Source organism: Microplitis demolitor, chromosome 9, assembly GCF_026212275.2.
Source record: "Microplitis demolitor isolate Queensland-Clemson2020A chromosome 9, iyMicDemo2.1a, whole genome shotgun sequence".
Classification (NCBI taxonomy): Eukaryota; Metazoa; Arthropoda; class Insecta; order Hymenoptera; family Braconidae; genus Microplitis; species Microplitis demolitor.
Genome location: NC_068553.1, coordinates 12,125,235 through 12,197,323, shown reverse-complemented (window position 1 = coordinate 12,197,323; position 72,089 = coordinate 12,125,235). Strand labels below are relative to the sequence as shown.

The 72,089-nt window shown below is 36.5% G+C and overlaps 2 protein-coding genes across 2 annotated transcripts; both read left to right on the top strand.

Annotated features, from left to right (window-relative positions):
- Nucleotides 1-36,384: 36,384 nt before the first annotated feature.
- LOC128668549 (uncharacterized) lies at nucleotides 36,385-37,674 on the top strand. Its single transcript, XM_053741709.1, has 4 exons — nucleotides 36,385-36,609; nucleotides 36,766-37,124; nucleotides 37,221-37,510; nucleotides 37,595-37,674. The coding sequence occupies exons 1-4, from the start codon at nucleotides 36,385-36,387 to the stop codon at nucleotides 37,672-37,674; spliced, it is 954 nt and encodes a 317-aa protein (XP_053597684.1).
- Nucleotides 37,675-37,716: 42 nt separating this feature from the next.
- LOC106693515 (uncharacterized) lies at nucleotides 37,717-45,994 on the top strand. Its single transcript, XM_053741708.1, has 4 exons — nucleotides 37,717-38,053; nucleotides 38,616-39,062; nucleotides 39,135-40,917; nucleotides 45,562-45,994. Exons 1-4 carry the CDS (start codon nucleotides 37,717-37,719, stop codon nucleotides 45,992-45,994), a joined length of 3,000 nt encoding a protein of 999 aa, XP_053597683.1.
- The last annotated feature ends 26,095 nt before the right edge of the window (nucleotides 45,995-72,089 follow it).

The window sequence follows — 72,089 nt, the reverse complement described above, 5'->3', positions numbered from 1 at the left end:
GTAAAAATTCGGCATTTTTATAGTAATATTACTGTAGTAATCTGGTAACTCTACAGCATAAGTGCAGTAAGTATATGGCATAACTGCAGGAAAAAAACTGGCCAAAATAACCATTTTACTACCGAATTATTACGGTAAATTTACGGCATGTGCATAAATCCCGAAAATTTACGGCATTTTTACAGCATTCGCAAAACTGCGAGGGGTATTTTTGTGTACAGTTACGACACGGAGTTTTGTGGGTGTTTTTGCTTTGTTTCATGGGTCTTCTCTTGGAGTTTCATCGGTGTTTTTGCGGAGTCGTGTTTGGACTTGCTCGGAATTTGTATGGTAATTTTTCATAGTTTTTGCAGAGTATATTGAGGGTTTTCTCGTCGTTTTGGTGGTGGTAATTTCCTGTTGAAAAAACTCTATAGAAACTAGTAGGTTCCGGTCATAATCCAATTCAAGTTCCCATAGCGCATCTGAACGGAAAAAAGTTACATTCTATTGATTTATGGGAATCTATAGGAATAGATCAGGTTTCAGAACTTAACTGACTTTTCCTCAATGAAGTGTATGAGATTGAATGGGCACGAAAAGTTATATTCATTTCTATACGAAATGAATGATAAAATTTCTATCAGAATCAAAGAGAAATACCTTAGACTGCTTTTATATCAGCATATTCAAGTCTTGATTGATTTATTTTTCTGCTAGTTATTTCATTTTTTTCTATAGTATAAGGTTTTAATCAGAGTTGTCATTGCCGAACTCTATATGTTTTCAGTAGAAGTTTCTACTTCATGTTTCAAACAATTTTCAATAGGCATTGCATATGATAAAAAAAAAAGTTGGAAAATCCAAAATTGCACACCTCAATCGCTCATTTTATTTTTAATCATTACTTTTATTATTTTTTTTTATTATGAATTTTTATGCAACTTTTGAATTATTAATTTGATTTTTTATTTCTTAATTCCAGTTTAATTTTTTTTTTTTAAATTTCTTCCAAATATCCCGCATTTTTATTGTAAATGCCGCTCTTTTTTTTTCAATCTTACTGTTTTACGTTAGTGCTGCTACCAGTAGTTGATGGGGAGAAAAAAAATTTACTTTTGTAAGAATAAAAATAATAAAAATAAAAAAAAATGGCCGTTAAACTTTTCGTGAATAAATAGCTTTACGTTCTTAATTAATTACAATTAAACTAAAAGGATTTAGACAGTAATTTTTAATAGGGTTCTTGTGATCAAAAATACAAAGATATTAAAAAAACAAATAGACCGATTAAGGATTTCCTTCGAGAGTTATTGTACTTACGAAGATTCATACGTAACAATTGACAGCACTAGTTACTTGGATTAAAATAATTAATTTAAAATCAATGAATTAACAAATCGACTCAATGTTGAGTTTAAATTATTCCTTAAGAATTTATCTGCATGCAAGTACACAATTTAATATATTTTTGGTGCTATGAAAAAGGTGTATAAATGTTTTTGTATGAGTAAAATTGTCAACGAGGAAGAACTGTCAGTAAAGCACCCTCAGCGCTTTCGCGCATGAGGTGTGCAATATACGATTTTATGGGAATACATAGATACTTATCCTACAAAATTACGATTTTTTTCATGAAATTTAATCTGCAATCATTGTGTTAAAAACACAATACATTCCTATTGGATTTTTGATTTGTTATTGAAATGAATCTGAAATTTCTTAGTAGTTATTACAAAATAAAAGTATATGTTTTTTTCTCGTTTATTTTTAATCAGTTAATACTATTAATTAATCGTCCGATTTTGATGTAGTTATCAACACGTAATTAGGTTATGTTTGATTGGCTAAAACCTTATTGCTTTTAGCCGTGTTTTATTTGAATTTTCTAAACTTTTACTCATGCCATTGAATCAGATTTTGTATAGATGCTCGTAATACATAATTTATTAGTATTGTCACTGTCGCTAATTAAAGTATCAAAATGATTCTATCATCTCTACGCCAGTATTTTTACATGATATTTCGGCTCTGCGCTGCATAAGAATGAATCAGTTAATCATACATAAGTATATAAAACTATATATGATCATATATAATTATATATAATCTTGTATATATATCCATATAGAATTATACATAATTATATATGATGATATATGATCATATATAATACAATATTTAAACGGAGAAAGTCATATGTAGCGTCATATATAATTATATATGATTATATATAATACTATTTCGAGAATTTTTTTTCATATAGAATCATATATAATTATATATAATCTTATATATATCCATATATAATTGTATACAATTATATATGGATATACATATACCCATATTAAATTGTATACAATCATTAGAGTGTTTCAAAAAAAAAAAGAATTTTTTATTTCATGGTATTCAAAAATTGAAAGTACCCAGTTTTTCAATCGGTTAAATAGCATGTAATTTTGTGAAATTATTTAATGTTTCCCAAAATTTTATATAAGTTTTTTTAAATTTCACATCACAACAGAAAATTAAAAAATTGGTAGAAACTTAATAAAATTTTATATAATTATCATCGAGGTCGACAAATATTGTTTTTATAAAATTTCATATAAGTTCATGGAGTTTTTGTAAAAATCCATAACGTAAACTTATGAACTCTGTCTTTATCGGCATTTCACTCTAAATACATCAATTAAGCACATGACTGGAACTCTCGTGATGTGGACCAGTGATCAACGTTTAGGACAACTAGCCAAAAGGAGCTGTGTTCGAATTCAGCAGGCGTCCAGGATTTTTTCATCATTTACTGCTATCAACTCTTGTTTCTGAATTTGTAATGCGTTCGCGCGGTAATAACCAAATAAAAAATTCGATATTTAATTTTTCTTTTTTTTTTTTTTTGTTTTCAAGAATATTTTTTAATTATACATAACTCGATTATATATAATCATATATGAAAAATGGTCAAATATAATTATGTATAGTTATATATAGTTATATATAATTGTATATAATTATATATCACTATATATAATTATATTTGGCCATTTTTCATATATGATTATATGTAATCGAGTTATATATACTTTATATGATTATATATGAAAATTTTTTTTCGGGACTCTTCAGATTTAACTAGACAACTCCTGACATAGATTTTGAGCATAATAAATGATAATCGACAGTTTATTTGTATACTAAACGGTAACTATCATTTTAGAACGAATACATTATATGCTTGAGTTTATCGTACTTAATGTCAAAGCTTTTTAGATGATAATTTACGAAAATGTTATATTGATTTATAAGTTTAAAATTAAAAACTCCGATTGAATCTAATTGAAAGTATCTGGGAAGACAATCAGAATTCTATTAGTTCTGATCGGAAATTGAATTTTGATTGCATCCTGATTGAATTTCAATTGGATCCAATCGGAAAAAAATATTTTTTATTTTTTGATAAAATCTGATTGAAATATTTCAATCAGATACTATCGGAAAATAATAATTTATTTCTGGATTACATTCCGATTGAAATATTTCAATCAGTTTTAATCGGATTCAATCGGAAAATAACAATTCAGATAATATTAATAATTATTCAAATTTGGGCAGATATGAATTTCATTTATCATGAATTCAGCAATTTTTAAAATATCCGAGTATAGAATTATATCTGTTTTTCTAATTTAATCAATTTTATAAAAAGTTAAAACAAGCATTATTCAGGATTATATAAAAAAATTTAAAAACTTTTTCTAAGAACCTGTATGTATTTACTTCTTTACAGTTTATGATACTTTGCTTACGCACAAAGACACCCCGAAGTAAATAATGAAAATAACTACTTAAAATATTAAAATAAAACTTTGGTTCGAATATTTTTTAAGTGTAGTTAAGAAATTTATTACTTTCTTTACAACACAAAAGATTATTATATTGGTTTCCGGTTTAAAATATAATATCTTTTGCTCGACAAAATTGTCTTCAAATAAACTAAGCACTTAAGTAAACAATCAATAGAATCTTTGCAGTAATAAATAAGAATTTTTATGAGTCATATAAAATTTCAATAACCAAAATAAGTCAATAAAGTAATAAACAAAATTTATTAGTCAACAAGAATTTCAATAACTCAAATAAACTATTAATTTACAAATAAATAATCTTTACAGTTCTAAAAAGATTCGTATTACAATAAGTCTTGATTAAATAAATTTATTTATAATCCGACGAGATTATTATCAGTTCGGATTACGTAAAAATTATCAATAATAAAATTTTATAAATTATTATTTTGAAAAGAATTTACTGAGACAGTTTCCCGCCGAAATGACGCTACCGAGAACGCCGATTTCGCAAGCATTGCTCCCAGTTACCTTGGCTAATAACCCTGACAATCTTATTCATTTTCCTACCACATCGAGCGCAATGGAGGATCTTGTTGATCTTACGCAGAACGATGAAATACGAAACAGTACCATTTGTACCCAAAACCAATCGGTAAATAATAATTACAATGTTGATACTACTAGTTCGGGCGGTAACGTTAACGTCCACCACCACAACGTTAGTGGGATTGCACCAATTTCAGAGTCTCAAAATACGACCTCCGTTGCCGTATTACAAAATGTAGTTTCAGGTCTACAGACAGAAATTAAAGCTTTGCGGGCAGAACGTCAGCATTTGCTTCGTATATCGAGCACGGTCTTGCGACACCCAGGTGCTCAATTGCCACCCCCAATTTTTCGACCAGACGCATCAAGCATGTGGATGCCGAGAGAGTTATTCCCTGCTGCCCCTGTGACGTCACAAGCAGCAAATCCCCTCTCTACTGGCCCAGTCATCCCACATCCACATGCACCCATTTCGGCAACGCAAGCGAACGGACAGCAGTTCGCCATGCCTGGCTTGCCTACGCGTGAACCGTACGCGCACCTGACGGTCCCACCACTAATTCATACGTTACCAGTGCATATGAACGTCCAGCTGATACTCTCGTATACTTATCCACATCCACCTAGCAATAATAATGTACCCACATTTACGAATACACACGCTCAAGCTCCATTGGTACAAGCATATCCACATGCACAGCCGTCAGCCTGGTATAATACGTGTACCAGTCCAGCGGGAAGTTCAAATATTAATGGGTCCAATTCTGTGCGATTGTATGATATCACTCGTCTTGTCAAATCTTGGAATGTTTTGTTTCTGTCTCGTGATTGATCGTCTCCAATTGACGCGAAAAAATATCTGAAAATAATTGAACAGTGGATGGTCAGCAACAAAATTTCTCTCGACAATTTTCAGGCAGTTGTAACCAACACACTCAACGGCGACGTACTCGAGTGGTACTACCAGAACGAGGGTTTGTTCCACAGCTGGTCTACCTTCAAAGATTATTTTAAAATTTGGCAGGTTCTGCAAACAACGCAACGACGAGACAGGAGTCGCATTTATTAATCGTATGCAAAGCGCATTCGTGAAATTATAAGATCCGTTACCGCAGGCTAAGCAAATTAGAATTATCATTTCACGATTTAATTCTCATTTCTTACAAAAGTTCGCGGATACAGAAATTATGACGCATGCCGAATTATATACACAGGTCAGTGCTTGGTAGCCAACGGCTGATGCATTGAGCCCTCATTTTAAAATCCACAAAGAAAGTAATAGTAGAATCAGAACCCGTAGTCAATTAAATTCAATTAAGTCTTCGAAAATAAATTCACTAAACAGTATGGAAACTTTACAGTCATCTACTCCATCATCTAATAATAATTTGTCTAATAATAATTTCAATAGAAACAACAATTTTAATAGAAACCATAACTTCAGCAGAAATAATAATTTTAATAAAAATAAAAATTGTGATAATTTTCAACAGTCACAGAACCCCGGTGCACAAACTGAAAAACCGAATTCTGAGTCTTCTACTCTGTTAAATAATTTTGAGTCTTTAATGATAACTATTTTAGAAAAATTATATCAAAATACTGTCAATACGTCATCGGTAAAAGTCAATTCAACTCCGGTATCGAATAATAATGCAACGAAAGCTCCTGTCTGCGGTCGTTGTGGAAGAATTGGTCATGTCGCTGAGGTTTGTTGTGGGCCCGTAACTGATGAGTTACGTATCAAGGCAGGATTGCCTCTTCGTCCACTTCCTCCTACTCCAAAAAATGGGTGAGCGCCCTGGTAGACACCAATCACGTTACCAGGGCTCCTGTATCAAACAACAGTTCGAACAAGTCCATTGTAAATACTGATGATAAACTAAATATGTTCAAATTAAATCCTGATGCTCCTGAATTCGTTATCAGTCGTGGAAAATTCTTTTTAAATTATACTATTGCTGCTCATAGTTTAAATATGGTCGGTAACGTCTCAGAAAATCTCGATATTGATTTAATTGATTTTACTTCTCCTCTCGATTAAATTATGGATAAACCAGTGGAGTCGAAGACTGATAAATTGGTGGATGCAGAGTCCAATTGGGAAACGAGCTCGGAAGCTTCGCAGCAAATTAAAGATATAAAAAAATCAAAGGCCAAAAACTCGATAAAAACCCTAAAATCAAAACTTAAACATTTTACAACCCCGTCGCGTAACACTAAAAATAAAATGAATAAGACTTAATTCAAATCTCCAATTCAAAATTCATTACTGGACTGTGACATTGAAGAACAGCAACTTGCGACAAGGCTTCAAAATGGCTCGGAGACATACGGTACTTATCTCTGTGATTTAAGGGAGGATACTAGTCCTTTATATGACTCAGAGATTGATGAGTATCGATCCGATTCGAGCAAAGACATTGCTTATGCTCCAAAATTCACTATTCAAATGAATTCGGATAATCAACAGAGTACATTACTGCCAATGCTCAGTAATGATAATAAACTCGGCTATATGACTTCTTCAGCCAATCTTAAAGCTCCGTCAACAGTAAGTCGCATGATTGCCAATATTTCTATCGGTAAATATGAGGTTCAAGCATTACTGGACAGTGGGAGTGAGCGCAGTTATATTTCTGAGATTGCTTATGAACAAATCAAAGAATATCAACTGCAAGACCTCACACCTGATCCCACTAGTACTCATGGATTAAGTATGGCTAACTCTAAGTCCACGCAAACACGTGGTGGAGCCCCAATTTAAAATTCAACTTGACGGTCACGATGTCATCACTTGGTTAAGTGTTTTATCTGAATTGTCTACTCCAGTAATTCTTGGTCTTGATTTCTGGCAACTAGCAGATATCCAAGTAAATTCCAAGGGAGTACTTGGAAATTAAATACCAGTAACGTCACTCATTCATTTTTCTCTCGGTCCGGGCTTACAAATCAAGCATCATTAAATGTACTGTCGTCAGCTGAACGTGTTGATCTTGGAAAATTTCTAGCAAAAGAATTTGAGAAAAATTAACAAGTCCAGTTGGGTCTAACACACGTAGTTCAACATCGTATTGAATTGACAGATGATACTCCAGTACGTACAAAGCCTTATCGTAGAAGTCCGCCAGTCATGAAAGCAATGCACGACAGAGTAGATGAATTGCTTGCATAGGGTTACATTCAGCCTTCAAATAGTGCATGGACTTGCTCACCGGTAATGGTACCGAAGAAAAATAATACTTGGCGCATGTGCATTAACTATCGACCACTAAACCGAGTAACAAAAAAGTCTGCTTATCCGTTACCGATCATGCACCGCATTTTATCAAGTCTTCAAGGTGCTAAAGTAATTTCAGTACTCGATGTCAGTGATGCTTTTCATCATGTCTTGGTTGAGCCAAATAGTCGTCAATATACAGCATTTTGTGTGGATGGGCGAGGCTTATTTGAATGGATTCGAATGCCATTTGGTCTGGCAAACGCACCCAGTACTTATCAAGAAGTTTCTGATACAGTACGCCAAGAAATTATCGAATCTTTCAAATCACAATTTTCTCATATTTCAGCCGAGAATAAAATTTTGCATATCTCGACGACTGGATAATAATCAGCGATGACTTAAAAGAGCATAAAATTTATAACGTTCTCTTCTATTTCACGCGTCCCACGGCGGAGTGTGGTTGGCGCTCAATAGCCGTTATGGCTCTCCGTTGGTAGAAACTGAAAATAAAATAATAACAAAACCAAAATGTCCCACCTGGAGATCTCCTGAACTCCCTGGACTCGCAGCTCTGCTCAGGCTGGGTTAGACAACCTAGTTGGGCGCCAGTTCGTGTGTCCCGCGAACAAAATTAACTCGAAAATAAACAACGGAGAGAAATGAAAATGAAAATAAAAATAAATAACAGGATAGCGATTTTCAGATTTAGGAATAGGATAGCAAGAAACAGATAGCAGTAATTGAAATAATAAAATTAAATATTACCGGGTTGCTGATCATTTGCATTTAATTATCAATTAATTAATAAATTCATCAATCAAATATATATCGCATACTCACATAAATAATATCGAAAAAAAATAATAGTAAATCACTTACAAAAAAAAATAATAATAGTATGCGCATATAAAATTATCCAAATAATAATAATACTGCATAAAACAATAAATGTATTTGCCGCAAAATAGCTCATATTATATCACAAAGTATCATCACTCGCCTGTGATTATCGTAACAAAAAAATATAAATATTAATAATTAATAGGCTCATTCGCACGTGAACATAAACAAAAAAAAATATCTAAATATAATCAACTGAGACACTCACAGTATGATACTGGAACAATTATAAATTATTTCATCACTCGCATGTGACCGTAGAAATTGTTGACTAAAATACTCTCATTAGGAATTTTAATTATTTCCAGTAAGGATTCCTAGTCAGTTTCACTGGCGAATGTTACGGTATTTACAAAATAATATTATCCTATACTCAAATAATGAAGATAAGTAGCACTCTTGGATAAAATAATTATGAATGATATTTATATCTTGGTATCACTCTCGCGTGATAATTAAATAATAAAATAATAATTCACACCAGAAAATTAATAATAATAATAACTCAAAGTAATATTAACTAATAACTCAAAGTACTAATAACTAATAACTCAGCAACTGTAATATATATATATATATATATCGAAAACCCAGTCGCATGTTTTGGTCGCAACAAAACTATCATTCACCACGTGACGTAAAATAATAATTATACCAAAATATTTCCAGAATTAATATACGGTATTAAAATAATAATAAATATTTGCGATCAAAATTAAACATCCACTGGGCTCGATCACTACTCATTTCCTCATATGCTTGCAAAAGTTTTATCAATAAATAATCATCAACTTTGTGATATTCACGCGCTTGCAAATGGCCACCAACGCGGGAAAAGCAAAGTTACACGCCAATGAATTAACTCAGAGGTACTTACAGTCGTCGTTGTATAATAACCGGCGAACAGGCTCCATTAGATTATTAATAACAAAACTCAAAAGGAAATATCAACTTTTATTTATAGCAATAAATTGCCGATTCAGATGGCGAACTTATCAAATTTTTACGCACTAAATCAAATGGCGTCTTGTAAAAAAAAAATATTAATATACAGCAACACACCTTGCCCTTACAAATGTTTATCCACGTCTGACCATGGCAGCACGTGAGTTTCATGCCGGCCCCTCGACCGGCCATCTTGTATATGTGTATCTCATTTCAACCCATGGAGAACTATCTTTGTCGCATGTTAATTTTGAATCATACCAACGACGACTTACCCGATGACAATTGTGTAACTTCGCCAATTCCCGACGTCAAATGCCCAAGTGCTCCTTGCATTACTGCCTAAAGTTACTCTAAAATGCAACTTGCTCAATGATTTATACATGACAACTCTGCATTAATTTATAATATAATAAATTTGTCGATGACAACTGTTGCGTCGACGCGCATGCGCCGACCAACCAAAATAACTACAAGCATATAAATAAAATGACTAATTATTTCCCCAGCCTCATAAAATCTACTTGTAATATCAACATAATTAGTAAATTTTGCTGAATTCATTGCATTTTCCACCTAATAAATCAGTTAAGTAAAAGTAGTGTAGTAATTAAAATGAAATCTTACATATAAACAAAATAATCATAATATGAATGAACGGAGAGACGTGTGAGCAGCGTGTGCTGCCATCTGTTGCTCACCAGCCTGATGTGAGACTGCCGCGATATTTAAATATCGTGACAAATTCTTCTTCAAGCTGTTTTCGAAGCATTCCGCAAGGCTGGAATAAAAATAAATGAAGAAAAAAGTCATTTCGGTTACTCTGAAGTTCATTTTCTGGGCTTTATAACTAATGAAGATGGTTTGAAACCCGATCCAGCTCGATTGGAACCGATTGCGGACTACAAACGACCCACTAACCATAAGGGACTGCGGCGATTTAGCTGTCAAGGATACTTGGTGAATTAAATCCTTGGAAAGTTGTTTTAACTGAGTCAGAAATTCGTCCAGCTATCGAGAAAGCACACTGTGAAGCTCAATCGGGTCATCTTCGGATTGACAAAACTCATCAACGGATATGAGATCATTTTTACTCGCTAGGAATGTTCAAAGATGTTTCATCGTACGTTTCAACTTGTGAAACTTGTATAATGACTAAAAGTGACCGGACGAAACCGCAAGGATACATCGGAACAAGACCACCAACTCAACCTTGGTCTCTTATCTCGATTGATACAATTAGCCTATACACTCGTTCAACTATGGAAAATCAATATGCTCTTGTCATCGAAGATCTCTATACTCGTTACCTTGAAATCTTTCCTCTAAAACAACAATCTGGTAAAATTATAAAACATCACCTGACGGCTGTATTTAATCACTGGGCTCCTCCTTGCCAAATTATGTCGGATAATGGCAAAGAGTTTATAAACAAAAACATAATTAATCTCATCAGTCAATTTAATATAAAATTTACACCAACTTCTATCGGTCACCCTTGCGCAAATCCCGTCGAACGTTGTAATCATACAATTAAACCTATGATTGTCGCGTTTACAAGTAAAGACCAGATTGGGATGAATATCTTGATGATTTAAAATTCGCGTACAATACCTCAGTACATACTGCTTTGGGTGTATCCCTATTCTATTTAAACGACGGACGTGACGCACGACTGATTAATGACACTGATCCTCTTGAAAATTTAGACGTATCTGATGATACCGTTTGGCAAGCCCGAAAGGACCGTACAGTTGAACTGAGACATTTTGTTGGGCAAAATATGTTGAAAGCTCGGGAACGCACGCTTGAACAACACGAACAAAAATTTTCTGATATTCCTATAGATTGAAAAATCGGTGATCGAGTTTATTATTTAAATAAAAACTAAGCAAAAAAGTTGATGGTTACAGTGCTAAATTAGCACCAAAATATTCGGGACCCGCGATTGTCTCTAAAATTTTAAGTCCCCTAGTAGTTGAACTACAAGATAATGCCGGTAACGATATTGGCACATATTATTACAATGATATAAAAATTCCGAGACGGTCTCGAAGACGTAACTGATTATTTTCGATATATTTCAGATCATTCATTATGAAAGTGAAAATACATGAAAAATCAAGATCAGATACTGAAGCCTCATCTCATGAGTCCGAGGCCGAGGTATCTGATACTGAAATGTCATCAATTCAGGCAGTCACACAATCATCTGACTCATTATCACGTTCGTCAATCACTGCATCAGCATCCACCTCTGAATTACCCCCTGTCACTGAGAAGACAACATCAACTTCGTCACCGGCTGCACCTGTAATTTCAACAACTATCGAAGCATCACCGACATGGTCTACTGGGTCAGCGACATCAACTGAACCCCGATTTGCGTTGCCGCCAGTATGAGGTTCTATGGCAACCCACAGACGCCTATAAACAATTCTTGTCTGACTTACCACCTGCTCCAGCATCAAACTCCACCGCAGCTGCTACAGATCCAACACCACAAGTTGTAATCCATAACGGTGTCCATTTTCTGGATTACAAAACCTTCTGCAAAGCTATTATAACAGGGCTAGGCTGTTACTCTGGTCGTCCTTAAATTACCTTTTTAAGGGCGCCACTGGAAGGATTAACGGTCTTCCAGAACCGGTTCTTAATACTCAGGGTCGGTGTAAAAGTTAATTGTAAGAGTAGGAAAAGGAAGGATAATTTTATAAATAACTTAGATTTAATTATTACAATAGTATTTCCTTTTATTTAATTCACAACCTTTCAATTAAAACCTTATAAATTTATAACTTATGACCTTATAACTTTAGACCTTATAATTTATACCTTATAACTTAACTCTTATAGCTATTAAACCTTTAGACCTTATAACTTTTAGACCTTATAACCTTTGACCATTTACCTTATAACTATAAACCTTTTGACCTTATAACTTCTGCCAATTACCTTTGGACTTACTTTACTTAACTACGTAGCCACTACCTTGGCATCACACACACACTCACACTCAGTTAAAATCATTGCCAACTACCTTTGGACTTACAATTAAAATCGGTTACCTCCCGAATTATTTATCTTCTATTTACACGTTAAAATTTATTTCCCACACATACTGCACTCAAGTCCCCTGGACTTTTATCACACACACTGACTTTAAAATGGCTTTTCCCGCCACACAATTATAAATTAATTAATTAATTTGGAAGGAAGATTATTATTATTAATTAATTAATTTTAACTTAACTCCTTTACAACAACTACTATTAGTCTCTCATCTAATACTGAATTAATTTCACGATAATTAACAATTCAAGTTAGTAATGAAGTCTCATTTCTAATTCTGGCTCAACTTTCCCGACTTTTGTTTTCAGATTTCCTTATGCCGAGAATATTTCATAATAATTTTATTAACTAATTTTATTTATCTTTAATTTACTTAATCGTTAATTCAGTCTGATTAATTATTTTAATTAATATTTTAATTGATTAAATTAATTATTTTAATTGGTAAATTAATTTGTGACGACGCGGACTAACTCTGGAAAATTCTGGCTCATCGGCCTAGAAATTTCTACGACGCAATAACTCCGGCGACGGCCTGGAATTTTAAGACAACGCCCTGGACCCGGCAATTGGGCCTGGACCCGGTTAGACAACCGTCTGGCTTAATTTTATTAATAAATTAACTTTACGACTAATTAATTAAATACAGGCCTAGACGCGGATACCTCGACGAACGACTAAGTATTTTTAAATTAAATTAATATTTCGGCTTTGGCCTAAAATAATTAATTTAATTAATACCTGATTATTTCGATGCGTTTCTCTTTGTTCCGTCTCTCTTTAGATCCTTTTCCTTCTCGTTCGTCGCGTTCTCCTGCTTGTCTCTCGTGTCTTTTCTCCAGTTAATTCTCGCCTCACTTTTAATTTAGTTGGTGTTGGCTCCTTCACCTGCTTTTCCAGATAATTAATACAGTGATATAAAAGGTACCGGCTAACGGCCTGGTATCAATAATATTTAATGTAATTATCGCTTGGTTCCACTAAAGAATCCAAGTTTAGAATTAATTAATTACCTGTGTGATGGAAGCGTCTTGATGGTTCGGCGTCTTGTCCGGTTGTGTCTCAGCCTCGGTTGTCTCTTCACTTATCACTGTACACCCACTCGACCGAATTCGGCTACTTCCGGAAAATTAGCTACCCCTACTTATCGCTAAGTGGGACTGACAGACAAGCCCCTACGATTTCCGCTCGGGACGACAGTCGCACTCTACCCCGGATAACCCTGGGGCAGTAATAGACTATATCGACCGCGCACATGATAGAAAATCACGGTAATTAAGCGCGGAAAATTCAAAGTTCCCTGTTACACTATCGAAAAGATTTGTGTTACTATCAAGCCTCGTATATGTCATACAGAACTGAGGGAATCATGGACACAGACGGTAACGACTCAAGCTCAGTCGTTGTTTATTTCTAATGCGTGTCAAAATTGTCGACAACGACATAACGAAATTGCCGAATGTCAATTACCATAGCGACCTGACATGTGTCATGTATGTTATCAAGACCAAGTGACAGCGGCAACCTGCTTCCGTCTACATGATAAGAATTACAAAGACTACATTCGGGGACGTTGTCAAGGCTGCGGGATTCCAACTCAGTTGTTCGATCCGCACTGTAACACTTGCAACCGCAGATACCCAGGCTATAAGGATTGGATTACAACAAAGTACACTCCAGAGGACATCGAGCGATTCCATCAAAGCCATCTGCGAGCAACCAAAAAACCTGAATAAATTTATTTATCTTTTTACGCTACTGATTTAGATGTAAATCTAAATTAACACCGACATTAAATCATACCCATTTCATTGATTCATGTAATTGTTGCAAATTGTAATAATTTTCATTTACAGCTCAGAATCCTGAGGCAGTTGGTAGACAACAGTATAAATTATTTCTTTGCGGCTCAGAAGCTGTCACATCCAAAAAAAAAAAAAAAAAAAAAAACTATTTCGTTTAAGCACAATTTTCCTTGTACTTAGTATTAAGTGTAAATATTTATAATTTATTTTATTTCTATTGTAAATTTTATTTTCTAGTTCGTAAGTCGTAAAGATTTTCTGATCCAGGTCGAGGTCCCAGGATCGAGGTGGGCCTGATATTGGGGCTGGGTTGGAAAATATTTTTTTTTTAGACTCCTAACGGCTTGCGATCGATTCATTTGGCAAGTTACTTGCAATTTAACGGGCAATCCAATTGCATTACTGGCGAGTAACTCGCAATTGCTAAAATTTAAATTAAATTTTTACTGGCAATTTACTTGCAATTTTCAACCGATCCAATCGCAATATTTTAAATAATTTTTTTTTTTTTTTAAATTATTTCTTTAATTATTATTAAGTTTATTTTATTACAGTCGGACAACCCAGACGGAAATCCAAAAGGGTAACCTTGGCTTGGTGGGGGGGGGGGGTTGAGACAATGTGAATTGTCTTCGTCGTCCTCAGCCTTGCGGTTCCCAATTTTCACCGTCTCGTTGCCGCCTGAATTTAGTACATCATAGTGCCATGGTCACATGACTTAATTTTCACGTCGACGCATGTCCGTAAGGATGAAGTAGGGACAGAGTCAGAGGCGAGTCCCAGGCCCTCAATTATCGGTCAATCACTTCGATCCTGGATTAGTTAGTACTTAGACGTACCTTTGTTATCAATTTGCGATACTTATTTTATATTAATTATATTGCTATATTTTCTATCATTACTCTGACAATTTTACTTGCAATCTTATTTCATTACTTTTTATAAATTGTTATAAATATTCTAAATCAAGTTTTAATAAAATTATTAATATTGTACGTTACCGGCGATTCACTCGCGATACTAACTATTACAATATTAAATAAAAAAAAATTCTGTGTAAAACTGCGTCATTCCACGTGGAGGAATATTGTATCCGGCATCTACGAGGATATTCTATATATTGTTAAATGCGGAGCGTTTATTGTAAGTAGCTGAACTTTATTATAATTAGCAATAAAACTTGCATCTTTCTAATTAATCCCTTTCACTCTATCTTTCACTCATATTATTTATTTTCCTATTTTACTGGTAAGAATTGTTAAATCTTCTATTAAGAATAATATTAAGTAAGAATTAATAAATCCATTCAATATAAGAAATCTATTGATAAATCATAAGCCGTGAGGTGAGATGATAAATTTTACATACGTTGCCGAGTTTGAATAAGTGCGGGTCTTTGCTTTGCAAGAACCCCAGCCCACTGCTCTGTCCAGGTAAAGTCAAATATTGTTAGAGGCCAGCCTATGCCAGGATTCAACACGCGAATTCTGGTGGCTGCTGGTTAAAATCGCGAAAACAAAAAGCGATTTGTCTCAATATATATATATATATATATAACTTGTCACAGTGAATCCAATCGGTGTAGCCAACAGGGTATAGAGAAATGTGAATGTCTACTGACGTAAAGTGAATACATGATTGATTCAAAATTTGTATTTTGATAGGCTGATGATACGACTGCTGTACCAAGTTTAAGTTTACAAAATTCCGAACAACTGAAATTACCACTATCAAATGAATATATCAATAAACGCTTTGATGATAATTCACAGGATATTGATATCGCAGTAAATAGTCTAGATTCCAATCAAATTGGAAATATTTCATTTCTCTACTTATTTTCATTTTATATATGTTCGTTCATTTGTATCGTTCCAGGTGAATGATACCGACGATGATTATTATGATTACGAATCAATTGATAATGAACTACCAAATGAGTGGGATGAAAGTAATGAAGAGCTAGATACAGAAGAATTCAATAGTACCAGTAAAAATTTTTCTAATGATCAATTAAAAACTTCAGAGATTTATAACTGCCACACAAGTGAATTTTTTTATACTCAAGATCCAAATGGAGTTCAATATCCGAAAGAAGTATTCATTCGAACACTTATGGTACTGGCAATCAAATTACACCGTAACCTCGATAATGTGGTTGCTAAACATATGATACAGTTAATAGATGCGATGTGTCAAGCTCCACCGGGTTTTGATTCGTTGTACCACTTTAAACGTATTGTTAATAACTATTCTTTTCCAATACAAATTCATCACTTTTGTCCAGTATGTGAGATGTGTATTGGAGCTGAAATTGAATCGGAACAAAATCATCATGATCAAAAACAGTTGGATACTACACTAGAGTTTCAATCAGCGAATAATATTGATAATAAAATTCTCAAATGTGATAACTGCGAGGAAAATACAAATCTCAAAAATAATCGTATGGCTGGTAATGTTTTCTCCATTTATCATTAACTCATCAGTTGAAAGTATTTTTCGAGCATAAACACCCCAATTTAGTTACTTCTAGTGTCAGAAAAAAACAATGTTCTTATGCGATAGAAGACATATTCGATGGGAAATGTTATAAAGTCAAATATTCTGAAGAGGCTCTTAACAATATGATGAGCGTTAATTTTAGTATTGATGGCACTCCGGTTTTTAAGACCTCTCATTCTTCCGTAACACCGATTCTGTGTACCATTAATAAGCTTCACCCTCAAGAACGTATACGAAATATTATGCTTGTGAGTGTTTTTTTAGGATCTAAAAAACCAAAAATTGTCAAAGAGGCAAACTTATTATACACAAATGTTATGTCCGCCGCTTAAATTTAAATTTATTATCCGGGATTTCTCCCTTTGGTAGCGATAGAAAAATTTAGACGAGCGATTTGGAGGTTGCGGACAACATTAAAGAATACGAGGAAGAAGTATCTTCCTATAATTTATTATTTATGTTGGATCTTTTACTTCGAAGTAAGAACCTAAACGTTTTTGAAGAGAGTGGTGATCTTGTGTTGAACCAGTTATCTTATGAAAGAATAGAATTTAAATCTTTCACCTACCTTTCGATGTTTCTTTCTTTCTAGTCACGGCAGGTTAGATCCCTCCAGAACGTTGCAGCTCACTCAGCTTCCTCCTGTAGGATTTGGTTGGATGGGCGCGGCTGGGGTTGTAGGATGTAAACTTATGTGCTACTCTCGAATGAAACTCGGAAGGCTGAACTCATGGTTTTTCTGCTTTTTTATTTCTGATTTAGCTACAAGACACTTGTACACTGAATCCTTTACACTAATTTTTTAACAATTGATATTTTTTTAGATTATTGATTATTCCCGATTATTTTATAAGATTTTTATTTTATAATTAATGCGTCCTTTTTACACACCCGTGAAGTGATTTTATGCGCAAAATAACTCAGACTGAGATGGAATCGCAAATACACGTGATTTGCGTCACTATTTCAATCGGACCGGTAGTTTCTACTAATCTGTGAGGATTTTTAATAGATAAGGAAGTCGATTATTGCTTTTTCAACGCCTAAGCGGAATCCTGCAATAATTGACTGCAAAAAGATGTCAATTTTAGAATGCCTTATTGATTATTCAACGCCGAAGCGGATTCCTGCAATAAGGTTTAAATAGGAAAATATTAAAGGGTTTCCACGTGGTTCCAGCTGGTGAGGCACCGGTTCCACTATTTTGTAAGTAATAATTTATCGTTTTACCAAAAAGGAGAAATTTAATTACGGGAAAAGGAGAGATAATCAAACTTAATTCCTCTTATTTTTTCTAGGCGTTGTGCGAGATAGGTATGAGGATAGACGTATTCACCAGGCCCATCAACCCCCTGGTGGGGATGAGGCTGCTACTTGATATCAAGGAGCTTGTAGGGGTTTTACCCCGAACTAGAGGAGGTAACCACCTATTTCCGGGCCTCGTGGGCCATCACTCCTCCGAGGGTGCAGTTGGTGGCTCCCAATATTGAGGAGATCCGGGTTCTAGTCACCAACCTCCTCGAGACGGCTGAGGACCTTATAAGGTAAGGAGCTGATTTACATTTAATTGGAAGGTGTTCTTTTTGACAATTTATTTTCTTTTATATGGTTATTTTATGGGATTTCGTTTTTTTTTCACAGAGCCGACCTGCCCGGAGCCCCTGGAATTCCAGCCCTTCCCCATAGCGGGTTGAGGAAGCCTCAAAGGAGAGCAGAAGAAGAGGAGGAAAAAAGAAAAAAAAAATTGTTCAAAATAATAAAAACAAAAAAAAAACGACAACAACCAAAAAAAACAATTCTGTGTATAGACATTTTTTTTTGTATATATATAAAAAAAAAAAAAAAAAAAATAGAATGTTGCTGTATTGATCTTTTTTTTCTAGTAGTTTCTTTCCTTTTATTATATTTTCCTTTTCATATTTAATAATAGAATTAGCAATATTTCCCCTTTTTTTTTTTTTTTTTTTTTTTTTTGATTAAATTTTAATTTAGGTTTTAGTTTAGGATATAAATGTGGGTTATGCTAAGGCGGTTAACCTTGTGTGCGTGGGAGTGAGCGCGTGAGATGACAGAGAGAGAGAGCGCGCGCTTGGTATATGGAGGGGCTTGTTAATCAGTCTCTTCTTTGCCCGCGTTCGCAGCTCTCGCGGTAGCATAGCGTCAATGGGATGTTGATTATCGACCGCAGTATTGATCTCATCTTAATAGATCCTCACCGGCAAGTGGCGCCATCTTACGGCAGCTAAAGGAACCATTCTTTCAAACAGCTTATTTCGTTGACAACATAGATTACCCGATTTTTTTTTTTTTTTACAGGGATAATCCTGCTACCGGATGGATTTTAAGAATAATAAGGATGAAATTATGCCAAAATAGAGAATAATGGTCATGTATGAATACGGAATGCATGGAGAGAGATTTTTACAGTTTTTTTTTTTTTTTTATATAGGCGAAAAATTGCCTTTCCATGCTTCCTGGCAATATCTTTGGTTTAAAAGTTATTACAGATTCATGTTCAACTGGGTATAAATTATAGTTGATTTTGTCAGATTATCATGAACTTTTGTGCTGATTTAGCAAGGTCGTGGTTAATTTTATATATAATTTATTCTTTTTGAAGGAAAAGATAATATTTGAATATAGTGCTTTAGTTGAGTTGTTCTTATAGCTAGCGGGCGTTCGTTGCAATAAGAGGTAAGTTGGCTAGTTTTTATTAAACCATTTTCAATAAAAAAAAAGAAATACGAAATTTTTGTAGTGTCTGGTTCAATTCGTGATCTGAATTTCGATAATTCTAGGATTTGTTAGTAAAAATGTGTTTTAACCGCCCACCTTTTGAGATTGTCGATCCAGAATTGGATCCCTTACCGATCCCACTGGAAGAGGTTCTTATCGAGATACAAGCTCGATGGTACTTGGATTCGGACCCGATTTTTTTATTCACGACCAACCAGTGTGAGATCGATTGGATCCATTCTGTGGCACCACCATCACCCCCGCTGGATGCCAATGGTCGTGTTCTTACCCTATTAGAGGTAAACGGGAGAAGGACGGGAAAGATGAGCCAGAGGGAGGAAAATTCGAGGACTAAAATGGTGCAATTTGGTCATCACCAGCGTTTGCTGAATGAATCAGGAGATGTTATCAATCTCGAGTCACTTTTAGCTGTCAATTTTCTCTTTTTAATAAAGAGGAAATGAGCTTGAAGATCGATTGTTCCTTCTTTCAACCCAGAACATACCCATCCTTTTTATTAACCGTATACCATCTCGGATATAAATAATATGTGAGTGTAAACGGAGAGAAAAAGCGGTTTTTATTTTCTTTTCCTCTTTTCTTTCAAATTTATTATTATTATTATCATTAAATGGCGCAGTTCGCCAGGTAAGTTAATTAAAATTTTTAAGGAACATGTGACCATTATGAGGTGAGTAACATTCTGATGCTTGTTTTTGAGAGAAAACATCTTTTTCATTTATTGCTTCCATTTTCTGTTATTATAGGAGGTTAAATAGGAGTAATAGGAGGTTTTCCTGGAGCTGAATTTTAAAGGCGAATTATAGTGGAGAATGGTGTTTCCTCAGGAGTTGTATCAACGGATGTTATAAGCGGCCGTTAAATAATGTTCAGAGTTGCGCATGCGCTGTGAGAGGTAAGCGCTTGTCTCTTAGTTAGATTTTTTTTTTTTTTTTTTTTTTTTTTTTAATAATTTCTTTAGTTTTGACAGAAATTATCAATTCTCCTGTTTTCTCAAATGTCCAGGTGACTTAAAAATTTGTTATAATTTGAATGAATTTTGAATTTAGATATATGAAAATTTTTTTTTTTCTTTGAACCTTAATCTTATGAATTTATATTCTAGACATTTCCTTAATTAGAATATAGTAATGTAATTTTTCTAAAAATGCTGTGCCGGTAAAATAGGAATCCTCTTTCTAAACGACGTAAAGTGTCGGTGAATTCATAAGAAATTGTGAAGTTACAGAAAGGCTCGAAAATTATTTTGGAGTCTGGATTTTAAGTACTTAAAAAGAAAAAGGATTTCTATTTTTCCGTGAAATTTTGATTTGACTTATACATTATTATTATCTTGTTTAGGATGATTATATCGGAGCGTTGAAATCTGAGATGCGAAGGCCTCTCGTGGTACGAGTTCGAGTCGCTGATTTACTTGCAGAGAAGACGACACGACTTGAAAAAGCTGATGGAGTTTCCTGGAGCTCGATGACTTCCGGTTGGTCCCTGATTTGGACAGACTTCAATTGGGAATCTGAGGTACGTCTGGTTTCTTTTACTTTTTTGGGATGTACCTCGCCTGGCTGCTTGTTTTTCTTGTAGGTGAAGCAGCGCTTCTTGCTTGAGCATACACAGCATTTAAAGAGTACTGGAACGACGAGGATAACACCCAGGACAGCAAGGATGGACATGTTTCCCACCGTCATCGTTCGATGGATATCGTCTTCTTGATGGTGCAACGCTATTTCAGACATTCTATTTTCCGTTTCTTCCAATCCTGCTCCCCAGGGTTGGAATTTGTCTATTGTTTTTAACGGATCGACGTTTTTCTTGGAGAAATCCAGATATTTTGGGTTCAGCTGTTAAGTTCGTTGATAGCGTTTCCAAGGTTAAGTTTAATCTTGGCAAGGTGATGTTCAGCTGAGTGATCTCTTCATCTATGCTTTTGATTATATATTTTCCGCTTCTAATTTCGCATCTACCGTGAACATGGACCATTCCTGTTCCGTTGATGTGATATTCTTTCTCGACTGGGTTAAGCACTTGAAAATTAATTTTTCCTCCTTACAAGTCGAATACGCCCAAGAATTTGGTTGATTGAGCTTGATCCAAGTGGTTCTACATCCTGGAATGATGCGGACATTGCACGTTCTGGAGATATCTTCGGTTGACTTCAGAAGCAGCTTCATTTCGCAGTCTACTTCTTCTTGGACTTCCGCAGACTGGAATGGTATGTCAGGACGACAAGACAAATCGTCCCCGATAGATTTGCAATTGTTGATATATTCAGAATCTGCTAGGTAGAATCTCCTCAAGCCTGGATCGGTAACTAGGAACTTTTTTGATAGTAGTATCATCAGTGTCTGAATTTTTCCATTGAGATCTTCTGTCTTTGGCAGTGGTCTCATTTCGTATGACAATAACGGAAGTTCATGGAATAGGGGTAAGGTTACTATGATAAGTAGGTAACCTTTCGCCCTTGCTACCTTTACCGTAGACACAGCTGACAAGGTTGAAATATCCATTCGGTCAATTGGTTGAGGTGGATTCAAATCCGGATGCTTCCTCATGATGTCAACGGTTGCTCGGTAGAGTTGTCTTGGTGATATAGCTTGTGGGGAAAGTCTGCCGGCCTTGGCTTCCTCTATGATAGTTTCAGCTTCCTTCAGAACTCGAAGGTGGTTACTAGCGATCTCCTTTCGTTCGTCCCCCAGCATCATGACTTTCATCAAATATGCGAGTTTACCCAAGGAATTATTGGTAGAATTCATAAAGTTCGTGGTAACATCTGCGAGATTATTTAGATTGGACTGCATTTGCGCCTCGCTTTGGAGAATAGTATTGATCTCACTCTTGACAAGATGAGTGGCGTTCTGTACTAGGTGCACCATTTCTGCATTATCTTGATATAATTTGTTGATCTCCTTGGTGATATGTTCTTTGTCTTCATAGTCCATGGTTCCAAACAGTTCTCGGGCAATTGTACCAACAAACCCGAACCATGGAGCTCGTTGATTACGGTCAAACGGCGGAGTTTTGAATGTTGTTTCTTCAAGGAGCTGGTCCAAACGGCTTTTAGCTTGGTTTATGGAGGTTTGTATTTCCGTTATCAGGTCCATCTTCAGATAGTGCATGCAGGACCCAGAGTCGATAATTTTGGTACAACCTAGCATGGTCGAGTGGAGATGGTCCCACTCAAAGGGATACATATCGACCAATCCTCGGACGTTAATGGAAGAAATGATGCACCAGTTTTCTTCTACCAGGTGAATCTTCTTAAACGGGTCATACAGTAGACCCGGGTTGTCTGCCATTGGCTGGATGGTCAGGTCGTCCTTGGATTGACCCCCTTGGATGATGATAACCAGGAATATCAATAATTGTCTCATGATGGTGAGAGATTTGAGGATCTGAAACAGAGAACTTTATAAAGGTTTAGCCTTATGGTCAAAAGCAGGTTTAGCTTTATTAGGGTTTACCAATTTGCGGTTCCCTTTGTCGTTCAGGTAGATCAGACTCCCAAATTCGTTAATTTCGACGATTTCATAGGGCCCGGTATAATAAACATCGAGTTTATTTTTCCATGGTTCCTTTAGAACATAAATAAAGTCGCCTACCTTGAAGGTTTGGGCATGTATGTGTCGATCGTAACGAATTTGGGGAATCTTGTTTTGCCTTACTGAGACAATCAGCGGCAATTTCTCTGACTTCTGACAGTCTATTCATAAGATCGGCGAGATAGTCGGAATAAGTTTCGATTCTGGAATAATTGGGGAACTGGGTTGGTAACCGAGCTCTTCGACCAAACATCAGCTCGAATGGAGTGAATTTGGTTGAAGTATGCACATTGGTATTGTAACTCAGCGCCGCGAGACTCACATATCGATCCCAGTTCGGATACTTATCGGAGATTACTCTTAGGAAATCTATTAGTGGCTGATGGCTCCTTTCTAGAGAACCATTTGATTGGGGATAATAACCCGAAGTCGTTAATCTTTGGATTTTTAGGGCTTTCGCAAGTTGTTGTATTATTTTAGAGGTAAATGAAGTACCTTTATCTGAGAGGATGACTCTCGGACAACCATAATAGCATATATAACGATCTACAAGGGCTTCTGCCACTGTTGTCGATCGGATATCAGGTATCGGAATAGCTGTTACGGCTTTCGAAAAATTATCCTGAATAGTCAATATGTGGACATCCCCACTCCTAGTCATAGGAAGTGGTCCCACGGTATCAATAGAAATTTTCTCGAAGGGTTCGAAGGGAGTATCGGTTATCATCATGGGTTGTTTTGTTTTGATTCGGGTGAGTTTATTCTTCTGGCAGATCTCGCATTTCCGGATGAATCTATAGATTCTTTCCTTCATGCCTGGCCAGTAGAATCTCTCTCGAATTCGCCAATAAGTTTTCACGACACCCTTGTGGCTCGCAATAGGGCTGCAGTTGTTCTCTTCAATGATTTTATCGCGTAACTCTTCAGTAGGAACTTCTATATTTCCTTCGCAAAGTGTTACCTCGATAGGACAGTCGCCTAATTCTTGTATGAGATAAGGCTTAATGTTTATATCATCGAATTCATCCCCCTGTTTCGCCATGCGGAATGTGTAGATTTCGTGCTTGAACATGGACACTCTTAAATTTCGTAATCCTTCAATTAAATTATTTAAATCGATTTTCTCGAAATGATTTTTCTTGGCGAAGACCGTGAAGATAAAGCACTGACCCAATTTTGTGATTAATACATCACCCATCTTTGGTTTGGCTGTCTTCAGATCTTCCTGATCGATGGAAGTGAGATCTCTTAACAGTCGAGAAACTGGTTTCACCAATTCACAATCCAGGGACAGGAAATGTACCATGTGATCTCTCACATAAGTAATTCCATCTCGACTGTCCTTAAACTTGATTCGATTTACCGGCAGTTTCCGAGGTCTATCAGACTCAGAGCTCGAGGAAGACGAAACTTCCGGTGGTGAGTACCGTTGATCACTCAGATCCTCCGCGATATCGGAGGAAGGGGGGTCAAATACGTACCACGGAGCTTGATTCGGAAGTTCAGGAGGTAAATCTACATTCATCTCCGGCTCATTCCCCAGTTGTTCGTCAACAACTTCCGGTAGAGTCGTGTGGAGAGGGTTAGATTCATTTACCTGAGCATTTCCGTCGTCTTGTTCTCGATGTACTTCCACTTGGATCACTGTGGTTCCGTCAGATTGGCTGGCATCTGATTGGCCTGATTGAGGAGATGTCTCCGCTATGATTATTTGATCATTTGCAGAATTTCGCTTTGGTGAATTTGGGTGCTGGTTTTCGTTCAACAAGGTTTTTTCTTGTCCTAGATTTTTACTAGTAGATGTCACTTTGCGTTTGGGTGTTTCCACGTGAGCCATACTGGATGAGGCTGCAGGAACATCTTCGACGTTCAGAGTTTGGCAGAAAGAAGGCCTCGCGATGACTGGAGATATATTGTCATCAGAACTTCCGATGTCCTTCCAATAAAAGCTTTTTGTATGATCATCATAGTCAAGTTCCTTGCAATTTGCCTGCGCAGCTTTCAGTACCGTGTTCTTCCACATAGGGGTCGACGGACTTCTATCTGCGGTGAGGTATTTCTCTCGAATCTCTTTAGCTCGCGGAGTCTGTGGAGTTGCAGGGGTTATTTCCACTTGGACTTCCGGTTCGGAGCAGCTGACTTCACTTGAATCTTCATTTTCTTCTATATCTTGATTTTCACGAAGGAATTCCTCTTCTCCTTCTTCATCAGACTCATTCAAGTCTTCAGATTCGCCGTGTTCGTCTGATAAGTAACCCTGTTCAAGATATTTCCTAACTTCCTTGGCCACTTGAGGGCTGACTACAGGCAGTGGATTGTAATAATCTTCTGGACGAACAGTACGATCCTCTTCTTCATCTGAAACGTTAATTCCTCGTTTTTCCAGGGCCTTATTGAAGCGTTCAAATGATTTCCTCAAATCTTCGCGTATTTGCTGTCGATTTATCGCTTCAGATGTGTTCTCATCCCCCGGATCGCTGGAATTTTTTTCCGATTCGTTGAGCAGATATTCTTCATTCATGAGTCGGACTGCTTCTTCTTCTTCTTCATCCGTTTCTTCCAGTTCTAGCCCGGGCTCTGGCCCAATCTCCACTTCCGGGTCGACTGGAGCCTGAGGTGCTGAGGATGGTCCTGGTTGGTTTGTCTCAAAAACGTCATCTTCGATACTCTCTGAGACGTCAGGTTCGGTCGTACTTATTTCACAATAGTTTACTCTTTTTCGGTTTTGCGACAGTTCTGTAGCCCGTCTCATTCGTAATCGGGATGCAACTGTATCACGAGGTTGTGGAGAGCTGTTAACCCGAGGTTTGTTTTTACTTCCAGGTTTTCTTCCTCGTTTTACAGCTGCTATGGCCTCTTCGTCGGGACAAGAAGTTTTCCTGAGTGGAAGCATCACTGCTTCCTCAACAGAATTTTGGGTTGAAGCCATTTCCTCTGGAGATCTACCTTCGGGATTGTAGGACAACCCTTCGGCATATGGTTCTGAGATTTTATGTCGAACTATAACCGAAAATTTATATTCACTTAGTTTGGATCTCCATTTAATTTGTCGTTCGGTGACAGTTTGGCTGTCTTTTAACCAAGACATACAAGGGCTGCTTGTATACAAGGTGAAAGGCTTACCATAAAGGTAAGGCCGAAATTGTTGCACCGCATACAAGACCGCCAAACACTCTTTTTCGTTGTGTGTGTATCTCGTCTCGGTCTCTTGCAAGACTCGGGACGTACAGGAGACAATTTTCTCAATATTTTCGTTGGGGTTTTCAGGCGTACGATCTTCGTTCTCCAGTTCCTGGCTCAAGATGCCTGAAATACCGACATCGGAGGAACTGGTTGCCAATATGAAAGGTCGATTGAAGTTTGGATAGGCAAGGAATGAATTTTCGCACAATGCGTTTTTAATATCATCGAAAGCCCTTTGCGAATCAACCGACTAGACGAACGGTTTAGTTTTCCTGGTAAGGTCGGTGATCGGTTTAGCTCTTTCAGCGAAGTTTTCGATGAATCGTCGGTAGTAATTTGCTAATCCCATAAATTTTCGCGCTTCTGTATGATTACGGGGGTGCGAAGCGTTTTTAAGGGATGAAATTTTCTTTGGGTCAGGTTTCACACCATCTTTAGTGATAATGTGACCTAAATATTTCACCTCGGGGCAGAGAAATTTGCATTTCTCGGGCTGAAGAGTTAGCCCATCTCGCTTAGAAAGTGAATGTGTTCCGGATGGAATTTCCGCTATGTCGGAAAATTCGTCGGATGGATCAAGATGATCAAATTCAAATTCTTCAAGCACTTGAGGTTCAATTTCGATTTCTGCTGGATCTGATGTGGTATTGATGACCATACACATCGCTTGATCGTCATCAACTGAGACAACGGCTTCGCCCATTAAGATTCCCTCTTTAAGAGGAATCTTACGGAGGTAGCCTTGTTTGATCTCTGGATTTACAACAGGTACCGACACGGACATCCGCATACGGGGTGGAATTACGTATGAACGGGATGGTTTTATTCCGATACTAACAGGTAAAGGTCGGGAAGGTCGAGATGATAAATTCAGAGATTGATGATGGTATGAAATCTCCGCTTGTTCATTTTTCAGGAAGTTGTTGCCCAAAATTCCGACACCATGGAAGGGTAAATTCCCATCACAGACATGGAATCGGATTTTTGAACCCAAAACCTTTAACTCTACAGTACCAATTGTTTCCATGGACTGTCCATTCAAACCACGGAGTAGCATCGTATTACCACGATCCACTCTAATTTCGGTTTTAAGGGCGGAAGAATTTATCAAACACACATCCCCCCCTGTATCTATGAGGAAACATTGTAATTCTCCATGAAGTGAATTACATGAGTCGAAAATTTTTGGCCCTGTCCCTAGGGACAGGATATATCTCACATCAAGGTCGTTATCCATTGAAAAAGGGATGGGACGAGTAGGTCGATTTTTGAGGACCAGCGTATTCCAATAAAAGGAAATGCCAGCTCGCTCTTTGATGAAAAATTCATTTCCAAGGATGCCCAGATAACCACCTGGTGGTCTAGGTACAACCTGGAAACAAACATCCACGTCAAAGATCTTGAGGGTCACAGTTCCAATTATTGGCATACTACTGGTTGCTATGCCGCCTACCACACCGCCATCTTCAGGGTAAAAGATGGTATCATCCCCCAGAGCATCGATGCAAAGGAGATTCAAGTCAGAACCTGTATCCAACAAAACCTCGCATCCGTCCTGGAAGAGGTCTGGAGATGTTATCCAGATTCGTGGACCCTTGCCGATGACTAGTGTAAGGGTTTCTGACGTTGAAGAATTCTGAACTCCTTCACCGTCTGAGTTTTCTGATGAGGGTTCGTAGGTCGGCGAGACTCTCGGGGCATACTCGCAGTCGCCTCGGTCTGTCGAGCGCCCGTTGAGTTTAAATGTTCATCGTTGTGTTTTGAGGAGGCAGATTTACTTGCCTCGCGATGAGGACAGAAAGGGCAATTACAGCAAGGAGCCTCTAGTTTTAGATGTTCGAGTTTTTCTGTGTCAATGTCTGCAGAGTCGAAGGTCACAACCTTTTTCTTCGTTGAAGAGGGGTCTTCAGTTCGCGAACGTGATGAACTTTTCTTTAACGTTCGTGACGTCGAGTCGTCCTCGTAGGTCCGTCTACGTCCCCCTTTACTCGAGGTGTAAGTGTGCGTTCGGTAATCAGCTGACGCTGAGCTATCGTCAGAGTCCACACTGTCTTCGCTGTCTGTAGCGTATTTACTCGGTCTGTAATGCTTTTTAGAGTAAGAGAACGTTCGTCCTCTGGTTTCTCTACGGTCGTCGTAATCGTCGTACTCTTTGCGAGGTCTTTGATAGTCATCTTTCGAGTAACGACGGTTATAGTCTCGGTCGTAGCCTCTGTCTCTCTGAAACTGACGTTGATAGTCGTTAGATTCGCGTTTACGCCTTGGTCGTATGCATTCGCGAGTTCTTTCTTCTTTTACCGCTTTATAAAGATCTTCGAGCGTCTTTGGATCTTTTAAACTCGCAAGACATTTTGGGAGGTCAGGCAAAGCGGAATAGAGAGCATCGAATGCAACTTTTTCTTGTTGCGACATAATGGCTTCCCGATTCTCCTCTGGTAACGCGGCTTCTAGGCCTCTGATCATTTTGCGCAACCTGAAAAAGAAATCTTCGATGGTTTCGCCTTCTCTCGGGCTAGCTGAAGCTAGACGTTTGTGCCAAACAAGAGCTGGATCGCCGTCTCGATACCTTTCTCCCAGTATCTCAAGAAGTTCTATGACGCTATGAATCGGAGTGTATTCGATTTGAACTCTAGCACGACCAGAAATTCTTTTTACGATTTTTGCCGCGAACATGTCCTGATGTTACGGGATGATGCAAGGTAACCAACTCCGTACGATTGCGTCAAATTCCTTGAAATCTTGTTCGCAATTTGGACCTTCTCCGTTAAATTTAGGGAGCTCTCGATGGAGCTCCTTGGCCATGTCATACTGAGAAGGTGGAGTGTTTGCATCGTGCAAGGTGGCATCTAGCCGGATAACGGGTCTTTCCTCGTTATTGACCATTTCGACTCTTAGACCACCGACTGGAGGAGGCGTCAAATTTCTTCGCCTCCTGTTTTTGCTGGTACGAGAAATGGTGGTGACCACACCCTAAGGTAAAGCGTAAGACAAGGATGTTAAACGTCTCCGAACTCTGCAAAATTGCTGAGTTGGTCAAAAAGAGAAAGAAAGAATTAATAAAAAAATTTTTTCCAAACAGCTCAAAGCTGTACAGTAAGGTCGATGTGCGACTTATTGCTGACTTTGCGATTTGGTTGCGAAGTCGCGGACGGTGAACTCAGGCGTTTCGCAACTCGAATTGAGGGGCGAAAATTGCTGAATTTACAATACGTGGAATTGCTACCTGTTAAGGTGTGGCAAGTCCACGAAAGCAGGGTGTGGCACTCTCAAGAAAATGCCACGAAACTCGAAATTTTAAGGTGTGAAAATTTCGAGAAGAGAAAAATAACCACAAAAATCTATCTTTTTAAAAAAAAATGGTAGAAGAATTATAACTGTGGCTCAACAAGAAGGATTTTTCTTACTCGAAAATCCCACCGCTGCCACCAGTGTTCTTTATGTTATGTCCGCCGCTTAAATTTAAATTTATTATCCGGGATTTCTCCCTTTGGTAGCGATAGAAAAATTTAGACGAGCGATTTGGAGGTTGCGGACAACATTAAAGAATACGAGGAAGAGTTATCTCCCTATAATTTATTATTTATGGTGGATCTTTTACTTCGAAGTAAGAACCCAAACGTCTCCGAAGAGGCTGGTGATGTTGTGTTGAACCAGTTATCTTATGAAAGAATAGAATTTAAAATCTTTCACCTACCTTTCGGTGTTTCTTTCTTTCTAGTCACGGCAGGTTAGATCCCTCCAGAACGTTGCAGCTCACTCAGCTTCCTCCTGTAGGATTTGGTTGGATGGGCGCGGCTGGGGTTGTAGGATGTAAACTTATGTGCTACTCTCGAATGAAACTCGGAAGGCTGAACTTATGGTTTTTCTGCTTTTTTATTTCTGATTTAGTTACAAGACACTTGTACACTGAATCCTTTACACTAATTTTTTAACAATTGATATTTTTTTAGATTATTGATTATTCCCGATTATTTTATAAGATTTTTATTTTATAATTAATGCGTCCTTTTTACACACCCGTGAAGTGATTTTATGCGCAAAATAACTCAGACTGAGATGGAATCGCAAATACACGTGATTTGCGTCACTATTTCAATCGGACCGGTAGTTTCTACTAATCTGTGAGGATTTTTAATAGATAAGGAAGTCGATTATTGCTTTTTCAACGCCTAAGCGGAATCCTGCAATAATTGACTGCAAAAAGATGTCAATTTTAGAATGCCTTATTGATTATTCAACGCCGAAGCGGATTCCTGCAATAAGGTTTAAATAGGAAAATATTAAAGATCCTCTTATTGACTTTTCGACGCCTGGGGCGGAATCCTGCAATAAGAGTGCACGAAAGTTCGACGTTCAAATATTCGCGGACCGTAAGTTAGAAGAACCGACTAGCCAAGAGCTATGGGTGCTCAGGCTTTTTATAAACTTTGATTTGGCGACTGATGGGGAATATTTAATTATTGTCATTGGTGGAAAGTGACGACAGTTTATCAATTGTTCGTTAAACTTATTGCAGTCATCCTCCCACTATTCTTTTGTCGCATAAAAAGGTGGACGAAGCTGACGCTGCGTTTTCGCGTGCTTTTGAAAAGAAGAGCTCTGTGATAATTATTTTAAATAATTATTAAAATAAAAAAAAAATTTACTTGGACATAACACAAATGATCTTGAATACGAATATAAAGGAACGAAGTATCATAAAAAGTGTAGAATTTTGCTGGGAGTGTGTGATTCGGTTGAACGTCGGAATCTTAGGTGTTCAACATTGTTCCGGGGCGCATATAGTTGTGGCTTATGTAAGCATGAAGTCCAAGAAATAGCTAAAGGCCGAGGTCACGTTCGCGTGTATCCCATTGATAAGAAAGGAAATGCATTCGGTGAATGATTGTGAAACTATAATGAGACGTTATTGTATGCTGAAAATAAAGAAAAAGGGATAAAATCTGTACCAACGTTATGTGATATTCCAGATTTTAATATAATAGACAACTTGCAAGTAGATTGGATGCATTGTGTTCCACTAGAAGTATGCCGTCGATTTTTCAAATTTTGGTTTGATTCCACTTATCATGGCAAAGAATTTTAGCTAGGTCCTCATATTGAAGAAATTGATGATTTGTTGTTGTCATTCAAGCCATCAATCTATATATCTAGGACCCCCAGAAAAATATCAGATCGATTACATTATAAAGCTTATGAGCTAGCTATTTGGCTTCTATTTTATAGCTTGCCAATGTTAAAAGTATTTTTGCCGAATAAATATGTGCAACATTGGAGTCTTATAGTTGAAGCTTTATCAATATTACTAAAAACATCGATTTTAGCGACTGAAGTATACTACGCTCGTCAATGCTTCTTTAGATTTGTATATGATATACCAAATTTATACGGAATACAACATGTATCGTTTAATACGGTTAAGGTCTCTTCTGATTCGAACTTTTAAAAAATGCATCATATGATGTAAAAAGCATTTCAAGCAGTCAATAGTTTCAATGTAGTAGACGCAATAACGGAAAAATAAGTATTTTTCCCTTTTTTTCGTATCTTACATTAGATGTTTATTGATTCAATGTCTCAGGTGTGGATTTTAAGAAAAAAAAAAAAAAGAAGTTTTTCAAGCTTTTGAGCTCACAAAAATTTCAATAATTGTCTTAGTTTTTTCTTATTCGAATATTTTGCATACTTCTGTACATAATAACTCACACAACTGATTAGTATTAATAAAATAATAGAATAAATACATAAATACAAATATCTATCGAAACAATTTATTTTCTTAATTATTTAGAATTAAATACAATTCATTACTCTAATTCTGTAGTATTAACTGGCGTAGCAATGAATAAACTATTATCTATTTTCATTGAAACACATACAGAGTTTAAGAACTGAACTGGAACAGCTATATAATCTTCAGTAATTCTGAACTCATACATATACGGTACAAGTACATTATCATAATCAGTTCTTACTTGAAAAGTATTGTTAAATTCAAAGTTTTTGATGATTGCGTAATGAGTAGCATGACAATGGCACGATTTAAACATTCACAATTTGTTATTTTTATAAAGCAATGAATTCTACCAAAACAAGATATCCCTGCATGGTCAGTATACTGTACATCAGATGATAATGTCTGTAAGTCTCGTGTATAGAGCTCAGAAATATACAATTTACCGTCTTTTAATAATCGGTAGTATTTTTTAATATTTCGAATTGGCAGTAAATGACGTACTGTAGTATGTAAATACTGTGGAAAATCATCGAAGAAAATATAAGTCCCAACGCTGTAACAACGCCTGGATAACTTTTCACAAATCTTTACTCCATATTTTCGAATAAAACAAAAATCACGAAGTGGTCCATCAGGTAGCTGTTCTTGATATTGTTGCATTCGGAGTAATTGACCATGTATACTTGCAATTTGGGAATCAATATGTCTGGTACCATGTATTAATCTTAAAAATTGCCCATTCAGGTCTTCGAATTGGTAACAAGAAGTTGACCCCAAACGTCCAATTCTACGAACAAATTCTGGTAAGTGCAGAAGTAAATGCACATTAATAGAACAATGCTGCAACCCATAAAGCGTTTCAAAGTCACAGACGAATTTATTTAATAATCTTTGTGCTGTATTTATCATTTCATGTGATATACTATCAGTATTAAGGTATGCAATACCAGTAACCAGTAGCATAAAATGTTCAAAATAAATATTTTGCATAATACTAAACAATACTGGTAGCAAATAATAAAAAAACCACATTCTTAGTTCATAAGCTTTCCAATGAGTTAATTCCTGTATTATTCGAGGCATTCGGAAAACGAATTTTGGTGGCTTTATGCCTATTAACCGATCATTGATCACTTGAATCACGGAATAAAGTGAATAACGAAAACTATTATATGTACAATCAAACCATAAAGTCAAAATTTTTTTGACCAAGCCACTATCGATGCAATGCATTTTATCTATTGCTGTCCCTGCTATATAAAATCTGGCATTAAGTTTGGTAGAGCACATGGCCCTTTTACACCGAGATGTTTTTTGTTATTCATTAATGCAATATTTCCATGCTCTCGGGACTGCTCAGACGTTCGCATCGTTGGATTTTCAGTGTATCTATAAACATGAGTCGTTCCTCATGTTGAACAACGAAAACTTTCTCCTGACTCTAAGCATTCTGGACAGCCGTAAAAACCATTAAATTGTTTAAAATTTAAGAAATGAGTTTTCGCTGGATTATCATGCGTGCCAAATAATAATGCTGCTTGAACACGAATTTCTTGTCCGCCAGATAAAACATAATTCTCTCCTTCGAAAAGCTTTGTAAGTTGAAAATGTAGCTTATCGATAAATAAGTTCGCATCTGGCTTTGTATCACCGAACAACAGACAAGCTAATATTAAATTATGCCATTTAGTGCGATCCTTGAAGGGTAATTCGTTGACAGTTAAGTATAACGGCGAAATGCTGATGCGTGATGATTTGAAAACCGGAACACCGTCCGTGTATCACATAAACGATATATTGTTTGGATTAGATAGGTAATCATTCCTTACAAGATTTTTGTATAAACATCCATCATAAACATGATTTATCGTATTTGGATCTAAATTTGGCTGACGAAAACGATGTTGCAATTTTTGATAAAATCCTATTCGCTTGTACATTTTTTGTAATTTTTCCACAATTGACAAGGTAATAAAGTGTGATGTCTTATTATTTAAACATTCTGGACAAACATAATTGAAAGAAGGTACACCTTTTAAGTAATTCGAACGCTAGTAATGCTTTTTATAATTGGTGAAGTTATTACTTCCTAAAGCAAAAAATTTTTTAAATTTAAATAAACTGTTTTTATGAAGTTCATCATTAAATCAGTGCAAATTGACAATAGATAAAATATCAATAAGACCTGACTGAGTGATGTTATGAGTAATTAATAGCGTCGCAATCAATAACATGCTCTGAGATATGGTCAATGGTGTTCCATTATAAAGAGGTAAATCATAATTAAAGTTGTTATTTTCTCTCAGATTCTCTTTTTCTTCCTCTTCATCAACAAAAATTTGTTTCACTTCTTCTTTTTCTTCTTCATAAACATTCAAACCAATATTTTCTTCATAACCTCTTACGTCACGATTATGATCCTGGGCTAAACGAACATTTTCATTTGGCAATATGATTTCTTCTGCCTATTTATATATGTTTTCAGGATTGGGATCTTCATCATTTACATTTACATCATCTCTATTCACAGCTACTCTTTGGTTAATCGGTTGGTATCGAACCTGAAAATAATTTTTCCAGTATCATAAAGAAACAGACACAAAATGAAAAATAATGTTTAATTTTCTGATTCCATTTTAGTAATTGAAAATCACGTTAAAAGATCCTTAATTTTTTGTGATCGAATTGAGCTTAGAAGATAAAAAATTTTCCCTATCAAGAGCTTACTTGCGGGTATTATTGAGCAAATTTTGAAAGTAAATTTTATGAAATACTGATAAATAAATTGATATATTTTAAACACCTGATAATTGTTACCTTACTTGATTCTCAATATTATTTTCATCTTCCATTATATTATTATTAATGTTCCTTTGGTTTATGGGTGGATTTTCAATCTTGAATTTTTATTTTTATGTTATTATGAAAAAATTTAAATAATTGATAAAAAAAAAAAAGTATTGTTTTATATATATTATATGTCAGAACATTTTCGTGATAAAGTTAAGTTTGAGTAATTCAAAAATTTGTGCTACTGGATATTTTTGATATGTCAATGAAAAAGTTTTCTAAGTATCTATATACTGCAGGTTACTTCATTAATTAAAATATAAAAAAATTTGATGGTTGTTCACTTACCGGATTGTCATTATTATTTTGATGAGGGTTATTATTAGTTGTTTTTATACTTTTGACGTAGTCTCTCTTTCTTCGTTTCGATAAATCACAGTATCTTTTACTAGACATTGTGCTTAAGAATAAACTACAGAATTATATTCTTAATTACTTATATTCAATATTTGTCTAAAATTGTAATTTTAAGAATTTAATAAAGAAATATATAATTTATTTTAAGAATAGTTTTTTTATTTGTTAAATATGCTGCAAGGTTACGTAATGACATGATATTTGAATATATCTTAATATATATAAATCTCGTGTCACAATGTTTGTCCTCAATCGACTCCTAAACCACTTAACCGATTATAATAAAATTCGCACACCATGTGCAATTCGATCCAACTTGAGAGATAGGATAGTTTAAATCTCAAATTATAGTCGCAATTTTAATTTATTGCTAATTATTTGTCTGTTATTATTTGACAGTCACAATTATCTGTTAACTCCAAATGATTCTAACAGATGTCGATACCTTTCGACTGGGTTGAGTAAGTAATCAATAGATGGCGCTGCTATGGTAAATCTACGAACGTGTCATTTAAGCTTCATTTTAACAGCATAATTACCACGTGTTGTTGACGCTATAAAATTAATTAAATTTATTTTGTAGTGAACGAAATACCGAATAATTCAATTATTTCCACTTTTTAAATTTTTGGTGTTATCATAGCCGGCCACGTGTTACTTAGACTGAAGTGTAAATTGAATTCATATTATAATGAAGATAATACAGTGAAATTAATCCTGTTTTTTACTTATTTGTGCTTCATTGATCAAAACATTATAATTTAATTTGAATATACGTATGTAAGTATTATCACATAATTATAAAATTTAATTAAAATGTCGACGCAAAAATGATACACAATTTCCTACACTTTTTCAATAGTTGTACAAATATTTTTTTTTATTGTTTTTATTTAACTTCTATTAAAAAATATTTAGCACTTATTATTTCAATGTGCTATGATAACAATTTTATTAGATTTTTTTTCTTATATTTAAACGATTAAATTAGTATTTCAATTTTTATTGAAATCATTATTTAAACTCTATAATTTAAATATTTACATGTCAGTATTATCGGATAATTATAAAAGTTAAATAGAATGATTTTCAATTTTTTTTCTCGTATATAAACGATTAAATTATTATTTTCAGTCAAATGCCACCGAAAAAATCTAACCTCAACAACGCGAGCAGCAAAGGGTCACGACGCAAACGTGTTGAAAGAGCTCAGCAATTACCAGAACAAATCGAAACAAAAAATGCAGCTCAAATAATCAAGAATGTAGAAAATCGTGCACAAGAATCTCCAGAACAGCGTGACGAACGTCTGCAACAGAATATTACGAGAACAAGAGCGGCACGAGAACGAAACATAGCTACAGTACGAGTACTAGATCGACAAAGGCAACGGATCAGCCGCTCATAAACACGTGCATCATTCGTTCGGCTTGCCTTTGAATATGCACGAGATATTAACTACTCAGCGCATTCAAAAATTGCTATCGGTGGAATCGATAAAGTATGTCAATATTGTCAGGCATTGAAGCTTCGGAATGAAGCAGCCGGCATGTGCTGCGCATCAGGAAAAGTTGTGCTGTCACCTCTACCCGCTCCGCCGGAGCCTTTATTATCCCTTCTTACTGGCAATTCAGATGATTCCAAATTATTTTTGCGTAAGATACGCAAATTTAATTCTTGCGTCCAAATGACGTCATTTGGGGCAACTAAAATTTGCGATCGTGCATCCGATGGACGTAATTTTGAAACTACATCCAAAATTCAAGGCCAGGTGTACCATAAAATCGGATCACTGATGCCAATGCCTGATAACAATCCGAAATTTCTTCAAATTTATTTTATGGGCGATTGTGAAGAGCGCGTGACGACTCGGTGCCTGTATAATTTTATTGAACAAGCAGAGATAAGAGCAATTGTGATATTATTGGAAACATTTTTGGAAGATCACAATCAACTAATTTAATTGATCAAAAGAGTTTCGCCACGACTGCAAAATGACAATTATCAAATCGTCATAAAAGCCGACAAAGTACCATTAGGTGAACATGCTGGTAGATTCAACGCTCCAACTGTTGATGAGGTTGCTGTTATCATGGTTGGTGATCCAGTTGACAAAAGATCTATAAAAATTACACGGCGAGACAACACTGTCAGTACGATTTCGGATCTACACCGTTCATATGACGCACTACAATATCCATTGATATTTTGGCAAGGACAAGATGAATATCACCTTAATATCAAACAGTATGATCCAAATACCGGTAAATTTGACAATTATCTATTTACTTTCTTACTGTATGTATAGATTTTAATTTCGTATTGCATTTTATTTTTTATTTTTTTAGGTGATTACAGAAATAATAAAGTTAGCTCAATGAACTACTACGCACATCGAATAATGGTTAGACAACATCAAGACAATTAAATCCTTCGATATCGTCAGCTGTTCCATCAATACATTGTTGATATGTATGCTAAGGTCGGAAGCGAACGCTTGCGATTCCTTCGATTCAACCCGGCAAAACTACAATCGGAAGAATATATTCACTTACGAGATGCTGTTGCTGGAAACATCGATGGAAATTTAAATCCCAATGACATCGGTAATGCTTTCATTTTACCTTCAAGCTACATCGGCAGTTCACGGAACATGCAGGAATACATACAAGATGCGATGACTTACGTACGTCATTACGGCCGACAGGATTTATTTATTACATTCACATGTAATCCGAATTGGGAAGAGATACAAACTTTACTATTGCCAGGACAACAAGCCATTCATCGTCATGATTTAACTGCACGTGTGTTTAAACAAAAATTGAAATCCTCAATTGATTTTATTGTTAAATATTCAATTTTTGGTATCACACGTTGTTGGCTGTATACGATAGAGTGGCAAAAGCGAGGTTTGCCTCATGCCTGCATTTTGGTTTGGCTTAAAGATAGAATTCGTCCTGAAGAAATCGATCAATTAATTTCAGCCGAAATTCCAGACCCATTAATTGATCGAGAATTATTTGATATTGTCGCCAAACACATGATCCATGGGCCATGCGGTGCTTTCAACATGACGTCACCGTGCATGGAAAATGGAAAATGTCAAAAAAAACTTCCCAAAGCCGCATACGAATGACACGATCACGGATATTGATGGTTATCCAATGCATCGCCGCAGAAGTACTGAGAATGGTGGCCACACATTGACAATGCGACTACCGAACATTCCAAATCAAGTTGAGTTTGATAATCAGTGAGTGGTACCATACTCACCATTGCTTTCAAAAACTTACAAAGCTCATATCAATGTTGAGCTTTGCAGTTCTGTTAAATCAATTAAGTATATTTGTAAATATGTAAACAAAGGCAGTGATTTGGCCATATTTGAAGTACAAAACATTAATAAAAATGACGAAATAACACGATACCAAATGGGCAGATACATTAGCAGCAATGAAGCTATTTGGCATATTCTCAGCTTTCCCATCCACGAAAGAGATCCTGCTGTCCAACATCTGGCAATACATCTTGAAAACGGTCAACGTGTATACTTCACTGAAGAAAATGTTCTCCAAAGAGCGTTCGAAGCTCCGAAAACGACTATAACTGAATTTTTTACATTATGTCAAAAACCTGATGTTTTTGGCCAATTCGCGAAGACATTGGTGTATGGTGATGTTCCACGTTATTTCACAAGGAACAAATCCAGTAAAAAATGGGAGCCACGGAAACAAGGAAAACGACATCCTTCCATTACAGGCATATTCAAAGCTAAGACATTGGGGAGACTTTACACGGTACATCCAAAGCAACGTGAGTGCTTCTATTTACGTTTGTTATTGGTGAATGTTCCCGGACCAACGTCTTTTGAATTTTGACGAACAGTTAATGGTCGAGTATTCAATACATACCAGGATGCATTTCGTGAACTGCAATTGCTAGAAGACGATAACCATTGGGACTTAACGCTTGCTGATGCTGCGTTGACATCAACACCGAATAACATTCGTCAGTTGTTTGCAATTATTTTGACGACATGTTATCCCTCACAAGCACAAACTTTGTGGGAAAAATATAAAAATTGTATGACAGAAGACATCTTGCACCGAATTAGACAAACAAATCAATGCCAAAACATAGATTATACACCAGAGATGTACAATGAAGCATTGGTCTTGATCGAGGATTTATGTGTTCTTATTTCAAATTTACCACTTAATCATTATGGTATGCCATCACCTAATCGTCCGGCCACCGACTTAGTCAATACCGATTTACAACGAGAAAATCAATATGACCATGGAAGTTTAGCAACAATTATCATGAACAGTGAACCATTACTGACAGCAGAACAAAAAATTATTTATGATCGGATTATGCTGGCTGTTGCTGCTGAACAAGGCGGTTTTTTTTTCTTGGATGCACACGGTGGAACCGGTAAGACATTTTTAATATCGTTGATTTTTGCCAAAATACGGTCGGAACAAAAAATCGCATTAGCAGTAGCATCGTCAGGCATTGCGGCTACTTTACTGGATAGTGGGCGAACAGCACATTCAACATTCAAGCTGCCATTGGACGTTCATAATAAACCAGATGCAATGTATAACATCAAAAAGAATAGTGGAATAGCTGCAGTGTTGCGGAAGAGTTCTATAATAATTTGGGATGAGTGCGCAATGGCACACAAATATTCACTTGAAGCATTAAACAGAACTATGCAAGATTTAAACAGCAATAATAAACTTTTCGGTGGTGCTATCTTACTTTTGTCTGGTGACTTCCGGCAGACCTTACCGGTTATACCTCGCTCTACTTTCGCGGATGAGATTAGTGCATGTTTGAAACAATTATTCTTATGGCGAAGTGTTGAAACACTTCGATTGACCATAAATATGCGAGTACAATTGCAAAATGATCCATCAGCACAAATATTTTCCGAACAACTACTAGATATTGGGAATGGTAAAATAGAACTGCAACCAAATACGCAATGCATTAAACTACCAGACAATTTTTGCACTGTTGTTCAGGATAAAAATGAATTGATTCAGAGTATTTTTTCGGATGTACAGAATAATTATTTGAATCATGAATGGCTTAGTCAACGGGCGATTTTGGCATCCAAAAACGTTGATGTTGACGAAATTAACTTCCAGATACAACAGTTGTTACCAGGCGATCTGATGTCTTTTAAATCAATCGATACTGTTGTTGATGAAAATGAAAGTGTAAATTTTCCGATTGAATTTTTAAATTCATTAGATATCCCTGGAATGCCACCACATAATCTTCGATTAAAGATTGGTTCCCCTATTATTCTCCTCCGTAATTTGACTCCACCTCAATTATGTAACGGTACGCGTTTGGTCATCAAAAAGATCACCGGAAACATTCTTGAAGCAACCATTTTGGCTGGGAAGTTTAAAGGAAAAGTGGTCCTGCTGCCACGTATTCCGATGATACCATCAGATTCTACCATACCCTTCAAAAGGCTACAGTTTCCAATTTGTTTAGCTTTCGCCATGTCTATAAATAAATCTCAAGGTCAAACAATGTCCATTTGTGGTTTAGATTTGGAAAATCCATGTTTTTCTCATGGGCAACTATATGTTGCGTGTTCACGTGTTGGGAAACCGTCGAATCTATTTGTGTTAGCTAAAGACAGGTTGACCAAAAACATTGTGCACCGATTGGTGTTAAATTAAATTAAAATTGTATTTATAATTCAAAAAAATAGATATTAATGTTTAAAAGTTTAAGACTGTCTGCCTTGCCTGCCTCATTCATGAGTTTAAGCGTCACATGTTATTTACTGTATTATACTTATGTTTGTTATAAAATTAAATGGAAATAATAAATCTGATAAATTTTGATTTTGTACCTATTGATTTCTGCTTAATATCAAGTGAAAGAACATTTTAATTAATTGTGTTCAGCGTACTTCCCCTTCAAATCTCAATCTAGTGAATTTGTATACCAACATCAACATTTTCGTCTTTGTTCGTAAATAATTTCATTGTACTAAAGGGTTATAGTAGTAGAAAGTCAAATAAGGAGATCACCACATTTTTTTGCAAATACCATCTGTGTGGAAAAGCATAGCGGACTCCGTGACTGATGTTCTCTTATTGTTCCTCTTAGATTGTTTACTATAATGTAATATAACAAAAACTTTAGCCACAGCAACACGTGGCCGGGTCAGCTAGTATTCATATATATTATATGCATGAGAGTGTGTTTACACGCGAAACTCTTCATTAGTTACGTCGTGTATGGCGCGAATATTTGAAATGATAATTTTTTTGTATACATCGATTTTTACGATTACAGAGAGTAATTATTTTACAATAGCTTATGTAATCTCACTTAAATAAATATTTTCACTTAAATGAATGTACCCTAAAAATTTATATTTTAAATTAATAAATTTCCACAAAAGGAATCATGGCTGCACATATCTAGATATAGGTTGGATTCGGCTTGGACGTTTGCACGCTTTCAGTACACATACATACATATAACATCACATGTATAAGGCTGTGGGATGTAGTGGTGCTCACCGTGCTCAGAGCGCCCAAGAAGAATCTGAATATGACTGCAAGCTACGTTCCGTTGTTCTTGTAAAAGAAGGACGCATACAAATATGTGGTGGGAGATTAGTGTCTTCGGCTCCGCTATTGGTAGCATTGCTTAATTCTCTCGGTTCCATGCTTGCATTTATAAGTCGTTCAAATAAAAGACAACGCGTTCAAACTTGTTCAACGATTGTGCAATAAACAATTATTGTAGTCTTCAAATAAAGTTCGTCACTAAATTCATCAGGAACCGTAAGTATTACTTCAATAATTTATAAAAATATACTTTCTTCCATAATTATTTTGTTGGCAACTGTTCTTTTATATTATAATTTGATAATAAAAATAAATTATAGTTATAAGAAAATTAAAATCTCTTAATTATAAAGTTTACTAGAAGTATATTTGTTTAAACTTGTAATTTATAATGATTTATTGCGACGTATCAAAATTTGATTTATCCTATAGATACACTCGAGTATTTTCACATATCGTTTAATAAATTACATCAAAATTTATATCCTAGTTACAAGATACCTAGAGTTACTTCAGCTTAATAAAATTCAAAATAATCGTCATCAAATATTAAAACATTTTTATAAAATTTAACTTCATTTGTTAACTTATTTCTTTAGTCAGATTTTTTTTATAACGACGTGGAACACATTTAAGTTAGAATTTATTTTCGCTTGCTGTTTCCTTTGTTGCAAGACAAAGACAGAACTCTCGTATATTATAAAAAAAAAAAAATTAAATTAAATAAACGCTAGCTTCCTTCGTTGTTTTAGAATTATATTTTTATCTTTCTCTTTCTTATTGGGACTTTTTTTTATGATAATGTCACGGGAAATGTATCCTATTGCCTCTTATTCAATGCAGAAACTTTAATTACCTCTTGATTTAATTTATTTGATCTGAATTTACGGAAAAGAAAAAAAATTTTTTTTTTGTTAACTTTACTTCACATATATTAAAAAAAAAAAAAAAATATTAACCTTGAGTGAGTCAAAATCACATTAAATTATTAACTAATATTTGGAGATATATATATATATATATATATATATTAAAAAGTAAAATAACAGTGCACTTTGAGTTGCCAAATTTGAGTGTTAATTGCTACTATTTGAGTTTGCTGATCTAATGGAACCAATACGCATTCTATATTGCAATGATGACTGTAAGTAACTTTGGTAAATTCATTGGTTTTTAGTTTTGCTTTCCTGCGTTGGTGGCCATTTGCAATCTCGTGACCATAAGAGAGATAGCGAGTCTCCAGTATTAATAAAGTTCACAAGCATACAAGGAAATGAATGATTATGGAACTCAGTGAATATTAAAGTATTAAGCGAATCTATTTATTATTGTTTATTAATGTTAAATAGTGATTTTGGAAAATATTTGAGTATTATTTATTATTATTTCACGTAGTGAATATTATTTTCTTATGACTAATCATGTGCGACTGGGTTCTTAATAATCATTTATAATTTAGTGAATTGTTTCCTGATAACTAATTATTATATGCGATAATAATTACCAAATTATCATTTATTTTGAAGGATCTTTATTATCTTTTATTATTAATTTAAAGTATTACTGATATAATTATTATTTTCCGGCGCTTATTATTATTTTTTTATTATCACGTGTGAGTGATACAAGAATTTACAACTATTCTTATTTTATAATTATTATTGATTCTCATAATTGTTGATATCATTATTATTTTTCCGAAAATACTGTTGTTGTGAATTCTGTGTAACATTCACCAGTGGAAAATTTATGAAACTATTTACTGGAAATATTTAAACATTATTTTGAGATGATTATTTTAATGTTGTTTTGAAATCTCACGTGCGAGTGATCCGATAAGTCACAATTATTAAATTATTATTTTGTGAATATTATTATTTACCAGTATTTGTATTTTTTTTAAAATCACGGGCGAGGGATAATATTGTTTACATGCGATAAACTATTTTGTGTTTAAGATATTGATTGTCTATTCTTCATTATTGTTATTTTTATTTATATACGCATACCAGTAATATTTTGTGTAAGTGCTTTATTATTATTTTAATTTGATAATGTTATTTTGGATATGCGATACAACTGAGTATTTACTTTATTATTTGAAATATATTTGAAACAAATGGCCATCAACCCGATAGTTATTTAGATTTTAGTTATTTGAATTGCTGCTATCTTTTTCTTGCTTTCCTTTTCCTAAAATCTGAAACTGCTTCCCTGTCATTTATTTTTATTTTCCTTTTCATTCTCTCCGTTGCATTCTATTTTTGAATTTGTTCGTGGGGCACATAAACTGGCGCCCAACTAGGATTTCTAAGCCAGCCTGAGCAGAGCTGCGTGTCCAGGAAGATCCGGGATATCTCCAGGTGGGACTTTTGGTTTGTTATTATTTTTTATTTTCAATTTTTCACCAACAGAGGGCCATAACGGCTATTGAGCACCAACAACACTCCGCCGTGAGATGTGTGAAATAAAAGCGAACGTTATAAAAGTTATAGGCCAGCAAACTCCTCAGTCACAACGTTAGTGACACCTTTCTTACTAAAAATAATAAGAGCAATCAATGGAAGCCATAAATACTTAGCCGGATAGCCATAAGCCTCAAAAATGGGCCGAAACCGGCAAAAATCCACATTTTCACCTCATATTGTTAGAACAAAATATAAAAATATTAAGTAATAGGACAACAACTGCTCCGGTGACTCGAGAGAGACCCCAATCACGGTTAAATTCATAGGAGCAATTAATGAAAGCCATAAATTCTTAGCCAGAGAAACATAGGCCTTAAAAAAATGGCCACAACTTGCCAAAATCCAGATTTCGAGCAGATATTCTTAGAAAAGAAAATGAAAATGTAGTTATAGGCCAACAAACTGCTTAAGCGCGTCGAGGGTGACATTTTTTACAATAAAGATGATAAGTGCAATTGATGGAAGCCATAAATTATTAACCAGAGAGCTATAGGCCTCAAAAATTGGCAAAAACCAGCAAAAATCATGATTTCGATCTCATACTCTTAGAAAAAAAAATGAAAATATAGTTATAGGACAACATCTGCTCAGGTGCGTCACGGGCACCACCTTCACAGTAAAAATAATATGAGCAATTAATGGAACCCATAAAGTCTTAGCTAGATAGCCATAGGCCTCAAAAATAGGCCAAAAGGGCCAAAATCGAGATTTCAACCTTATATTCTTAGAAAAAAAAAAAATTATAGAGTTATAGGCCAACAAACAGATCAGGCAAGTCGAGGGTGACACCCATCACAGTTAAACTCATGAAAGCAATTGATTAAAGACATAAATTCTTAGCCAGAGAGCCACAGGCCCCAAAAATGGGCTAAACCCGACCAAAATTTATCTATAAATTGTCTTATTGAGAAGTTTTGCATGTTTTAGGTTTCCACTATATCAAATTGGTGTATTACCGTACGATGGACGGTGTGGCTCAATAAGTTATAGATTAAATTCAACGGAATATAGTATAGTGCGGATAGCTCAACTGGTAGAGCACTCGGCGCGATACCGACATGGTCTGGATTCGATTCTCAGTTTGGGTTATCTATATTTTTCCCAATTTATCTATAAATTGTCTTATTGAGAGGGTTTGCATGTTTTAGGTTTCCACTATATCAAGTATACTCAAAGTCAGTACTATTCGGAAGAGCTGAAGATTTTGAAGGATGTTGATTCTCTAAATAGAAATCTTCGTCTCGCTAAATTGATTCCCTACGTCGACTACAACGGAGTACTCAGAGTCAGCGGTCGCTTGAAAAATTCGCTGCTGGATGAGGAACAGAAAAATCCAGCCATTTTACCAAGGTCATCACATTTAAGTACGCTATTGATAGATCGTTCGCATCAGAGAACATTCCACGGGGGAACTCAATTGACTTTCGCTGATCTACGCAGATCCGTCTGGATAGAAGGCGGTCGAGTTCCAGTTAGATCACATATTTTTCGTTGCGTCGTGTTTACGAGACATAAAGGTCTTCGTACACAACAATTAATGGGACGATTGCCATCTGCCCGTGTAAGACCATCTAAAACATTCCTACACACTGGAATAGATTACGCTGGGCCAGTAGTACTCAAGACTTTTCAAGGTCGAAGTGCCAAAATTTATAATGGATAGATCGCTGTATTTGTATGTTTCGCTACGTCCGCTATACATATTGAAATTTTCACCAATTAGATAACTGACGCTTTCGTCGCAGCATTTCAAAGATTCACTAGTTGAAGAGGCGACTGCAGTACCCTTTACTCGGACTATAGTACAAATTTTGTAGGAGCAGACGCCTCGCTAATGAAAGAATTCGCAGCAGGATCGAGACAGCTAAAAGAACTTCAGTATTTACACGCTACAGATGGCACAGACTGGAAGTTCAACCCGCCAAGCGCTCCCCGCTTCGGTGGCAACCGTGAAGCAGCCGTAAAGGCAATCAAGTTATATATCATACAAACTATTGGTGGATCCCTATTGACTTACGACCAACTCGCTTCTGTCTTAACACAGATTGAGGCTGTGTTAAATTCAAGACCGATTGCTCCGCTATCTGAAGATCCTGCAGATTCAACCGCTTCAACTCCTGGCTATTTCCTCATCGGTGAACCGCTAATCGCTGTACCTGGACCCTCTCTATTGGAAAGTAATTCAGCTACGTTGTCACGCTGGCAAGAACTACAACAAATGTTCCAGAGATTTTGGATTAGATCGTCATCGGAATATCTACAAAGGCATCAATCAATATCGAAGTGGCATAATCCTCAAAACAACATCAAAGTGGGTTCGTAAATCTTGTTGACTGATGAAACATTCCCACCATCGAAATGGCCGCTTGCACGAGCACTCACATTACATCCAGGCAGAGATGGCCTGACTCGAGTACTACCAGTTCACTCTCCAGAAGACAATCTAGTCAACACCGTCACCATCGCTGGGGAGAATGTTCAGTCACGAGCTCGACTAATTTGAATTAAGCTTCGTGCATTTCCAGGAGTTGCCGAACTCGCTACTGACGGAAGGGCAGAATAGTGCCGGGTCACTTGCTATCTGGGCCCGGTAAATACAATTTCCAACTCATGGCCATGTTAAGACGCCATGAGAACCCGCTACAAGCCGGCCAATCACGTAATTTCTTTTATATTGGCCAACCAATGAGAGGCGTCGCTATCAACTACTTCCCGTTGGCGCGCTTTTAAGCTAATGGGAAAATTAGTTACATGCAGCAAGGCTGCCACGTCGACACCAAGCTTCTTAACGATTCAATGACGCTACCATCTTTACATATTCTAAAACGTGCTTTGCTACTTTTGCTACCTCGTCTTCTAAAACCGCTTTGATAATTCAATTCTTGTGTAATATATCTAAGGTGCTACGCTAGCTCCTCTCAAGATTTAGCCAATATATTAAGGCTGCTATTTACTATAAGTAAATTAATTGATTGTTATTTATAATATTATTATAAATAATTACCGCATTTATAACGACTCTGATGCCGTGTTAATTTTATATACGTGAATCTTTTCTTGTGTTTTTGCATTCGCTATCACGTTATTTATACAGCCGCATTCTCTATAAAACATACGTCTTACAATTTTCAGTGTAAGTAGTGTAAATAAATCTCTAATTTATTTCTCGATAACAACAGCGTAATTTTTAATTGTTTCATTCCTCACGCCTAAACCAGATCCATCTCTGTTTATTCCCTCATTTTTCACCAATAAACTGCTCATACTTGGCGAGGGGGACACCGTTCACACTAAAAATTATAAAAACAATCGATGGAAGCCATAAATACTTAACCAGAAAGCCATAGGCCTCAAAAATGGACCGAAACCGGCCAGAATCCACATTTTCACCTCATATTCTTAAAAAAAAATATAAACTTATAGGGCAACATCTGCTCAGGCAAGTTCAGGGTGACCTTCTTCAGTGTAAAAATAATAAGAACAATTAATGGAAGCCAAAAAGTCTTAGCCAGAGTTCAATAGGCCATAAAACTAGGCAAAAACCGGCCAGAATCTAGATTTCGACCTCATATCTTTAGAAAATAATAAGATATTATATACTAATAGGCTAAGAAACTGCTCAGGCATGTCGAGTCTGACTCCCTTCACAATAAAAATCATAAGAACACTTGATGGAAGCCAGAAAGTCTTAGCCAGAGAGTCGTAGGCCTCAAAAATGGGCCAAAACTGTCCATAATGAAGATTTCAAGTTGTTATTCTTAGAATAAAATATAAGAATATAAAATTATAGGCCAACAAACTGCTCAGGTGTGTCGCGAGTGATCCCTCCACTCTCAACATGATAAGAGCAATTAAAAGAAGCCATAAAGTTCTAGCTAAAGGGCCATAAGCCTCAGAAATAGGCCAAAACCGTCCAAAATCTAGATTTTAACTTCGTATTCTTAGAAAAAAATATGAAAATTTAAATTTATAGGGAAACAACTGCTCAGGCGAGTCGAGGGTGACCCTCATCATAGTTAAAATCATAAGAGGAATTAATAAAAGCCATAAAGTCAGCCAGAGAGCCATAGACTATAAAAATGGGCTAAAACCGGCAAAAATCTAGACTTCAACCACGTGTCTTTAGAAAAAAGGAAGACATTATAAAGTTATAGGCCAAGAAACTGCTTAGGCCCGTCGAAGATGACCCTTTACACAGTAAAAATCATGAGAGCAAATTAATAAAGCCTTAAAGTCTTAGCCAGATATCCATAGGCCTAGAAAATTGGTCAAAATTAGCCAAAATCCAGGTTATCAATTCATATTCAAAAAAAAATATATAAATATATAAAGTTCAAGGGCAACAACTGCTCAGGCGCGTTGAGGGCAACCCCCTTCAGAATAAAGGAATAAGAGCAATTAATAGAAGCCATAAAATCCTAGCCAAAGGCCCATAAGCCTCAGAAATGGGCCAAAACCGTTCAAAATCTAGATTTCAACTCCATATTCTTAGAAAAAAATATGAAAATTTAACGTTACAGGGCAACAACTGTTCAGGCGAGTTAAGGGTAATCCTCATCAGAGTTTAAATCATAAAAGTATATAACAAAAGCCATAATTTCTTAGCTAAAGAGCCATAGGCTTAAAAAATTCGTCATAACTTGCCAAAATCTAGATTTTTACAGCTTATTCTTAGAAAATAATATGAAAATATAAAGTTATAGGGCAACAGCCGCTGAGGCAAGTTGCGGCGACCAATTTCACAGTCAACATAATAAGAACAATGGATAGAAGCCATAAAGTCAGCCAGAGAGCCGTAGGCCTTAAAAAAGAGCCAAATCCGGCTAAAATCAAGATTAAAATCTCATATTCATAAAAAATAATATGATAATTTAAATTTATAGGGCAACAACTGCTCACGCGCCTCAGAGGTGACCGCCTCTAAAACAGTAATTATAAGAGCAATGATAGGAAGCCACAATTTTAGAGCCAGAGAGCCATACGCCTCAAGAATGACTCAATACCAGCCAAAATCCAGATTTCGACCTCATATTCTTATAGAAAAATAATAAATTATTAAGTTATAAGCCGAAAACAAACTGCTTAAGCGCGTCAAAGAAGACCACTATCACAGTAAAAATCATGAGACATGTAACGGTGGGCCCTGGCTATTGCGTGTCCAGTAACCACGAACCACAGTTAATGAATTTTTCGGAATAAATTAATTCAACTAATAATAAATTATTAAATATAATTAGAAATTAAAGATTATCTTATTGCTGGTTCGGAAAACGGGAAAACAGGTTTCAGGATGTAGGTAAACTCGTTCTGAACGGGCACGTGGCTGAAATATAACTTTTTCTACGTGACGCTGGTGATCAACTAAATTTGTTATTATAGACTCATTTAACTTATACACTACTGGAAAAAATTAAAGGATCAAATAAAAAAGTACAAATTTTTTGGTGATTTTCAACAGGCCGTAACTTTGAGAGAAATGGTCGTACAAGGAAGAAAAAAAAGGAAATTGTAGCTCCAAGTGTTTACTTTTCAGATTAGAACTTCAAAAATTCTTAGCGCCAGCAGTTTTTGAGTAATCTTAGAAAAACCAGCGACAAAAAAATTTTCAAATTTTTTTTACTTTTTTTTTTGGTCTACGGGCGTGAGAAAATTTTTTTTCGCTTAACCACTATAAGTATCGGATACCATCGTTATTCAGCTTTAATTTCATTTTTCATAGACCTTGATGCGTCCATTTTCGCCAAGATATCGGTCTTCAAATGGAAAAAGATCCTTTTCTCTTTGATTAGCGATATCTCAGCAACCAATGATCGCACAGAAAGTTAATGGTGGATTTTGAAAACTTAAATAAATTCTCTTGAATGATTAGCCACTGTTTTTTTTGAAAAAAAAAAAAAAAATTTTTCCTTTCGTCACATGAAATTGAAAATGCAACAAAAAAAGGGCTTTAATTGGTTTTTTGGAAAATTAAGCGCTGGATCGAAAATATTGTGGAAATCAATGATGTTGAGTGTGCATTTTACAGTTCAATTTGCCCACTAAAACCCTACAAAGAGCCAAATTAATCCAACTAGCCGTTTTTTTGTTTCACTCGATCGAATTTATGAAAAAATTAACGGATCACGTTTTTTGCTCTGAAAAGCTTATAATCTTTAACAAATGAAAAAAAAAATTTTTCCGAGTTTCGCCCACATTTTCGTTTCAAACAGTGCTCAAATTTTTAAAAAATAAAAAAATTAAAAAAAAAATTTTTTTTTTTGTAATTTTTTTTTTTACGATTTTAAGAAATTTAAGTGACCATGAAATGCAGCGAAAGAAACGTTGTGAAAATGGTTGGTCTCTTAAATGTCTTCAAGTTGTTAAAAAAAAAATTTTTCAAAAGAAAATTTATTTTTTCTTAAAATTTTTTAATTCCTCAAAATTGGAGCACTGTTCGGAATGAAAATGTGGACGAAGCTCGGATATTTTTTTTTTTCATATTGTTAAAAATTATGAGGTTTTCAGAGCAAAAAACGTAATCCTTTTTTTTTTTTTCAAAAATTCGATCGAGTGAGACAAAAAAACGGCTGGTTGGATTAATTTACTGTAAAATGCACACTCAACATTATTGATTCCCACAATATGGTCGATCCAGCGCTTGATTCTCCAAAAAACCACCAAAAGCCCTATTTTTGTTGTATTTTCAAGTTCATGTGACGAAAGGAAAAAATTTTTTTTTCGAAAAAACAATGGCTAATCATTCAAGGAAATTTATTAAAGTTATTGAAACCCACCATTATTTTTCTGTGCGATCATTGGTTGCTCAGATATCGATAATCAAAGACAAGAAGATCCTTTTCCATTTAAACACCGATATCTCGGTGACAAGTGGACGTATCAAGGTCTATGAAAAATGAAATTAAAGTTGAATAATGAAAGTATTCAACCCTTATAGTGGTTAAGCGAAAAAAAAATTTCCCCCGCCCGTAGACCAAAAAAAAAAAGTAAAAAAAATTAAAGAATTTTTTTGTCGCTGGTTTTTCTATGATTACTTAAAAACCGCTGACGCTAAAAATTTTTGAAGTTCAAATCCGAAAAGTGAACACTTGGAGCTACAATTTCTTTATTTTTCTTTCCTTGCACGACTATTTTTCTCGAAGTTACGGCCTGTTGAAAATCACCCAAAAATTTGGACTCGAGATCGATCCTCTTTGGTGAAATCCTTACGAGCTCCTCGGACTCGATGTCGATCCTCTTCAAGCAGACGTTGCACACTAAACCACCACAATCACTCAACAATTAAATTTGGTTTTCGTTAACCAGACGAAGGATTATCAGAAATATTAATAAAATTAATAATTCAGTTCAATTTTAATATAAAATTTGTCACGATATTTTAATATCGCGGCAGTCTCGCATCAGGTCGGTGAGCAACAGAGGGCAGCACACGCTGCTCACACGTCTCATCCGACACTGTATTATAATTGTTGTTTGTTCATTTATAAGATTTTATTTAATTATTGTATTAATAATACTTAATTGATTTCTTAGGTGTGAATTGTGGTTAAATCAGGAGATTTTACTGATTAAGTTAAGCATATATTTGGTTTTTGTAGCGCTGGGGAAAATAGTTGCGCATTTCATTTATGTGCTTATGATTGTTTTGAATTGGTTGGCGCATGCGCGTCAACGCAACAGTTGGTATCCGTAGATTTATTTATTATAAATAAATCTACTAGTTTCATGAATAAATCATTGGTTGATTTATCGGTGAATATTATTAAGAATTAATTAGGGAAAATACAATTGGTCATTTAGCGTCGGGAACTTGATAAACTACACGGCCACAGTTATGTAGTACGTTGGTGGTACTGTAAAGCAATAACATGCGACAGTTGTATATCTCTATTGGGTAAAGTGAGATATACGACAAAATGGCGTCGGCCTAGGTGCCGGCGTGAGATTCACGTGCTGCCATGGTCAGACGTGGGATAGTCTCTGTAAGAGTAGCGTGTGTGCTCTGTTACACTAAATTAATTATACATTTGTCGCCATTTGGTATTTCGTGTAAATAATATACACCCATTGGCATTAGTTGAGCATTTGTTAAATTGCATAAAGGAAAATACATTTACCGTATTAGCGTGCAACCACGGGAGTTGAATAATACGTAAACTGTAAGTACTTTTTGGCTAATACATTGGCGTGTAATTTTGGTTCCCGAGTTGGTGATCATTTGTATATAGCATAAGAGTAAGAGAGACAGAGAATTCTGAGTATCAGTAACTGGTCATAAGCATATAGTGGAATGCGTGAATATTATACCCAGTGAACACAAATACAGTCAGTGAAATTATTCAATATTTGAGTATTATTTATGAATTATTATTGATTTGATTTATTAATTATTATTCAACGGAATATTGCTTACGAATTAGTATTATTTAGCGTATTGATTATTCCTAACTTGAATTATTAATTATTATTTATTTGAATATTGATTATGAATTATTATTACTTTGCGTATTAAGTATTATTAAATTGAGTTATTAATTATTGTTAATTTGAAGTATTATTATATTTATTTGTGAGTTGATTCATCAAATAATTATTTTATTATTTGCGTTCAAAGCAGAATTATTTTGAAATACTGTAAATTCACCATTGGAATTTACTGGGAAGTTGTATTGGGAAATACTTCAAATTCTTATCCAAGATTATTTATCTATTATTTCCTAATTTACATTTGTTTATGTTCACGTGTGAGTGAGACTATTAATTATTAATAGCTATATGTTTTACAATACATTTATTGTTTATGCAATAGTATTATTATTTGGATTAAGTTCATATGCGCTGAGACAAACCGCTTTTCATTTCGCGATTTTTACCAGCAGCCACCAGAATTCGCGGGTTGAACCCTGGCTTAGGCTGGCCTCTAACAAATTTTATTTTACTTGGGACAGAGCAATGGGCTAGAGTTCTTGCAAAGCAAGGACCCGCACTTATTCAAACTCGGCAACGTATATAAAAATCTGTTGACTCACCTCACGGCTTATTATTTATAAATTATTCCTTATAATTAATTTAATTATCGTATATAACTTAATCAATCAGTATTATGTCTTATTAAATAATTTTACCAGTATTTTAGGATATGATTAAAAGGTAGTAGATAGAATATGAAATTATACAGAAAATATGCAAGTTTATTGCCAGTTATAATAATTCTCAATTACTTACAATAAATGTCGCTGAATAATACAATGTAGGTGGTCCGAATAACAATGGATGGCCACGTGAAAAGCGTTGGTTGTTATGATCAAAGAATACACTGATTTTATATTTTTTTATTAATACGCTGATACTACAAATGTATCAGCAGCAACGTACTAATGGACTTAACAAATTAAATATGCCTTAGTCTCAAATAATAATAAGAATATACGATATGTAATGAAATCGCAAGCTAAGTTGCCAGTTAGATGTACAGTATAATAACTAAATTAAATAATAAATGAATATAATGCAAGTAAATTGCCGGCTAATATTTAATTAAATTAGACTATTCGAATACGTCTAGACGCTAATAGATCCAAGATCGAAGTCTGAATTGTCTAACCGATAATTGAGGGTCTGGGACTTGCCGCTGAACTCTGTCCCCACTTCACCCTTACGGTCATGCGTCGATGTGAAAATTAGTCATGTGACCACGGCACTATGACTTGGGTAGTTTCAGACGACAAGAAGACGGGGAAAAATGGGAACCGCAAGGCTGAGGACGACGAAGACAATTCACATTGTCTCAATCCCCCCCACTAAGCCAAGGTTACCCTTTTGACCTCTTGTCTAGGTTGTCTGAAAATATTGCGAGTAGATCGCCAGAGATGCAAGTAAATTGCCAGATATGCAAGTAGATTGCCAGATGTGCAAGTAGATTGCCAGTGATTCTTATACAATAGTTATATAAAAAATATGTACATTAAATTATTTACATTAAATTATTTACAGCAGTGCGAATAAATCGCTTGAAATTGCAAGTTTCAAAAATTTTGCGAGTTAATCGCTAGTAATGCAAGTAGATTGCCAGTATGAATTTTAAACTTGAAGTGCGAGTCGATCGCCGGCTGTGCAAGTATATTGCCAGTGAATTTGAGTGTTTAAAATGCGAGTCGATCGCCAGCTATGCAAGTATATTGCCAGTAAAAAAATAATTTTGAAAGCGATCGCAAGCCGCTAGGAGTATTGTGACTTAAATTCCAAGTCCAGCCACTCTAATCTCAATCCCACTTCGATCCTGGGACCTCGATCTGGATCCGGAAATCTTTACAACTTACGAACTAAAAAAAATAAAATATACAATAAAATAAAAATATAATTTTAAATATTTGTTTCCTACAGCCTCTGGGCTGTAAAGAAAGAATAGTAAAAAAAAATTTTTTTTTTTTTTTTCTCTGCTACCAACTGCTACTGGACTCGAAGCTGTAATTGAAAATTATTACAATTGGCAACAATAATAAAATGAATTAATGAGATGAGTATGAGATTATGTATGTGTTTTTATTTAGATTTACAGTCTAAATCGGTAACGTAAGATATTTTATTCTAGTTTCTTGGTAGCGCGCAGGTGACTACGATGGAAGCGCTCAATGTCCTCCGGAGTGTACTTCGTTGAGATCCAATCTTTGTACCCCGGGTATCTGCGATTACAAAAGTTGCAGTGTGGGTCAAATAATTGGCTTGGGATGCCACAGCCTTGACAACGTCCCCGAATATAGTCCTTGTAGTTCTTGTCGTGTGGACGGAAGCACGTTGCCGTCGTCACTTGGTCCTGATAGCAAACATGGCACATGTCGGGTCGCCATGGTAATTGACATTCGGCAATTTTGTGGTCTCGTTGCCGACAATTCTGACACGCATTGGAGATGAACAACGACTGGGCTTGAGTCGTTACCGTCTGTGTCCATGATTCCCTCAATTCGGTATGGCATATTCGAGGCTTGACAGTGACACAAATTTTCTCAATTGCTTTACAGAAACTTGTGTAATCCAGAAAGTGAATACCATTATGGATCACAACTTGTGGTGTTGGATCTGTTGTGGCTGCGATGGAGTTTGATGCTGGAGTAGGTGGTAAGCCAGACAAAAATTGTTTATAAGCCTCTGTAGGTTGCAATGGAACCTCATACCTTGGCGCTGGAGCTGTCTGCGAATACGGTAACGAATTGGCGAACGTTACCATCTGGATCTTCGTTTTAATGTCTTTGGAAATGGCTCCCGAAGCTCGTAGTGTCGAAACTTCCCTTTCCGATAGCTCTTGGCGAGACATTCGCCTAGCAAGCAGTGATGATGGTGGAAATCTGGCATTTTCCGGCGGTGGACGTTGGTATGCACCATCGCGGGTCTTGAGTCCTGGATTCGGACCGCAAGCAGAAGCTTGTTGAGCCAGTAATGGCAACACCGCTTTGTTGTTTGGCGTGATTCCGATGTCATACTCTACTTTGACTGGAGTAGAGGTTGTGGCTAAGGTCGTTGTGGTCTGACAACTGATATCGGTAACGGTCCGTTGCGTTTGCGAGTTGATCGCCTGGAATTTCTTGGCAAGTTCTTCGGGGCTTGGCAATTTAATATTTGCAATCATCTCCTGGCTTCGCTGGACTTGCTCATTTAGTTGTTGAAGTTGAGCCGTGAGGTGAGCAGTAACACCTGATCCTTGAGCAGTTGATGACGATTTTAAAGAATCAAGCTGTTCTTTCAGCTCCGCGACTTGATCAGTGTTGGTCTGGATGACAATTTGAAGGTCCTCTAACTTTTCATCGATGCGTTCCATCCACTGGATGTCGAATCTTGATGTCCCAGATGATAGTGACGTGACCGCCGGACGGTGACTTATGGCACGGTCAATGCGAGCATGTAACTTACTAAATTCATCTTTCATGAATTTAGTCATCGTCTCGAACATTGCTGATGTGGGCGTGGCTGATGGACTTGACACGTAGAGTGCGGATGATGGACGACCAAAGTCGAGGCCAGTCGTAGTTTGCCATGGCGGCAACGCAAATTGGGGTCCAGTCGATGTCGCTGACCCAGTAGACCATGTTGGTGATGCTGCAACGGTTGTTGCGATTATCGGTGCCACCGGTGACGAAGTTGCTGTTGTCTTCTTAATAGCAGGGGGTAACTCAGCGGTGGATATTGATGCGGTGTTAAATATGGGTGATAATGAGTCAGATGATGGTATGACTGCATGACTTGATGATACTTCAGTATCAGACACTTCAGCCTCGGACTCATGAAATGAGGCTTCAGTATCTGATCCTGACTTTCCATGAATTTTAACTTTCATGATGAATGATCTGAAATATATTGAGAATAATCAGTTACATCTTCGAGACCGTCTAGGAATTTTTAAATCATTGTAATAGTATGTGCCAATATCGTTACCGGCATTATCTTGTAATTCAACTACTAAAGGACTTAAAATTTTAGAGACAATCGCGGGTCCCGAATATTTTGGTGCTAATTTAGCACTGTAACCGTCAACTTTTTTGCTTAATTTTTTATTTAGGTAATAAACTTGATCACCAATTTTTAAATCTATAGGAATGTCAGAAAATCTTTGTTCGTGTTGTTTTCGCGTGCGTTCCCTAGCTTTTAACATATTTTGCTCAACAAAATGTCTCAGTTCAACTGCACGGTCCATTCGGGCTTGCCAAACGGTAACGTCAGACACATCTAGATTTTCAAGAGGATCAGTGTCATTAATTAGTCGTGCGTCACGTCCGTGGTTTAGATAGAATGGAGAGACGCCTAAAGCAGTATGTACCGAGGTATTATACGCGAATTTTAAATCATCAATATGTTCATCCCAATCTTTTTGATTTTTGCTTGTGAACGCGACAATCATAGGTTTAATTGTACGATTGCAACGTTCAACAGGATTTGCGCAGGGGTGACCGATAGGAGTAGGTGTAAATTTGATATTAAATTGACTACTTAAATTAATTATATCTTTGTTGATGAATTCTTTGCCATTATCAGAAATAATTTGGCAAGGAGGACCCCAGTGATTAAATACAGACATCAGGTGATGTTTTATGATTTTTCCCGATTGTTGTTTCAGAGGAAAGATTTCAAGGTAGCGCGTATAAAGATCTTCAATAACCAGAGCATATTGGTTCCCCATAGTTGAACGGGTATATGGACCAATTGTGTCAATAGAGATAATAGACCAAGGCTGCGTTGGTGGTCTTGTTCCGATATATCCTTGCGGTTTTGTCTGATCACTTTTAGTCATTATACAAGTTTCACAAGCTGAAACGTGAGATGAGACGTCTTTGAACATTCCTGGCCAGTAAAAATGATCTCGTATCCGTTGATAAGTTTTGTCAATCCCAAGGTGACCTGATTGAGCTTCACAGTGTGCTTTCTCGATGGCTGGACGAATTTCTGATTCGGTTAGAACGACTTTCCAAGGATTTAATTCACCAAGTATTTCCTTGACAGCTAGTGGACGGTAAAAATACAACTTATCATCTTCATATTTCCATTCACGATAATTCTCTGGATATTTCTGAACAACTCGGACTTTCTCGTCATACCAAGCGGAATTTTGAGCAATTACATACAGTGAAGATGGATTAGAATCTGAAGCAATTAAATCAGCAGTCTCTGGTTCTTCGTATCGGCGCGAAAGTGCGTCTGGAGCTTCATTTTGTGTACCCCGATAATGAACAACGTTGATGTCATAAGCGGAAATGTCAATTGCCCACCTGGCCAATCTACCTGCAGGATCTTTTAGCGAGTGAAGCCATTTTAATGCGGAATGATCAGTGTAGACCGTGACTGGTAAACCTTCAATATAACCGCGTAGTTTCCGTAAGGACCACACGACAGCGAGACATTCCTTTTCTGTTGTAGTGTAATTCATTTCGGCTTTGTTTAACGGTCGACTTAAACAAATAATTAAATTTTCTCGATCGAGTTCTGGATCATACTGAGTTAAAACAGAACCTAACCCAGTGTTGCTAGCATCGGTATATAAACGATACGATAAGTCTGGACGTGGCAATGACAATGTTGCAGCTTTTAACAAAGCTTCTTTCGTTTCCTCGAAAGCTTTTTCTTCGACGTCTGTCCATTCCCAAGGAACTCGGGTACTTGTTAATTTATTTAAAGGACCTTGAACTTGTGCGACATTTTTAAGATGCTTATGGTACCAGTTGACTAATCCATTGAATCTTCGCAGTTCCTTACGATTTGTAGGTCGTTTATAGTTTGCAATTGGCTCCAATCGAGCTGGATCTGGTTTCAAACCATCTTTATTAATGATAAAGCCCAGGAAATGAACTTCAGAGCATCCAAAATGGCTCTTTTCTTCATTCATTTTTATTCCAGCCTCACGGAATCCTTCGAAAACGGCTTGAAGAAGAATTTTGTGCTCTTGTAAGTCATCACTGATTATTATCCAGTCGTCGAGATATGCGAAAATTTTATTTTCTGCTTCAGTGTAAGAAAACTGGGTTTTTAATGACTCAATAATTTTTCGTCGTACTATATCGGAAACTTCTTGGTACGTGCTGGGTGCATTTGTGAGACCGAATGGCATCCGAATCCATTCAAATAATCCTCGTCCATCTACACAAAATGCTGTGTACTGACGGCTATTTGGCTGAACTAAAACATGATGGAAGGCATCACTGACATCAAGTACCGAAATTACTTTAGCACCTTGAAGACTTGATAAAATGCGGTGCATAATTGGTAGCGGATAAGCAGATTTTTTCGTGACTTTATTTAATGGCCGATAATCAATGCACATGCGCCAAGTATTGTTCTTCTTGGGTACCATCACTGGCGAACATGCCCAAGCACTGTTTGAAGGCTGAATATAACCCTTCGCGAGTAATTCGTCGACTTTATTATGCATCGCTTTCATTACTGGCGGACTTCGACGGTATGGTTTGGTACGTATTGGAGTATCATCTGTCAATTCGATACGGTGTTGAACTAAATGTGTTAAACCCAATTGGACTTGTTTATTTTTCTCAAATTCTTTTGCTAGGAAATTTTCAAGATCGACGCGTTCAGCTGACGATAGTACGTTTAATGATGCTTGATTTATGAACCCGGACCGAGAGAAAAATGTATGAATGACATGACTGGTATTTAATTTCCAAGTACTCTCCTTGGAATTTACTTGGATATCTGCTAGTTGCCAGAAATCAAGACCAAGAATTACTGGAGTCGACAATTCAGATAGAACACTTAACCAAGTGATAATAGCATGACCATCGAGTTTAATTTTAAATGGAGCTCCACCACGAGTTTGCGTGGACTTGGAGTTAGCCATGGTTACTCCATGAGTGCTAGTGGGGTCAGGTGTGAGGTCTTGCAGTTGATATTCTTTGAGTTGTTCGTACACAATCTCAGAAATATAACTGCGCTCACTCCCACTGTCCAGTAATGCTTCGAGCTCACATTTACCGATAAATATATTGGCAATCATGCGACTTACTGTTGACGGAGCTGTGAGGCTGTCTGAAGAGGTCAATGTGCTGAGTTTATTATTATTACTGAGCATTGGCAGTAATGTACTCTGTTTATTGTTTGAATTCATTTGAATGGTGAATTTTGGCGAGTAGGCAACGTTTTCACTCGAATCAGATCGATACTCATCAATCTCTGAATCATATAAAGGACTATTATCCTCCCTTAGATCACAGAGAGGGGCATCGTCTGTCTCCGAGGTACTCTCAAGCTTTGTGACAGTTGGTTGTTGCAGTTCGTTTATTTCCAGGTCTAGTAGTAAATTTTTAATTGGGGATTTTGATCGATTTTTATTAATTTTATTTTGAGAATTACGCGACGGATTTATGGAATTCTTAATTTTGGATTTTAAAACTTTTATAGGATTTTTAATCTTTGACTTTTTAGTATTTCGAATTTGTTGAGAAGCTTCTGAACTGGTCTCCCAACTGGACTCTTCACTCACCAACTTGTCGGCAATTTGATCGAGGGGAGTTGAGAAATCAATTAAATCAGTATCGGGATTCTCATTACCAACCGATTTTGGAGTATCAGCAGCTATAGGATAATTTAAAAAGAATTTTCCACGACTGATGATGAATTCAGGGGCATCCGGATTTAATTTGAGCGTATCTGATTTATCTTCAGTATTGGCAATAGGCTTGTCTGAATTATTATTTGGTACAGGAGCCCTGGTAACGTGATTGGTGTCTACCAGGGCGCTTACGCGTTTTTTGGAATAGGAGGCCGTGGACGGAGAGGTAATCCTGCTTTAATACGTAATTCGTCGGTTACTGGTCCACAGCAAACTTCGGCAATGTGACCAATTTTTCCGCAACGACCGCAGACAGGAGTTTTTGTTGCATTATTATTTGATGATACTGGAATTGAATTAATAGGAGTTACGTTTCCCGAAGACATTTTTACCGTAGTTTGATCTAATTTCTCTAGAATAGTTTTCATCATAGACTCGAAATTACTTAATAAAGGAGAAGACTCAAAATCTACATTTTTACTAACTGGATTTGACTGTACTGAATTATGAAAATTTTTATTATTGTTAAAATTATTATTTCTATTAAAATGATTGTTTCTATTAAAACTATTATTTCTACTGAGATTATTACTTGCGAAGTTATTATTGGGCGATACAGCAGAAGGCTGTAACGTCTCGATACTATTTACTTGACCTGTTTCTGTACCTTTTATAGAATTTAATTGGATGCGAGTTTTAATTCTACTATTACTTTCTTTACGAGTTTTAAAGTGAGGATTCAGCGCATCAGCTGTTGACTGCCAGGCGCTGACCCGCGTATATAATTCCGCGTAAGTCATAATAGTCGTATCCGAAAATTTTTGTAAAAACTGAGAATTAAATCGCGAGGTTATAATTCGAATCTGCTTCATTTGCGGTAACGGATCTTCTAACTTTGCAAATTCGCTTTGCATCCGATTAATGAAGGCAACTCCTGTCTCGTCGCTGCTTTGTTTGGCCGAATATATCCCCTGCAGCACCGACTCGTCTGTTTGCTGAACCTGCCAAATCTTAAAAAATTCCTTGAAGGCCACCCAGCTGTGAAATAATCCTTCATTTTGGTAATACCACTCGAGTACGTCGCCGCGAAGGGTGTTAGTTATCACTGCATGGAAATTTTCAAAAGAAATATCGTTGCTGATCATCCGCTGCTCGATTATTTTTAGATATTTTTTGGCGTCAATGGGAGAAGATCGATCTTGAGACGGGAACGAAACATTCCAAGATTTCACGAGACGACTGAGATCATACAATCGCATGGAGTTAGATCCGCTCATATTTGAATTCCCCGCTGGAACTGTATACGTATTGTGCCAGGTTGACGGCTGAGCATGTGGGTATGCTTGTACTGATGAGGCTTGTTGGTATGTATTTGTAAGTACGGGTACATTATTGTTGCTAGATGGATGTATGTATGTGTACGAGAGTGTCGGCTGAGCATTCGTATGCATTGGAAGCGTATGAGCTGGTGGTGGGACCACTGAGTGCGCGTACGGTTCACGCGCAGGTAAGCCAGGCATGGTGAACTGTTGTCCGTTCGCTTGCGTTGCCGATACGGGTGCGTGTGGCTGTGAGATGACTTGGCGAGTAGAGAGGGGGTTTGCTGCCTGTGACGTCACAGTGGCAGCAGGAAACAGCTCTCTCGGCATCCACATGCTTGATGCGTCTGGTTGAAAAGATGGGGGTGGAAATTGAGTACCTGGGGGTCGCAAAACCGTGCTCGATATACGAAGCAAGTGCTGACGTTCTGCCCGCAAAGCTTCGATTTCTGTCTGGAGGCCCGAAACTACATTTTGTAATACGGCAACGGAGGTCGTATTTTGGGACTCTGAAATTGGCACAACCCCACTAACATTGTGGTTGTGGACGCTAACATTACCGCCCGAACTGGTCGTACAAACATTGTTATTATTAACAGATTGACTTTGGGTACAAAGGGTACTATTATGTATCTCATCGTTCTGCGTAAGATCTACTAGATCATCCATTGCGCTTGATGCGGTGGGAAAATGAATAAGATTGCCCGGATTATTAACCGAAGTGACTGGGAGAGATGATTGTGGAATCGGCGTTCTCGGTAGTGTCATTTTGGCGGGAAAACTGTCTCAGTAAAATTTTTCAAAATAATAGTTTATAAAAGTTTATTATTAATAAGATTTTCTTAATCCGGACTAATAATAGTCTTGTCAGATTATCAATAGATTTATTTAATCACGAGTTATTGTAATATGAAACTTTAAAACTGTCAAGATTAATTATTTATAACTTAATAATTTATTTAAGTTATTGAGACCCTTGATGACTAATAAAAATTTTATTTATAACTTGTTTTGGTTATTGAAATTTTCAATGACTCATAAGATTTTTATTTATTACTGCAAAGATTCTATTGATAATTTACTTAAGTGCTTAGTTTATTTGAGAACAATTTTGTCGAGCAAAAGATATTTTATTTTAAACCGGAAACGAATATAGTAATCTTTTGTGTCGTACAGAAAATAATAAATTTCTTTACTTAGAAAATATTTAATATTTTCAGTATTTATTTTTATTAGTTACTTTGGGTTGTCTTTTGTGCGTAAGCAGAGGATAATAAACTGTGAAGAGTAAATACTAGTGTCTCGAGTTACAACACGTGTAGCTAGTATACGCTCAAGGTCAAAATATACGGAAATATTTATGGGAACGAAACCGGCACACAATATTACAATGATAAACAATTTTTAAAATAAATAATTTATAATAAATTGATAATAATTAAAATAAATAAGTTGAAAGAGCAATTAAATATTTTATAAAATTTTAATACAGGTGAATGAATGATGAATTATGAAATGTAATGGAATGATGAATGTAGAAAAATGAAATTATTAACACTGGTAAAATTTTTGAGATTATTACTGAAAATTGTATAAAATTTTTGCTGTAAAGCCGTGAGAAAAATCAATAAAATTTTCTGTTACCCGTTTGAATTACTGCAAAGTCCCTGTTCGAGCGCCAGTTGAGACAAACCGCTTTTCATTTCGCGATTTTTACCAGCAGCCACCAGAATTCGCGGGTTGAACCCTGGCTTAGGCTGGCCTCTAACAAATTTTATTTTACTTGGGACAGAGCAATGGGCTAGAGTTCTTGCAAAGCAAGGACCCGCACTTATTCAAACTCGGCAACGTATATAAAAATCTGTTGACTCACCTCACGGCTTATTATTTATAAATTATTCCTTATAATTAATTTAATTATCGTATATAACTTAATCAATCAGTATTATGTCTTATTAAATAATTTTACCAGTATTTTAGGATATGATTAAAAGGTAGTAGATAGAATATGAAATTATACAGAAAATATGCAAGTTTATTGCCAGTTATAATAATTCTCAATTACTTACAATAAATGTCGCTGAATAATACAATGTAGGTGGTCCGAATAACAATGGATGGCCACGTGAAAAGCGTTGGTTGTTATGATCAAAGAATACACTGATTTTATATTTTTTTATTAATACGCTGATACTACAAATGTATCAGCAGCAACGTACTAATGGACTTAACAAATTAAATATGCCTTAGTCTCAAATAATAATAAGAATATACGATATGTAATGAAATCGCAAGCTAAGTTGCCAGTTAGATGTACAGTATAATAACTAAATTAAATAATAAATGAATATAATGCAAGTAAATTGCCGGCTAATATTTAATTAAATTAGACTATTCGAATACGTCTAGACGCTAATAGATCCAAGATCGAAGTCTGAATTGTCTAACCGATAATTGAGGGTCTGGGACTTGCCGCTGAACTCTGTCCCCACTTCACCCTTACGGTCATGCGTCGATGTGAAAATTAGTCATGTGACCACGGCACTATGACTTGGGTAGTTTCAGACGACAAGAAGACGGGGAAAAATGGGAACCGCAAGGCTGAGGACGACGAAGACAATTCACATTGTCTCAGCGCATACTATTACTATTATTTTTTTGTAATTGATTTATTATTGTTTTTTGGACATTATTTATGTGAGTATATGTTATATATTGACTGATTATTCTAAGTAATTGATGGATAATTAAAGCAAATGGTCATCAACCCGGTATTTATTTAATTTTATTATTTTAATTACTGCTATCTTTTTTGCTATCCTTTTTCCTAAATCTGAAATCGCTATCCTGTCATTTTATTTTATTTTCATTTTCATTTTCTCCGTTGTGTTATTTTGAGTTGATTTTGTTCGTGGGGCACACGAACTGGCGCCCAATTAGGATTTCTAACCCAGCCTGAGCGGAGCAGCCAGTCCAGGGAGATTCAGGACATCTCCAGGTGGGATATTTGGTTCTGGGTTTATTTTATTTTCAGTTTTCGACCAACGGAGAGCGATAACGGCTATTGAGCGCCAACTACACTCCGCCGTGGGACGCGCGAAATAGTAGAGATCGTTATATGGCGCCCAACGTGGGGCCAGGGAGCCATTAGATCGTACGGGTCGATTTATTTTGAATTTCAGATTTAGGTGCGGAGAATTAGGTTACAAGATAAGAGTTCGGGTTGTTTGGTTCAATCTTTTGTTTAAATTTGTTTGATATCTTCACCAATTGGTTGATTTTTTTTTGTATTCATTTATTAAGTTGGTTATTAATTTGGGCTAATAAAAATGGATTCGTGGCGCGACATTTAGGACCAATCAGGTGCTTTATTGGAGGCGTGCAAGAGAATGCGCGGTGGAAATGGGGACGACTCTCCAAAGGGTCAACAGGACTGGGAACATCAGTTGGAACCCGTCCCATTGGCAGCTGAGTTGGCAGCTGTGGACAGACGCCCAGGAAACGAGACCTTAAATGTAGAGGATGTGGAAGACCGTGATGGTGAGGATACGCTGCCACCATCAGAGCTCACATGGTTGATGGACCAACCTCCATCCAAACTCAAAATGTTACTGGCCAGTTTTGGGTTATCCACATTCGGTTCACCACAGATTTTGAGAAATCGATTGAATCGGTATCACCAGAGGGCGCTAGGAGCTCTAAATGTGCGATGGAGTCCCGCAGTTGACGAGATTCCATCTGATTCCAACACGATTCCAGAGTATGTAGATGTACCAGCTCTGAGGGAATATTTGCGTAGCCGATGGTTGAACCATCATGGGTCAGATGAGGTCATTCGGGATCGTGTGAAGCGATTGATGGACCGGGATGATGGCAAAGATGCCTTATGGGACCCATTGGTGGATGAATTGGTCCGGGAGTCGGCTGTAGGTCGAGAACGAGCCGAGGTGGCCATCTTGGAGAGAATTCGACCGCTGGGAAGCCAAGTAGGAGTACCTGTGCCGTCTGGGGCTCCAGTGGTGCCAGTAACAAGTGCACCAGCGGTCGTTGTGAGCTCAGAGTCGTCGCAACCTAGGCCAATGGATGCATTTGCGACTCACCGTGATATCGTGGAGGTATTACGGGTGTTCGAGAACAAAATCACGACGATGGTGGCTAATATGACCGTCGGACACACAATGGCGGCTGTGACACGGCCATTGGACCCATTCAGAGCATCATCACCAATCCGGAGTTGTGCTGTGACTACGATACCGTCTCACTTGAGCACCATTCACACAGTAGCTGGACCAATGGGAGGTCACGGAGCTGTCACGCACACCGTAAATGCGTGTGGGACGCAAATGAGCGCAGTACCACCGGCATGCACTTCATCCACGTCAAATGTGCATGTTAATTGGCAACCAGAGGCAAACCAGGGTCGTAGGTCGACATACCAACATCGCCAGAGGACACAGCAGCCCCATGGTGATGATTCGGATTCCAGTGGGAGCCAATCGTGGTCATCGAACGACTCATACGCTAGTCAGAGGGCTGAGCGTCGATCAAGATCAAGATCACGAGGTCATGATCGTGATTACGGGGCTATTGCCCGCAATTGGAAGTTGTCCTTTGCGGGAGACGGCTCGATGACGGGAGATGAATTTCTACGTCGGTTATCGGTGCTTATGCGCAGTGCTGGAATTCGGCATGAAGATCGACTGGCTGTGCTTCCCGAGGTATTTACTGGCGTGGCTGCAACATGGTGTTCAGCCAATTTTGAGCGGTGGACCCGATGGGAGCAGTTCAAGGACGAATTTCGAACCTGGTTCACTGGAGGAAGACGCCAGCGGGAAATTAAAGCAGACATTCGGGCTCGGAATCAGGGCGACAAAGAGTCAGCCAGAAATGATTTGATTTGTTTGCAAAGTTTGTATTCAAGACTGAGGCATCCACCAGAGGAGTCACGACAGGTTCGTCGTGCATGCCAAGGTCTGCGTCCAGAGTACTGGGACCAGTGTCCAGCTGGTAAATTTGATACCTACCAGTCGTTATTGTATGAGGCAACTCGTCTGGAGGAAAAATGGCGGGCTATGAAGACCAGACGAGCCCCACCACCACGGGAAGAAGCATTTGTTAAAGAATGCTCATACGGGTACGGCCCAAAACAACCCCGCGAACACCAAGGGTTGCTCCACGCGGTGGATAGTCGGGAATCCGAGGATACGGAGCGTCAATGTCCGCCAGTGGGAAAATTGAGGCAAGGAAATGCCAAGAAACGGGTGTTGGGACAAGAATTGGCGCCAGTGGGTATTACGATTAGGACCGATACTCAAGCTGGATCAACCACACAGATGGGAGGACAGAAATTACTTCAAGCACCACCAGTGGTACCAGTTAGTGATAGTCCACTCAATACGTCGACTTCACATACCAATGGACGGTTGAATCCGCGTGCGCCACCATTCCGGCGTCCACGCTTCTGCTTCAACTGTGGTTCACTGCAACACCTGAGTTATGACTGTCGTGAACCTCATCGTGATGTTTGTCCTCGATGTGGCACCGTGGGCAAAACTGCAGTAACTTGCCAGTGTCCACCGAGATCTGTGCAACCAAAAAACGCCACCGCCGATCGTCATTAGGGAATGACGGCCCTTGTGTTGGTACAACTTTCAACCTACTGAATGCAGCTGGGAACTTCACGTAGAGGGGCAAATGACCGCGTGAATTAACCGTAAATGTTGTACAATGGAGTTTTTAATCATTTCATAAATCATTCTCATACATTCATACCTTTTTCCTAAACCTTACGTCTAGCAAGAAAGAGGGGGTAAGTGAAATGTTACTTTTGATATATAAACACGCCAATGGATGCGAAGACTGCTGTTGTCTCGGCCAAGGGTCTTGCAGAGGGCTAAGACCGGCCTGGTGGGGGGGTGTCACGATATTTTAATATCGCGGCAGTCTCGCATCAGGTCGGTGAGCAACAGAGGGCAGCACACGCTGCTCACACGTCTCATCCGACACTGTATTATAATTGTTGTTTGTTCATTTATAAGATTTTATTTAATTATTGTATTAATAATACTTAATTGATTTCTTAGGTGTGAATTGTGGTTAAATCAGGAGATTTTACTGATTAAGTTAAGCATATATTTGGTTTTTGTAGCGCTGGGGAAAATAGTTGCGCATTTCATTTATGTGCTTATGATTGTTTTGAATTGGTTGGCGCATGCGCGTCAACGCAACAGTTGGTATCCGTAGATTTATTTATTATAAATAAATCTACTAGTTTCATGAATAAATCATTGGTTGATTTATCGGTGAATATTATTAAGAATTAATTAGGGAAAATACAATTGGTCATTTAGCGTCGGGAACTTGATAAACTACACGGCCACATTTATGTAGTACGTTGGTGGTACTGTAAAGCAATAACATGCGACAGTTGTATATCTCTATTGGGTAAAGTGAGATATACGACAAAATGGCGTCGGCCTAGGTGCCGGCGTGAGATTCACGTGCTGCCATGGTCAGACGTGGGATAGTCTCTGTAAGAGTAGCGTGTGTGCTCTGTTACACTAAATTAATTAAACATTTGTCGCCATTTGGTATTTCGTGTAAATAATATACACCCATTGGCATTAGTTGAGCATTTGTTAAATTGTATAAAGGAAAATACATTTACCGTATTAGCGTGCAACCACGGGAGTTGAATAATACGTAAACTGTAAGTACTTGTTGGCTAATACATTGGCGTGTAATTTTGGTTCCCGAGTTGGTGATCATTTGTATATAGCATAAGAGTAAGAGAGACAGAGAATTCTGAGTATCAGTAACTGGTCATAAGCATATAGTGGAATGCGTGAATATTATACCCAGTGAACACAAATACAGTCAGTGAAATTATTCAATATTTGAGTATTATTTATGAATTATTATTGATTTGATTTATTAATTATTATTCAACGGAATATTGCTTACGAATTAGTATTATTTAGCGTATTGATTATTCCTAACTTGAATTATTAATTATTATTTATTTGAATATTGATTATGAATTATTATTACTTTGCGTATTAAGTATTATTAAATTGAGTTATTAATTATTGTTAATTTGAAGTATTATTATATTTATTTGTGAGTTGATTCATCAAATAATTATTTTATTATTTGCGTTCAAAGCAGAATTATTTTGAAATACTGTAAATTCACCATTGGAATTTACTGGGAAGTTGTATTGGGAAATACTTCAAATTCTTATCCAAGATTATTTATCTATTATTTCCTAATTTACATTTGTTTATGTTCACGTGTGAGTGAGACTATTAATTATTAATAGCTATATGTTTTACAATACATTTATTGTTTATGCAATAGTATTATTATTTGGATTAAGTTTATGTGCGCATACTATTACTATTATTTTTTTGTAATTGATTTATTATTGTTTTTTGGACATTATTTATGTGAGTATGCGTTATATATTGACTGATTATTTTAAGTAATTGATGGATAATTAAAGCAAATGGTCATCAACCCGGTATTTATTTAATTTTATTATTTTAATTACTGCTATCTTTCTTGCTATCCTTCTTCCTAAATCTGAAATCGCTATCCTGTCATTTTATTTTATTTTCATTTTCATTTTCTCCGTTGTGTTATTTTGAGTTGATTTTGTTTGTGGGGCACACGAACTGGCGCCCAATTAGGATTTCTAACCCAGCCTGAGCGGAGCAGCCAGTCCAGGGAGATTCAGGACATCTCCAGGTGGGATATTTGGTTCTGGGTTTATTTTATTTTCAGTTTTCGACCAACGGAGAGCCATAACGGCTATTGAGCGCCAACTACACTCCGCCGTGGGACGCGCGAAATAGTAGAGATCGTTATAAATTATTCTGGTAATAGACTAACTGAGATAGAACTGATTACTGGGCTAACTGACTAGATATAACCAACTTATCGTTAGGCCGACTCAACTAAATCGTTATGAGTCCTGGTGCTAGAATAGGGACCTCGCTGAGCGTTCTTAGTCCATTCTAGGCGATGGCCAGGAACCAAGTCCTTGAGCAAGTGTTTGCTGGCACTTTTATATCTTAAGTTTGAGAGCAGCAGAACTACCCGACTGTCGTCTAAATTCAATTAGAATTTGATCTAGGTGGTCTCTGACATGGCTCCGAAAGTCTGAGGAGTGTTAGTTAACATACAAATCATTCTAATAGATGTCCGTAGAATCAGTTAGATTCTGCGCTCGATTTTCAAGTTGTAAAATTAGAAAAGCATGATTACAAGCAAAAGAATGAAGCCTTAAAGTCTTAGCCAGAAAGCCATAGGCCTTGGAGATTGGCCGAAACGAGCCAAAATTCAGATTTCGATCTCATAGTATTAGAAAAAATTAAAAAATGTAAAGTTATAGGACCACAACTGCTTACGCACGTCAAGGACAGCCCCCTCCACTGTAATAATAATGAGAGCAATTAATGAGAGTCATAAAGCCTTAGCCAATGGGCAGTAAGCCTTAGAACTGGGCCAAAACCGGCCAAAATCCTAATTTTCACCACATATTCTTAGAATAAAATATGAAAATATAAAGTTATAGGCTAACAAACTACTCAGGCACATCAAGGCTGACCACTTTCATACGGAAAATGATAGGAGCAATTAATTGAAGCCATAAAGCCTTAGCCAGAAAGCCAGAGGCCTCAAAAAATGGGCGCATATTCTTAGAATAAAATATGAAGATATGAAATTATAGGCCAACAAACTGCTCAGGCAGGTCGAGGGCGAACCCCTTCACAGTCTAAATAATAACAGCAGTTAATGAGAGTCATAAAATCTTAGTCGACCAGCCCTAGGCCCCAAAAATAGGCCAAAACGGGCCAAAATCCGGATGTTGAGGGCAACCCCCTTCACACTAAAAATAATAAGAGCAATCAATGGAAGCCATAAATTCTCAGCTAGAAAGCTATAAGCCTCAAAAATCGGTCAAAAACCAGATTTCAAGCTGACATTTTTAGAAGAAAATATGAAAAATCAACGTTATAGCCTTAAAACTGCTGAGGTTTATCAAGGGTGACCCCTATCACAGTTAAAATGATAAGAGCAATGAATAAAAGTTATAAATTCCTAACCAGAGAGCCATAGGCCTTGAAAATTGGCGAAAATTGGCCAAAATCCAGATTTTCACCTCATATCTTTAGAAAAAAATAAGAGATTATTAAGTTTTAGGCCAACAAACTGCACAAGCCCATCGACGGTGACCCTTTTGACAGTAAACATCATGAGAGCGAATAAATAAAGCCTTAAAGACTTTGCCAGAAAGCCATAAGCCTTAGAGATTGGCATGTAAAGTTATAGGGCTACAACTGCTTACGCACGTCAAGGGCAACTATTTTCACTGTACAAACGATGAAAGCAATCAATGGAAGTCATAAAGTCTTAGCCAGAGGGCCATAAGCCTCAGAAATGGGCCAAAACCGGCCAAAATCCAGATTTTCACCACATATTCATAGAAATAAATATGAAAATATAAAGTTAAAGGCTAACAAACTACTTAGGCGCATCAAGGGTGAGCACCTCCACAATGAAAACGATAGAAGCAATTAATTGAAGCCATAAAGTCTTAGCCAGAAAGCCGTAGGCCTCAGAAATGGACCAAAACCAGCTAAAATTGCGTCAAGCGCAACCCCTTTCACACTAGAAATAATAATAACAATCAATGGTTGCCTTAAATACTTAGCTAGAAAACCATAGGCCTTTAAAATGGGCGAAAACCGGCTAAAATCCAGATTTCGAGCTGATATTTTTAGGAAAATCGGTCTGTCGGTTGACCTTGCGGGCCAGCCACTTACTTTCCGCCTATTTGGAGCTCCTTGAGCTCGAAAAATTGTTACGGATACATTTTTGAACTCTTCGAACTTGAAAATACTTTTATATACCTTTGTTTTCGAAAAAAAACGTTTTTTACCATTTTTTCTCAAACGATATCTCTCGAACGAATAAACCGAGACGTTGAAGGTGGCAATTGACACTTTTCATTGAGTTTTACAACTGATCAAATTTTGAAATTGATTTATCCAGTCGTTTTTCAGAAATTTCAGAAAAACTAAAAAAAAAATTTTTTTTTAATTCTTTCGTTAACGGTTTCTCTTAAACAAATTAACCGATTTTGATGGTTGAGGTGGCATTCGACGTGGCTTACAAAGGTTTAGAGCTGATTAGATTTTGGAATTAATCCATCAAGCGGATTCAAAGATATTGAAAAACAACATTTTGAAACATCAAATGCACTGGTACCATGTACCTCTTCAAATACTGATTCAAGGGCTAAATTACCGTTTTAACGTCCAATTGACCAGTATATTAGTAACGTTTTTCATTTTCAGGTAATAAATTAATTTTTACATCTATTTTTATAA

What these genes read in the sequence shown, in the direction of transcription:
- LOC128668549 (XM_053741709.1), top strand. Translation starts at nt 36,385, where the DNA reads ATGCCACCGAAAAAATCTAACCTCAACAACGCGAGCAGCAAAGGGTCA. An exon ending in GAGAACGAAACATAGCTACA is followed by an intron (nt 36,610 to 36,765) that starts GTACGAGTACTA and finishes CAATATTGTCAG; the next exon opens with GCATTGAAGCTTCGGAATGA. An exon ending in ACAGTATGATCCAAATACCG is followed by an intron (nt 37,511 to 37,594) that starts GTAAATTTGACA and finishes TTATTTTTTTAG; the next exon opens with GTGATTACAGAAATAATAAA.
- LOC106693515 (XM_053741708.1), top strand. Translation starts at nt 37,717, where the DNA reads ATGTATGCTAAGGTCGGAAGCGAACGCTTGCGATTCCTTCGATTCAAC. An exon ending in TCGTCATGATTTAACTGCAC is followed by an intron (nt 38,054 to 38,615) that starts GTGTGTTTAAAC and finishes ATGTAAACAAAG; the next exon opens with GCAGTGATTTGGCCATATTT. An exon ending in CACGGTACATCCAAAGCAAC is followed by an intron (nt 39,063 to 39,134) that starts GTGAGTGCTTCT and finishes TTTGACGAACAG; the next exon opens with TTAATGGTCGAGTATTCAAT.